The 72,089-nt window shown below is 40.0% G+C and overlaps 2 protein-coding genes and 1 long non-coding RNA gene across 3 annotated transcripts; all 3 read right to left on the bottom strand.

Moving 5' to 3' along the window:
* Window positions 1-3,886: 3,886 nt before the first annotated feature.
* Window positions 3,887-6,452, bottom strand: LOC146444512 (uncharacterized). The gene is made up of 3 exons (XR_014849680.1): window positions 6,357-6,452; window positions 5,707-5,770; window positions 3,887-5,159 (listed from the first exon to the last, which is right to left on the bottom strand). It is a non-coding gene; the product is annotated as an uncharacterized LOC146444512 (long non-coding RNA).
* Window positions 6,453-48,868: 42,416 nt separating this feature from the next.
* Window positions 48,869-57,037, bottom strand: ASMT (acetylserotonin O-methyltransferase). The gene is made up of 8 exons (XM_085056300.1): window positions 56,190-57,037; window positions 54,646-54,820; window positions 53,670-53,799; window positions 52,917-52,985; window positions 52,281-52,399; window positions 51,376-51,516; window positions 50,086-50,208; window positions 48,869-49,439 (listed from the first exon to the last, which is right to left on the bottom strand). Exons 1-8 carry the CDS (start codon window positions 56,259-56,261, stop codon window positions 49,228-49,230), a joined length of 1,041 nt encoding a protein of 346 aa, XP_084912426.1. The 5' UTR covers window positions 56,262-57,037; the 3' UTR covers window positions 48,869-49,227.
* Window positions 57,038-62,195: 5,158 nt separating this feature from the next.
* AKAP17A (A-kinase anchoring protein 17A) lies at window positions 62,196-70,287 on the bottom strand. Its single transcript, XM_085056292.1, has 5 exons — window positions 70,203-70,287; window positions 68,666-69,877; window positions 66,421-66,569; window positions 65,548-65,788; window positions 62,196-64,106 (listed from the first exon to the last, which is right to left on the bottom strand). The coding sequence occupies exons 2-5, from the start codon at window positions 69,425-69,427 to the stop codon at window positions 63,210-63,212; spliced, it is 2,049 nt and encodes a 682-aa protein (XP_084912418.1). The 5' UTR covers window positions 69,428-69,877; window positions 70,203-70,287; the 3' UTR covers window positions 62,196-63,209.
* Between the last annotated feature and the right edge of the window lie 1,802 nt (window positions 70,288-72,089).

Genomic DNA, 72,089 nt, shown 5'->3' with positions numbered 1-72,089 from the left:
TCTCCATTCGCCTAAAAACCTGAGAGGATCAAAGGAAAATCCTCCTGGAAAGGGCTTCATGGGATAATAGAGTCTTTTCTCTGGCTCAGGAAAAGGTAAGTTAGTCCTAACATATGTTTGTAATAAAGCAAACAAAATATTGCTAAGCAAATTCAATGCTTAAAGGGCTTCATGCAGGCAGGTGCTACATTCAGTGATTGTTTTCTACTTGTTCCCTTATCAGAAAGGTGCCCTACTGTGTAATCATCCTTTTTGATATATGCTTTTGCAGTAGAAACCAGATCTTTATCTCTCCTGCACTGTTCAAACATGCCTTTCCAGAATAGTTTTGAATTTCACACATTTCAAGGTTGTTTTGTTAAGCAATCTAAAGACTATTCACTATTAAATTTGGATGTGTAGCATGTTAGATAGCATGCTGTCTCAGGAGCAATTCTGCTTGCTTGATTATATATCCTCAGGCTTTTCTGTAGCAGCAAGTTCCTTCTCCATTGGAATCAAATTGAAAAATAAGATTTCTTTATTCCTGCATGTATTCATGATTCAGAGCATTGAATAAAGTGCATTGTATGTTTATGTCTCTACTATATTTTCTCTCTAAAGAAAATTATCCTCTATTTTCTGATAGTAGCAATAGTCTGTTTAAAATTTAGTCAGACACCTGTTTTACTGTATGGTTCAGTCTTTCTTCAGACAGGAGAGTGGAAGGGTTTGATCAGCACCTGCCTCCAAAATATTTTTGATCTTGGTCAAACTGCTCTGCTTGGTGGAAGGTACAGAGAAGGCTGGCAGAAAAACTTTCTGATTGTACATCTGCTTTTATTGTGACTGAGAACTGAGTCTGTTGCCATTACAGAAAGTCATTTTTCAGAACTTCCAGCAAACAAAGCAGTTTGAAGCCATGGGTGTATTCCAGTGTAAACTATGCTCCTTATTTAGCTTTCAGTCATTCTTTCTGCCCGTGACTGTGGCAGTTCATCCAGGCCCTTCTGCAAAGGTTGCATCGAGTTCTATCAGTTTGGAGAGCCCCTCAGGAGCAGAAATAACATTTCTTCTTTCATCAGCCTGCTTTAATGAATCTGAGTCCAACTGCTCGACAGCATATGGCTCTGCTCAGGCACTTCAAAATTCCCCAGCTCCATTAGCTCTTGGACCACCTGCTCTGCAGGCTGTGAAAGCTGAAGCTGATTGCAGCAGCAACCTGCATCCTGCTGAACCACTGATCCAACCCTCAGCCTGAAAGATGCAAAGCCAAATACCAGTGCTACCTGTGATAGCTGGGAGCTGCCTGAAACCAAGGATCATCTTGCACAGACAAGCCTGCTCCTTGGATTAAACTCACCAAAGAGAATTTCTCCCAGAATTTTGCTGGGTCTGAGCTGATTCTCACAGCTTTATGAAAAACAGCTCCTGTGTTTTCCATATTTATTGCAGGCTCCAAAAAAGACTGCACTGTGTATTTCACTTTCAATGCAGTGTCTTTTTGGAAGTAAGAACTGGGTTAAATGAATTAAATTAGTCTGGACTCACTTGAAAAATGAGAAAGCACAACAAAAGAAAAAGAAAAATAGGATGTTTACTCTTGCAAAGCAAAAGAGAAAGTCTAGTTTAAGGTTATAAACTTAACTGAGTGTCTCAGCAGTTAAATCTAATACATTGTAAAATTAAACTATATCTAAGAAAAAGGTTCCTAAATGGTGGTTTAGTGTCTCAGTCCTATAAGAGACATGTCCTAGGGTGGAAAATAATACTAATTATCTCTTTCTTTCACCCTGGGGACTTGATTCCACTGAGGTGCTTTCTGAGCTTATTTTTTCTTCCCTCTCTTTTTACTATACAATCGTGTTTGTCCCTTTCTTCTAAAAAACTTTCCTCTTGGTTATTTTAGCCAATAGAAGTTGAGCCTATGGGGTGAGATCGCATGCAATTGTACTATTTCTTCTCTGTATCATTTCTTTGGATACTAAATGCACAATGAGACTATTAAGGCCCTGGTGTTACTTCAAATTAAATAATTATCATGATAGCTTAAATAGAACAGTCCTTTCTTACACAGAGCCGTCCATCTTAGCTGATAAAACTTTTTGCCAGTTAAAGCATATTCAAGAATGTTACAGATCTTTACATGGATCAGTAAAGATACAATTCATCTATATATCACAAGAAATATTTCATATTATCAAATGTCCTCACCATCTTGCCTCCAGTTTCTCAAAGAGATTGCACATGCCATGCCAATAGTACAGCTGTACAACTGTACAATTACTTGTAATAACATTATCTTGCATCCAAATGCTCCTACTGCTGAAAAAATACCATGTGAATACTGGTGGTGCTCAGTCAGAAAACCCTAATTAAAAATTTTTTATAGAAAGTATTGCAAGGGACATGGTAACTATATGCAAATAGTTATTAAATACATAACCAGAGCGACTTTGCAATAAAATCTGTAAAGTTTTGTCAAAGAAAAAAATGGGGTTTTTTAAACATTTTAAAGAAATTATTTTATCTTTAATGCCATGAATATACTTGGGTTTTAACAATGGAAAGGGAATCAGAAATTTCACTGTCCAAGATGGAGAAAATTCATAATCAAGGTATTAACTGATACTAGTAACTCAACCAAATTCTTTATTTTCAGAAAGTATTTTCTGTTGAGAACTGAATGGAATTCAAAACCTTTGAGTTTGACATCTGAAATCTTGGCATGGGACATGACCTTCTTGAAGTCACACAAGCTGTGTTCTATGGAATGAACAATAACTGAGAAAAACAGCAAAAGACATTTCTGTGTTGCTTTGTGATTCTCCTATTAGAAATAAGAACTACTTGAAACCAACTTGTGAACCTCTTCTGATTGTCATGGATATTCAATAATACAGTTGCAAAGTAACTCCATGAGCACAGTAATACAAAACAGACAGAAACAAAACTGCCCTGTGTTAACTTTGATTTTGCAAGGGTCTTTGATGTTAGTCTGATAATAAGGGGAAATTATATGGTGGTGTAATTCTGCTGGTGTCACTTAAATTCTTCCACTAGAAATTCTGCCCAACAAAGTAATAGACCATTTTAAATTCAGAGTTCTAAGACAGCAAAGATGAAGGCTCACAGGCAGTCATTCCACAGTTTCCAAGAGCAACAATGATTCATATTAAACACAACTAGAATGTTTCAGAGACTGAAATGCAGAATAGTAAGCCAGTGGGGGAAAAAAAATAAGGGAAAATCCTATAGGCCAGTCTAATTTGTGTTTAATTGATTAATGGTATGTCATGAATAAAGCAGGTTACTGTGTGGCATAGCAGACAATTATAAATACATCAGGGTTAGGACAGGGCAAACATAAGGTGATATAATAAATCTTTTAATGCTATGCTACACCTTTGGGCTCTAGGCTCAAAATGCACGCTCAGTAGGATATAAAGAAATCATAAGCGTGTATCCTGTACTCTGTGTATAGAATACAATGCATCCTCCTGCAAAAATCAATTACACTTATGTTTTAATAATCTTGCATCTACCTGGTGTTAATGGTGGGTCATATAAGGTTGACTCCCATGGGAAGTATATAAGATAATATAGAAAACAAATGGGAAATATAATCATGCTGTGCTCACTGAAATGTTCACTTGGTAATTGGTCTGACTGATCTTGAAGATTATTTTGTAAAGATATGTCAGTAGTCACACCTGGCAAAGTGCCACATCCATTTACATGTCTGCCTACCAAATTATTTTTAAGTACTCAGCTGGTCTTCAATAAAAGGCTAAAATTATCCCCTTCTACTCTACAATACAGACAGCTTTGTCCATGAGAAAGCAGAGATGTCCAAATGAAGAATTCAATCAAGTACTTGGTTATGTCAGGCCAGAACCTCCCACAATTCATTCTGTGTACAGATCTCACAGAATTCTGCCTGCCCAGCTGCCACACAGGGAGACATGGCCTCTTCTGCTATTCACATCTTTAAATTAAATGTTTCTCATCAGATTTAAAATACTCTTCTCAGCGTGCCTTCCCATAACATAGGATGATGTAGACGTATTTGAGCTTTTTCATGGAGTGGAAACATGAGACTTGTGATGGTGAGGTGTTCCTCCAGAGCTTGTCTCACTGAGCTGTTGCAGCATGGACTTTCCCAGGGCCCCTTGATTCCCAATTTCCATCAACAGAGCTGCCCAGGTTACCTGCCTGCTCTTGAAATGGCAGGCAAGTAGCCCGATAAGCTTCTAGATCTGAAGCTTTTGGGTCTGAAACAGTCTGAAGAAGATTTTTGAATAAGGTTGTGTGAATTGAACCCAAAAAGCCCCAGTTTTACAACAGCACCCTGGACAATTTTCCATGGGAGCCCTCACTCTAGCAGAGCAGCACTGCCCCCTTTGCAGGGTATCATTCAAATGGAAGGCTGTTTCACGAACTGTACTCTATTCTTCATCAGATAAATTGCCTTCATTTCAGTTTATTCATAATCTTTAATAATGCAGATGTTTCTCAGCAAACATTTTTCATACTAACATATTAACCCTGACAATCAGACCAATGGATGAATTAGTGTTGCGTGGTACACAGACATAAAGGAAATGTTCTTACAGGTCCTGCAAACTAATGATGCCCATGGCAAAGGATTAATGCTACTGCAAGAAAAATTGGAACAGGAAGAGAGAGATAAGAAAAATTAAGAAGATATCTACATTTAGAACTAGCTGTGACTAGGGTTTATAGTAACATAAATAAATCATTATAAATTTGTATGCTGACTAAAATCTCTCTAAGAAAGTCAGAATTACTTGTGCAGAATTTTATTCTTCTTAAATTTCAGAATTAAATAAAAATATAATAAATGCAGCAGTGAGCCAGACAGCAGTGGACAAGCTTTAAAAATACTCCACAGGTAAATGGTACAATAAGTGAGATAAAAACCACCAAATTTGGTAAATTGAATAAATAATTTCAAAACAGTTTGTGAGAACAAGCTGCAGCTGGTGGTGTCATCCTGAGTCATACAACGGCTTATTACACAAGTTGCTGGGGCATAGCAGAACAGGGCAGATGTACTTGTATGCCTTGATGTGCAGTGCAAGAGGACCAGAAGAAAGAAGCTTTGGCACAGAGCTGCACAGAAGCATTTTCACGTGTAGGAGGATGACTGAAAGCTCCTGTGAAGGGAAAATACCTTGATACTTAGATCTGCTTTTCCCACAGAGCCTGAACTTAACTATCCCTACCCATGAGAGGTGCAGCCAGAGCAGGCACTGACTTGCTGATACCTCCTCAGTCCGTGTTCATGTCCTGCAAACAGGTGTGGAGGGACTCAACCACGAGTGCATCACCTTGGTTAAGGCACTGCTAGCACTTGATGTGGAATGACCAAGCTTCACTTACATGAGACCTGCTGCCCACTCTCACTTCAGCCTTATTTACCCACCCTCATCTCTGAGAGTCTTGTGCTTGGGCAGCTGCCTGAGGCCAAGAGATATTTGTGCACAGCCACATATGCCTGATAGATTTATGGAAGTTCACTCAGCCTGGCAAACAAGTAATCAAAAACACTAAGAATGGTTATTTAAAAGAATTATTAGAAGATAAATAAGCAATATTTCAGTGGAAGCCTGTTTCATTTTCTCATGAGCTCTTCTCCAATATCATTTTGCAGTAATAAATAAAAGAAGCCAAATCAGCTGTCAAAAGGCCATTTATTCCTACCTGCAAGTACATCTGTTCAACTAATAAAAACATCACATGAGCATCTGACCTTGTAAGACTTGTCCTAGGAAGAAACACAGGGAAATCATACATAAATCATAAGCTTCTGTCTCTGAAACCTCTTTCTCATTCCGAAAGACCATTATTAAGGTCAGAAAGTGAGTATGGAAATATCATATGACTCAGGTTTGGATAAGTTTTAGAGGAGTATAAACGGTGGCTTATGTTATAAAGTCTCAGGTGCAAAATGCACATGAGCTCTGTCTATGCTCCACTGCCAGCTGATTGCACTTTTATCTACAGCTTCCCATTCCTTAGGCAATGTAAGCACTCCCCATAAAAGCTCCATATCTTGTCTCAATGGAACCATAAGCAATAAAACTCAAAAAATATTAAATAACAAAACTCTACTCTCTGTCTTTCTAAAGGTATGTTTCTGAAATGGAAGCAAGTTTTAAAAATTCTATTATCAGCTTTATTATATTTTTATTGGAAACATTCTGCTAAAGGCTGTGCTAAATTCTCTTGCAGTCTACATACAGGATGCATATAACTGAGACACTCAGGATTTTCCTTTCCTGGTGTAACATGAGGCTTGCCTACCCAACAATTTTTCTTATTAAGAGAGAGTAAATTAGAATGCAGCTTACAGCATATTAAGAGCTCCTCACCAGGTCCCCATCATTACTTAATGATGTATGCAATATATATTGGCTTGCAGTAAGAATTACATCTCTCTCCCTACCATCAAGTGAGAGACAGATCCACCTAATGCTGAAGCAATGACATTCTAAGGTGTTGCTGAACCATAGGCACATTTATATTGCAGTAAGTAATAATTACAGAACATCCAGGAATTAGTTTGTTGAAATATTTCTATATGGTATGCTTGATATCTCATGCCTTTGGTAGCCAAGGAAATTGATTGAGTATTTAACACTGACCAAGAATGGTCAAGTATAAAGGATAAAGTCTTTTGTGTATCTACTTGTCTTTATTAAAACTATCACAGCTCACCAAAAATTTAATCATGGTCTTAATTACAATGAACAAACTGACCTTGGCAAATTTGGTCCTTCAAACTTCTACTCCTGTCAGGTATAATAGCCAATAGGACACTCTGAGCACTGACATTTTCAAGTTCTTTTAGAAGACACCATAATAATGATGTTTTATAAGGCATATTGCTCCCACAGAGGCAGGATAATGCTTCCCTGCACTTGATGTGCACTTATGGTCCACACACTGAATCAGCATAGAGCAGCTCTGAATCTGTAAGTTAATACTACAGCTTGTGCACTAAATTCTCTATGTTGATAAGCCCCAAGATTCCAGATGAGGTGCAAAAAACAGCTGCAGCACAACTGTAAAATGCAGAGGGATCCCTTTAACCTAACCAACCTCAGTAGTGATATGAAAGACATCTGTACCTGGTGACAAGGTGAAAATTTACCTTGTTTATGTGTCAGGTTGTGGTAAGACAGGAAAAGGCTGCGAGCAGCCTAGACCTAATTGAGCTACAGCTGTGCCCCTAAAAAAGAGAGATAAACACCTTTGTTAGAGAATGAAGCAGAGAATGCTGACTTGTATGACTAATTAGAAAAGGCACCTGTGGATAGTTTATTGACCAGCAGTATTGTAACAAGGAACACCTGTTATGCATAGGCAGAAAAAGTTTAAAAAGGTGTACCAGGGGCTATTAAATGGCTGATGCCCCCCACTACCTTGTGTGTCAGTGTTTGAGTCCACTGTCATCAAGTAAGCCTGATATGACTTTTGATTAATCATTCAAGGGGGGAGGGGGAATATCCAAAAGACAGGCCACTGCTAACAAGGCTAAGAATTCACTAATGAAAGTGCTTACTCAAAGTATATGCTCCTAAAAGATTTCTATATTATTTCCTTTGCTGCCTTCCAGGCTGCTTTTTGTTTTGAAGTTGAATTATTTTTCTAGGAAAAGGAGCGAACATTCAGAAACAGGAAATAAGTTAGCTATGCAACAGTTTATTTTGCCTTTGTGTTTGCAGCTGACTGCGCAAAATAATCCTTTGTTGTTTGGGCTGATTGTTTAAAAAAGACAAATCTTATTTACAACCCCTGCACTTATTGCATTTAAGGGAGGGGGGACATTATATGTAATAAAGAGAAGATAGAAAGGATTTACTGTAGAAACTACTGTACTCAGGAAAGTGTTGCAGTAGAGAATGTTTGTGAACTCAGGATGCCACAGAAATATTTAAATTATTTCTGAACAAATTCAGTATTTTCACTGCAGAAATACAGGTTTATGAAATGCTAACCATTTACTAACTCCTTCTATCAAAATACAATTCAATTTCTTGGCTTTGTGGTATAAGGTTGCGTCTTTAACTCTTAATGTTAGAAGAGACATCATTCATTGCATAAGACCATGCTGAAAAATATTACTTGCATAATAAAGCCATCATCAAGGTCAGCTCAATGTGAACAACTCAGAATGGAAAAAAATTGGTTAGATGAGGAGTTACAAGAAAATGATAGCAGAATAAATATTGTGCCATTATCACAAAAATTATGCATTGTCTCTTCAAAGATGATGGGATATGATATTACATTTATTGCAAAGCTGCTGCTGCACAACATGTACTTCCATCCTTCTTTTTTGAAGGGGAGTAAGCAACCAATTGCAGATGAGCTCAGTATGCCTGAAATTGCCTTGTGTTATGATTAGATGTTCAGATCCCGGAAATTCAAAGCCACATTGTTGCAATGATGGCAGTTAAAATGGGCAGGACAGAAAAACATCCAGCTGATCCCCTCGTTTCCTCCCCCCAGGTAGCAGTGATGCTCCCTTTGCAAACTCAAAGGGACATTTCTATGTTAAAAAGACCTTGTGAGTGATCTGAGAGAGTTCAAGCAGCTCTGACACATTTTCTGTGGATGAGAAAACAGAGTTTCACACACTTGTAGTTTGGACACTGAAGCTGCTCAGTGGTGCTTCTCCTCTGCAAGGGATAACACCTCTCAAGAAGCCATGGTAATGAAGAGATAGTGTTTCCCTTCATTGGTAGAAATATGAAGTCTCCAAAGATCCACAAAGTTAGGACAAAGTGCATTTCATTCTGGCAGTGAGCAGAATTTGTTATATAATGCAACAAAATGCCAGTGGTGACATCTATATTATTTGGGGCTTTTCAAGTAAGTTTCTTCTATCACAAAGCCACGGAGGGAGCTGAGAAACATATCTGAGTTTGGATGACAGGCAGCAATGCTAAATGTTGATAAATATTGTGTCAATGCAGATATCGTTTATTCTGTTCTCAGGTCTGCAACAGAAATAACACTGTACATAATTTCAAATGTTGTGGAGAGTCTACAATATATTTATGACCAGTTTCACATAGCAGTTTGGTTTAAATTTTATGGAAAAGTTTGATTTACATCAGAAGAAGTTCTGTATTTTATTGCACCCAATAGCTTTAGAAATCAGGAAAATTATTTTGGAGCTGATAAATGTCAGAAAACTGTATATAAAATACATTTATGTACACATAAAATACTCCAGCATTAAACCTATAAACAGCCTATAAAAAGAAAAAAATATTTACACATTACACTTGACAAGAATAATCTACTGTGAGTATACTTTAATAATTCCACAAAAAGTTGTTGCTAGCTGAAGCTTCAAAACACCCTCAAAGGAAACTGGATAAGCCACAAAAGAAAGGTAAAATGATCTTGAGCAACAAATGCAAAAAAGAGATACAATACATAAGACACATTTTTGTGAAAATATGGAGTATCCCATTCTGTATCTTTTCATCATGATTCTATGAAAATAAGACCAAACTACTGTGAAATATGTAACTACATCCCTAAATTGTTTTATATTTGCATTATGTAAATAATGCTAAAACAATCTGTTTTTAAGTGGAGGAGTTCACAGAAAAATGTTGTGTGCTGTAGAAAGGATGAGAAGCAGCTTGGTTTTCCTTTGAAATGGAAAATGTGTTTATTCAAAGTACTTCATTATCGCAGGCCAGCACCAGAAATGGACCTCAACGTTTGCACAATGCAACTGTAGCAAGAACCATGCCCAGCTCAAAACCAGCTCTCATGTCTATCAAAGACCAGGCAGGTTACAGCATTTCCTTGCTACCAGATGCATTTTTTGCTCACCTAACCATCTCTGCCCTCAAGACACATTGGCAATTGATCAGTCTCTTGTTTAAAGTCAATGTTATTATGAAACATAGATAATACATTAGCTGCAGCTCACATGGATGACCCTTCTGGCTTTGTATGCTTTGGCTTTCTAATTGGATATTACACCTCTTTGTCCAACTGCAGTGTGTTAGTTACTCTTTATTCCTCAGCCCAGGGTTTCTGCTCCAGCACAGGCTGACTTGCTGTTGTGGCTGGGAAACTGACTGCTGCTGCTCTCCTGGAGGATTTGGATGGGAAATCCAAATCCTCCAATTTGGATTGCCACGGATGCACATTGCCAGTTTGCAGCCCAGCTCCCACCTTGAGTGCACCTTGGGAAGGACCAAGCTGACTCAGTCCAGGGAGGGCCAGAGGTCAAACAAGGTGTGGTACAGAAAAGCCTTGGTGGTAGAGAAGGTCTTTGAGTGTTTAATGGGTACCAGGAACAAGGCCTTCTCCCATGGTGTGCTACAGTGTGGATTCAAAACTGAGGCCCCTTTCAAAAATTTCATTTGGATAAGATGTGTACTTAGGGTAACACTGGCAAATAGATTTGTTAGAGGATGTTTTGACTGGTATGTCCACTTTCTGTCCAGATGTAACATCCAGGTTGTTTAATTTCTTTCATAGATACAACAGCTTCATTCTAGTACTGCTTGGTTATCTTCCAAAGGTTGCTCCAGGCACTTAACTGTCTGGTACATGGAAACTCTCCTCTTGTATCAGGTCAGTTGGTGTCTTTTTCTCCATGATTTAACTGTGCTTCACTATACTTATGTCAACTTTTCCTTTGGCTTAAATAAATCTCCACCCTCCATAATACACTATATTCACTTCCCTATTCACAGGTATACATCTTGCTACCAATACCAGCAATCTATCTCTGCTGTCCCTCATCCTGACTTCATCCATTGCTATATTCCTTTTTCCAAGTTTTTCCTATACTCCCATTCTTCAGGAATTTAAGGTTATTGATCAGAATAAGTCCTCTTCAAGTGAAACCTTTCCCTTGGTGAATCACACTGCAACTCCCATGCCGTGAGTCTTTGAAACACAGGGAAAATTCAGAGCCAGGGACATGAGTGATGTGAGGCGGGGTTGTTTATAGAAAGGCATGCTCCCCACTCTGCATCCTGCAGAGCGACAGCAATGTGAAGTCCAGATGTGGGGCAGGAGAATTAGGGTCACTCAACCTGCAAAATGGAGCCCCATGGAGGGAGGAGATAATGGCAAGTGCAGCACAGCATCAGGTGCTGCAGCATCAGGAGAACAGGCTTTCCATTATGAGGTCATTTTGGTACCCTTAGCCTCCTGCTTCTATGGTGATTCCCTATTCTGCCTAAAACATCTTCTGACTACATGCAGAAACTGCAGAACAAGAACTCTGACTCACAAGAAACTAGACTGGTTGTCTTCTCATCAAGGACTGATTGTTTAGGTCCCTCCTATTCTCTGTTTTCTGACCTTTCAGGTCACTATGTTTTCTTTTTAATATCCAGGATGGCTGTAACAGTATTCATCATACCTTTGGGTCCTCCCACGATATCTAGAGCTACTTACATATCCCACAGAAGAGCTTTGTCACTGATTTAATGTCAGGCATTCTTGTAATTTCTGCTGCATATAAATCATACCTGATACTGGCAACACAGTTTTCCTTTCTCCCCATGGCAGAATAACATTTTTATTAGGGTATGTAAATCTAAATGACACATGGCCTTGATCTTCCATCCTGCTGGTGTTCTTATACCATAAAAGCTCTTACTTTTAATGGATATGCCAGAGTTCTCTTCTAATATTTTTTTTTAGGCTGATTCAGTATTCACTGGGCAAGAGACAGCCTGATTTTTATATGTGCCCAGGGAAGTCAGACCTTTTGAACCTTTGCCAAAAATTCCTCACCTAGCAGACAACTATATAGTCATCTTCTGTCCTTTTTTTCCTGCCTTTCCCAAATAAGATACCAATGATTCTTTTCTCAGCTTTGGATTATTCACCACCACCTCAAACTCTTGGGATTTCCCATTTCCAAATTTTCACCTGCACCTTAACAGGGAAGCAGAGATGCTGCTGGCAAGTGAGTTATTGCAGCTAACCATGAAGCCATGCTCTCCCACACAAAACAAAATTTCCTCATTGCAACTGGCACAGGGTAGTTGACTTCCGCTTGGGACAGGTTCTTCCAGCTCCTTGTGCTTGCCCACTGACTTCCATACATGTGGATGTGGCCATTCTCAGTTTGAGGCATTAACACTGAAATAAGTGTCCTCCACAGATAAAAGGACAATCTTAAATGTTTCTTTGATAAAAAAATAGAGAAAGAAAATACACAAAGCCAAAAAGCAAAAGCCCCACCCTTCTCACATGTGTTTAACTTCTGTTTAGTGGGATGCATAGTGATGCTGCAATGACACTGTTTTGACTGTAAAAATATAAACCTGTCACCTAGCTCCACGTGTAGCAAGGAGTTCTCAAAGTATTCCCACAACATAAGCAGCAACTTAGCACCTGCCAACTCACAACATCAGCTCCAGCGTGATTTGCATCATCTGTTTTAAATAGTCAGTAGGGGTCCCCACACAGTCTTTCGAGCAATTTTCTGCTGAATTGCTCCTAAGCAAAGCTCCAAGGGATGGCGAGAACACATGTGAAAACATGGTTCTATTGGTTTTGAGCTGGCAGAGGTCCTTCTCCCAAACTTCTCATCTGAAATCCATGTTTAATTCAAACATCCTGGTGAGTAATGTATAATTTTGTTGCATACTGTGGCGATCCAAGCAAGCTCAGTGGATCACAAAGGTCATTCTGGAGGACACCATGAGAGATGTAACAAGGCTAGTGAAAGGACAGCACCCTAGTTCTGTTGAAAATATTGCTATTTATAGCTATTCTCTGGATAGAATCTTCCTTTCACTGCTGCAAAAGGAAGATCGATTTTCCCATACATTGATCAGTAGTCAGTTCATTGAACAGAGGATCTTCCAAAACAAAAAGACAATATCGTCTCCTCTGCAGAGTCTTAAGTTCCCCTTAACACATACAAAGATGAGATATTTTCAAGATAATGGAGAGCACACACTGCTCCTTAGGGCTGTGCTTCTAGTGCATGACTTTGGTGACAGGCTGAGGGCACCATGTAGGAAAGGAATAAAGAAGGCTGGTCAACTACAGCTGGTCAGACACTCCATAACCCAGGAGATTAAACTATGTTTATTCTGCTCAGAATTAAAACTGACAGAAATGTGTAGAACTGCTGAAATCTAAAAACAAGCCATAGACTTTGATATTTATATTGTTGCAAGGAAATTCTGGTTTTGTAAGCCTCCATTGCCTGATAAAACCCTGAAAACATAGTGTTTTGCCCAGGTTTTTTTCAGCTAAAGGTAGGAGTGTAGGACATAGTGAATATTGAGAATAAAGAGAAATCTAGAAATGTCTATTTCATTACAACTGTGCTATTCCCTCACAAAAGGATAAAATCAGTGCCTGCCATATTTTTATATCATTGCTTACTATGCAGTTTGTGGGACTGAATTAACCTTGGTTTTATTTCTGCTGCCAAGGGGAAATGGATGTCTAAGTCTTTGATGTTTGTCTTGCCTTCTGCATTCTGAGTTTCTATAAGATACCCAGATCTATCTCTGTCCAACAAAATCTTCACTGCTTCTGATTTTTCATGATTTGACTTTCAGTTAGAGGAGTTGCAACAGTTTGTTATTATTTGTAGGATATTTGAAACGGTTCATTATTATTTATAGGATATTTGGAACAATTCATCAAGGGTTGTAACAAATAGGAAAATGTCACCTGGACGTAAAACAAGATGTGTTGCCTGACTTCCCAAATTTCTCTTTGTATGTATTTCATGTTTCAAACATAACTGGCATTCTTGTGTAAATTTCCAAATAGAACAGGGAGATATTTTAATATTTATTGTTAATTTATTGTTAATATTGTTAAGCTTAAAAAGTGAGAATAAGAACATTATTTTTTTTAATAACTCGAGCAATTTAAGAAAAAATTGAACCCAGATATACAAAACTTATAAGCAGCATACCCTGTTCCCAGCAATACAGTTGCTTTCTAGAGAACTGTTTGCACCTATATTTGCAAAATTAATATGAAATTCTGTAACATTCATAAATATATGCTTTAGACCAGGCCTTTTTTGAGGAATAAGTCTGATGGGTTTGGATTGAAAGAGGTGAAGTGCTTCTTTCATAATTATAGTAATAATTTTACAAATATATTATTATTGATTAACATTAATATTAATAGCTGTGTTTAAAAGTCCAAGGTTGTTTATTTGCTTTTTTACTTTTTTTTTTTTTCCTGGCTTATGAATAGTAAAATTAAATTTCCTTCAGATCAAGATGTGAAATATCTTTCTGTGTGCCTCCTTCATTCCTACACTATAATGTAAAGACCAGGAGTTCTATGAAAGAAAAACCCTTCACATAAGTCATCAAGAAAATATAAAGTTTGCTTTGCTATGGTTTTATAAGCTTTATGGATGGTTGTATTTATTTAATTCTTTATTTCTTGACCAATGGTGATTCTTCAATACAGAAATTGGTAGTATTTGCAAAATTGCTCAGGAAGTAATACTTTTTTTTTTTTAACTAATCAGAACTTTGTCCTTCTGACTCTAACCTATATGGAGGAAGTGTATTTCACTGTTTCAAGAGAACTCAGTTTCCTGTGTGCTGGGGAATGCTGTCTACCAGTGGGGAAGGTGCTGCCAAGCACTTTGGGAAACAGCAGGCTCTGTCTTCTGCAGCTTTACCAAAAGCAGAACAGCAGAAGTCTGCTGGTGAGCAATGGGCTTACTTGATATTAACTTTTAATGAATTTAAGAGAGATACAAATATTAAAAATCCCAGTGTTCTCTTTTTGGAAAAAATGCCATAATTTTCTTTTTTTTTGCCTCAATGTTCCTTTAGTGCCAAAAGAAATTGTCATGTATTATTTAAATAGCCTTTCTTTACTGCTTGAATTCTCTTCCTATCTTCTTGGCAAGATGCTAACTTTTGGGTTCTTACTGTTTTGAATATAAAATCTTTCAATCTAGAAATTTCTCAATGTTTATGAGCTAATACCCTATATATTTCTTAAATAATCTTAAAATCTCTGTCACTGGGTATTTCCTCAGTGCTTGTCTGATGTTAATGGTTATGATTTTTCCCTCTATGACAACTGCAAGATCTGAGCCCAGCCGTCTTAGTTGCATAAGAGGTGACTGACAGCTTTGCCTCCTCAAATTTTTGTAAAGGATTCAAAGCAGGAGATATGATAATTAAATTCCCTAATTTCAAGTTTCCCATTACTCTTTGTGGAATAGCTATCTTGAATGATGGGCAAAGCTGAAAGCTCTTAATGCCTTTAGAACCTTCAGCAGTGGGGAGTGAGTTTTAATACCTTGCTGGCTTCTAAAAGATGCTTTTCTTGAGGACTTAAAAATCAGGGTAGATAAGCCATCTTTAGCCAACTCTGCTGGGGGGAAAAAAAGGAAAACAGAGACTAGAAAATATGTTACTAATAACTTTAATTTTTTTCTTGTGGTATAAATACATCAATTGAATCAATGTGATAACAGAGTTGTTGAGGCAACTATGAGCAGTGGAGACAGGAGTTTTGAGATACAGGAAAAAAGCTCTCTTCTGTTACAGCTTCAAGAATGACATTTCAATCCTTTTACAATGGACTGAGCATTGCAAAACCTGCACTGGCTACAGCAGAAGAAGGAATTCACATCCATTTCAGCAGGTATTCTACAAACAATGATTAAGACTCACCCCTGTGAAATAAATGAATGCTGTCACTCTCATTTTACAGATGGGAAAACTAAGATACAGAGAAACTGTAGGATTTGCTTACTGCTGCATGCAAAGTTGAGTACAAACCAGGCACTTTTCTCGTAATCTTTCTCTTTAATAACTAGACTACACATCCTTCATAAATAGGAAATGTTGTCTGGACTCTTTACAGAGATATATCTGCTTGGTAAGTCATATACTGGCAAAAAATTCTGTGATATACATACCTTGAAATACTTCTGAATCAAAGCAGAATTTATAATACAGAATTTTTTTTCATTCACAGAATTCTTATATTTTAAGGAGAGAATTTTTAATAAGTAAAAGTCAGATGTAAACAATGGAGGTGACCGGGTAAAAGGTCTGTGCCTTTAGAGGCTCAGAAAAGATACATAACACACAGTGTTTGAGGAAAAATTCCCTGCCTTTCCTAGCTGCAACAAAATGACATGGATCATGACATCACCAGTTCTTACATGCTGTTTCCCTAATTGCTTTAGACACCAAAAGTTGCCATAGCCAGTAATGACCACTCTAGAATTCAGCAGCTGTAAAATAGACTCTGAACTGACTGGCTCAAATGCTTCATCCCATGCAACTGTCTTCCATCAAATACTCCTGTTAGATGTTTGTCTTGATCCATGCTGCAGTCTGGCCTGCTGGACACAGACCCTGCTGCTGACCCTAACCTCTTAAGCAATCTCCAGGTCTTCTTGCTCACGGTAGTTGAGGTGAGATCAACCTGGCCACAGCTGTAATGCCTGATCCTCCTTGTTGGGATGCAGAGCACTTGTTGCTAATTTACAACCAGCAGACAAAAGTAGGATTATCTAGGTTGCAACCAATGCCATCTTAAAGACAATTAAAGTCAATTATCTCTGCTGATGACCTGGCTAAGGAAGTTGAGGCATCTTTTATTTTCAATAGAGTGTCATTTCTTTCATTCTGGTGGCTTTTATCAAGGAAGGCTTGTCAGAGCAGAACATCTAATTTTTCTAAGTTTAGGACAAGCATTTTTTTCCACTTTATCAATTTCAGGTGTCTTTTTTGATTAGCTCTGGCAGGAAAGCAAAGTTTCCAAGCTGCAGCATATGCCATTTAATAGAAAAAATAAGTGCTTTTGAGCTTATTCAAGCCAAAATCCTTGTCTTTTCCTACTGTTTCTTTAAAAATAAAACAGAAACAACAAACCAGAAATTCTGACAAATTGGGATTTGAGTCTCACTGAAATTCTGATGTTACCTGAAAGAGAGGTGTTCCATGGATGTTTTCACTTGCTAACTCTGGAGACCCCTGGACAGCTTTGCCTGGCAGCCTGCTCCTGGACCACTGATCTCAGAAGCTTGTCCAGCACCTCTGGGTGCTCTCTTTCTTTCCTGCGATGGGCCAGAGGAAGATCTTACAGTTAGATTGTTAAGACTATTCAGCAGAGACCAAAAAATGTTGTTGAATGAACGTTAACTGTGCTGAAGAAGCAGCTCAATAAATTGCTGCTAGGGAACTTGTTTTACTGATATATCTCTTTTGCCCACAAAAGTCTGCAGCACTTCTAATACATTGTACAATAGCAGGGTAACTGATGCAATCAAAAGGTAATAAAAATGCTTTGTACTTTTGGTCCAGTTTTCCTCTCTGCGATCAACAGGAGGTTTGTCATGACTTCAAAGGGAGAAGAAACAGGTCCTTTGTTTGAAGTTTAGCTTCCACGATTTTGTAGCATCCTATGATGGCTAAATGCAAGATGAAAATTGAAGGGTTGGCAACTTCAATTAAAAAGAAAATCAACAATCAAAACCCCTAACTTTTAAGTCATAAAGAAAAGCTTTGGCTCTAAACAAACTTCTCTGAAAACCCTTCTGGGACAAATAATTGTAATTGTTAGCTTTGCACCAATGAGCAGTCACTTTCTCTGGAAAGAAAGAAAGCAAAACAAAAGGAAGGAATTTTCAGCTTGATTGTGTTGAATCATTGTCATGTGAAAACAGAGAGGAAGAGAAGGGGGGAAAACTTCCTAGCTGCTATAAGGCAGATCTACTGCTGACTTCATCTTCTTTAGATCAAAGCAAAGAAAGAAGAGACTTATCTGAAGTGCCCTGGTGAGGGTTCCTCTGAAATAAACCAGTGTCCCTGCAGGGAGAGATTTTCTTCTTGCTTTTTTTTTAATCGCAATTCCCTCAAAGAGGAAAGGAGAGGAAGGCAGACAGTGCTCTGGGACACTGTTCTGTGCTCCTCTAGCCCTCAGCAGCAGTGTTTCATGCTGGATTACCCTGGCTGGCAAAGGCTCTTCTGCTCTCTGCTTGGTTGGGCTCATGGCTGAGTGTGCACTCACTGGCTCCTTCAAGATTTTCCTTCTTCCTTCCATACCCAGCACAAAAGAATTCAGCAGAAAAGTGTGGCCTGAACATGGGATCGGTCAACTGACAAAGGTGGGAAATATTTTAACACATTTGTACTGACATTGTCTTCTTAGAGGTTACTGTATTGGTTTTATGTAGGAAAAAAAAGATAGAAAAAATTGACCAGAATAAATGGCTGATATTACTGAAGCCCTTGCAGGCATTGGCTTTGACATCATAGAAGGTGTCTCATCTGAAAGGTAAATCTGTTCATAATAGCTATCAGAGAGCTGATAAATAGCAGCCAAGGTGACAAAATAATTATCTAATAATTTCCATATCCTCTGTGTTTATTTAGCAGCTCATTTAATAATTTTGTAAACTATTGGTGTGTCTGAGATAATAAACACTATGTGGAGACAGATGAAGGGACAATGATGATACATGTCAGCCTATGACATATACAGCAGTCAGAGTTAATCAATGAAAACACTGCTGTGATTAATCTGAAAATACGCTCTTACAAATAGTTTTCCACTAGTCTTGAGAAATGTGTCACAACTTCCAACATTTCCACTTGTCAAGACATGACAGATGAAGTGTCACTGCATGATTAGTAATAGAGAAGGGCAATGGTTAAGTTAAATAAAGCCTGAACCACTGTTCCTGACGCAAGCCTGGAGACTGAGTGTCTGAGGAAGGCTGAGGACATATGAGACTCCCCTTTTCTGGCATTCCCTCTTGCATCAATCCTTCCCTGAACCAGTCTCCACCTATTCGCCACACGTAGAGTCACCTGCTTTCAGCCCTGAGACCCCTGCATATACCTATCCTTTTGATGAGGATCCTCATGACCCTCAGCAAAAACCTCTGCTGGGTCCTGGCCCCCATCAGTTTGGAGTGGGTGTCCCGCAGGAGGCTAAAACTAAACCAAAACGTAGGACCCACCTACACTGGGAAGAAGCTTGCATTGGCAGAAGAAGAGGGAAGAGTAGTTGTGCCTCATGCCGTGTAGTACATGCACTGTCTGCAGCCACAGCTTTGCAAGCCTGTAAACATGTGTTTGCCCCCAGGATGTGCTAAACAGCAGCCCAGTACAGAGTTTTTCCAGAAAAAAATTGCTAAGAAGTTGCAGAGAAGCAAAAGGGAGACAAATAAGGAATTTGCTGTAGATCAGTAACAACCTGCTGAATGACAAACCAGAAAACAGACAACATTGAGCAGACATGAGACAGGGGAAGCCTTGAGATTCACCTCTAATGACAAGAAGTAAGAGTATGGGAACATTTGCTTGCATTTATTTTTCCCAGCTACTATATATAGCACAGCTGAGAAAAGAGTCCAACCAGTGCTGGCATCCTTGGTACTATTATTTTAAGTTAATTAAAAATTAAAATGTATATCCTTTTTACTACCTTTCCTCTGAAGGGATCTTTCTCCTCCTTTCACCTCATTAGGAAAAAAATTTCAGCTTTCAAAGAATTCATTGCCAGACTCATTTTGGAGAAATTATTTCCATTTTTTATTCACTATCATCTTGCGGATTATGCCTGAGACTTTAGTATCTTCCCGTCAGAAATTAGTTCAGCTCCCCTTAGGCACCTTTGAGAATATTAGAGTAGAAGCTGTAGGTAAGATTATTTTATAAAATTTTTAGTTTATAAAGAAGGAAGAGTTGGGGAAGAGAATCTTTTAAAAGGGAATGGAAGTATTATGCTATGAAGAAAAGTGAAATATGATGGGTTTCCAGAAAAATAAAAAGGAAAAAAAGGAAAGAATTTAAAAACTTATAAGATTATACAGATCTCTTGCTTCTCTCCCCTCTAAATTTGAAGGATATTTTTAAATGCTGTGGAGGCACACACGATGCTGAAAGCAGTTCCCAGAACACTAGCACATATTAATTGGTAGAATTGGGAAAGAAGCATCACACCCTGTATGATTAAGGGCATGTGCTTCTGGCCCTAAGGATTCATAGTAATGACAGAGGGTTTAAAGTGGTGTCTTGTCTCACCAATGCTTGTCTTGGTGCTACATAAAGAAGCCTCAGTATTTCAAATGCAGGACTTGAAGCACTGGGTGCTAACATATTGACCAAATCATTTTCTTCAAAGCCACTCTTTTATATTTTTGATCAGTAAATCTAATCATGTCTTTTTCTGGAGAACTTTATCTATCTCTGGGTCAGACTTATAAAATTTTAACTGCTTCTACCCTGCAGTCAGACTAGTAAATTTGTAATTGCCTTCATGGTGCTTCACTAGAGTCATCTCATGTATGACTGTACTGGTTTCTGCTGGTTTCATAAGTTATTTAACTTAGTGTCATATAGCTTATGGCTTTTCTGGCCATCAATCCGTAGGTTTCTCTTTTCAGAATAACATAACCACAGAATTAAAGTTATCATCATATTTATTGTTGACATTAGATTGGTCTTCTATATAGCTGAATTCCTACTCCAGTAGAATTGCTACAAATAATATTTCCCCTTTGAAATGTAAATATTACCTTTTTTCTGGTTTGGTTTTTTTGTTTTGTTTTTGGGGTTTTTTGGTTTTGGTTTGGTTTTTTTGTTGTAGTTGTTGTTTTCTGGGTTTTTTGTTTGTTTTGGGTTTTTTGTTTTTGATTTTCGGGTTTTTGTTTGGTTTTTTTTGTCTCCCTGGGCTGAATCCTTTCTGTACATGTCTCATCTCTTCTAATTTTAGGAATTTTCTTCTCACAGACTGAAAATATCTAGGGTTGATGTCAATCTATGTTTTATCCATTTCCATAAGCATTGAAGTTACTGTCTCCAAAGGCTACTGTCCTCCACTTGATCTTGCAAAAGAACATGATATGTGTGATCAGAAGAAGCTCATATGAAGGGATTGTGTCCTCATATCGTACACAGTAACACAAAAGACTCACTACCTGTTTTTTATCCACTGAGTTTATCCTTAGTCATCCCTTTGAATTTTTTTTCTTGAGTGTTTTTTCCAATTCTGCATGATCTAACACTGTATTCCTTACTCTGTCCACCATGAATAGGCCATCAGACAATTTTCACTCTCCTGGGAGGAAACCTATCTATCTAGAAGGTTAACTTCAAGATTTTATAGCACCCCCCTGAACTTATTATAACAACACGATTATTTACAACATCACGTCAGAAAATCCCTTCTGTTATTTAAGAGTTTTAGGCAGTTCATTCCTACTCAACTCTAACTTGGCTGAAACTTTTTCTTAGTTAAAACCAATGAAGCACACAGATGCTTCTCCCCCTAGCCCTCTGCCCCCAAAATATTTCTTTTATTTCTGTCCCCCATATTTTAACATAATGTCTTGCCATTCAAGACAATAGACCTCATAATATCTCAAGTCTCAATTGAGAACTAAATGCCATTCACAATCTTCTCTAGCACAGCCAGGTCCAACAGGGACAGAGATATCCGGACTTTGTTTCTTACACTCCATTTAAACAAGCAGTCTCTTGCTATACCATACAACCCACCACCAAGCAGAGTCAGGACAGACAGCACACTATTTTTATTGGCCAGTTCTTTACTATTATGAAGGTGGTGGAACCTCTTTCAATAAATGTTCTTTGCAAAAGCTTATGTCTAGGTAATTTTTTTAAGTCACATTTTTCCAAGAAAAGGAAAACATGATAATGTATTTTGTTATCTCACTCTTTTGAATCATATTTTTTCAGGAAAGTACTAGAGAAACAGACAAACAACATGGAGAGCAACAATAGGTGTGGAGAAAAAAACCTCAGCTTTCTTAAATCTTTGCTAAAAACTTTTGGCTGTATAAGCAATCATTTTCCAGACCAGTGAAATAAAAAAGTTGAATACTCCCAACCATTTCCCCCATTTTTTTTACTAGATCTAAGAATTTTCTTTGGACCTTAGGCAATAAACGAGTTAATACTCATTTGTGTTGCATTTATAATGAGATAAATCCTTCAGCCTTTCTAAATGCAAATCATATTTGTTACATAAGAAAAATCTCATTCTGCAGTCAAAATAGCCTGAAAGACAGGCCAGGTATTAATTTAAAATTACTTCATTTTCACTGGAAATAGTTATGCCTGGAAAGTCAAGAATAGAATTTTTCAAGAAAATCAGTCTATTCCTAGGTCTGTGACAAAGATATATATTTCGCTTTATAAAAAAACCTTTTCGACTAAAAGGCATGTGATGTCAGTAAGAGATTTAGAAGAAAAACATGCTAAATTCAAACCAAATTGGCATTTGCAGAGCATTTGTGCACCCTGGAAAGTGGAGAAGGACGCTGAGTTCGCCCAATCAGCTGCTGGCCTGGAAGGAGATAATGCTGTCCCTGAGATGTCCTGCCTGAGCGAATAAGCTGTCCAGAGCAGTAGGGTGAATTAGGCTGTGGTCAGCACTGTGCTAACTCCTCTACCCCTGGGACTGGTTTGGCACCTGCAGAGCTTTGTCCTGCAGAGCAAGGATGCACTCCTTAGCTTGCAGCTGTCCTGGAAATCCTACACAATGCTTTTCCATGTGTGCCAGCCTACCTCTAGAGCTGCTGATATACTTGTATTCAGCCATCTAACTTGAATTCCAGAACCTTGGTGTTATACCACAGGTCTAGTAAATCCTGGTTCACTTCAAAATATATGTACATTCCTGAGTTTTAACATACATTTCAGCAAATGTATCACTTGAAAAATGGATGTTAAACCAGAAGGACACAAGCCAAACCTATAGATCTCAATGGAAATATTTCAACTAATTCTGTGTTCCTCCTAACACAGATGCTTGTGTCAGTAATATTCAGACCTTTTCTTAAATTTTATATGATGAATAAGGCGAATTTGGTTTGCAAATCTGAGAATATATCTGACACAGGAGCTCTCCCCCACCCAAGTACTCCCCAGTCTTCTTAAGGTCCCACTCTTCCTTTGTTAACAAAACCATCACAGGACCAAATAAGCAAAGTAAATTTACCTAAAGACATATTTATAGTACCATCTACCAATTACTGTGTCTGCAGCTTCTACAAGTGACTCAGTATCAAGTGTAACTCTACAACTACACAAATGTCAAAGTTGTTGAAATCTGTGAAAATTGAGGTATCCTGACAGGTTCTTTGCAAGGTTCCACATTGTCCAGGCTGCTCTGCAGGTGTCCTTAGATGGGAGGACATTGTCCACGGTTGTATTTAGCCTGTCAGTGGGTGTCAAATCTGGGATGTCCCCTTGGATTATTTACAGACTGGTTTAGTGAGGCACTATGGTTGCACAAGGAATTTCTCTTCAGCAGCTAGCCTCCTTCATAAGACAGAAGGACTACATGGAGTTTCAGGGGTAACTGTTGAATGTCCCTAACGTTACCTTTCATTGTTCTTTCAGTGAATCTGTATACCCACTGAAGCATACCAATTCAGTTTTCCAGGCTATGTAAAGTATCTTCAAAAGAAAGAATTATTCTATGGTGCTTTTCCTATTTAATTTTTCTACATGCTAAATTCTACATGCTCCTCATATCCTGCATGGTGACATAATTTTGTGCAATCCTTGTTTCGTCCCTTGACACTTAGAAATCCAGCTTTCACTATTGTCCTTCTGTTTTCCTCAAGGCACCAAGACTTTATTCATATGTCCAGCTTAGTTCTATATTCCAAATACTAATAAGTCTGTGATTCCAAACAGTGTTTCTTGGGAAGAAGAGTCAGCAAGAGGGTGACAACTCTCTAAGACAGTACAAGCAAAGATGTCTGATATAATGGCACGAAGAGAAAATCCTCTGTTTTTTCTTTTCTCCCTAGTTGCCTGTGCATTTTCTATAAAACTAAAGTGCTTTGTGCTTCCTCCCACTAGCATGGCATAAAATAGAGTACAGGTCTGAGACATGGAGTTATTTAAAACCTCTGAGCCTGAAAGTTCAATTCATTCTTGTCTGTTTTGAAAACCATATTTTGCAGGAAAGATGGAAAATGTTCCATTATTACAATAAAGACTGGAATCAAGAGAAAAATCTGCTACCATCCTCTGAGCTTTCTTTGTGAGATGAAGAAGCATGAGCCACAGAGTGTATGAGCAATTTCAGAAAGAAAAACTATTCTTCGCTCTTTTATCATAGACTATCCTCTGGCTTTAGCATATGGCCAGGATATCACACAGAACAACAGTTTCTTAATATAGATTAGGAACAGCACTGAGCCAACTGCAGATTCAAATCCATCTGCCCATGCAAAAATAGTTTCTCACTGGGATCTTCCTTCTAATGCTGAATTATTTCTGCCCACAAACCCTTTCTTCCCAAATGACTTAGGAAACAATGCATTTAAAAAAAAAAAAAAAGAAAGAAACACAGGGCTCCCACTACCCAGCGTCCTGACAGTGGCCTGTCATTAGGCATGAGGCTCAAAATCCTCCAAGGTTCTGTCAGGATAACTTTATAATACTTTTTATTGTGTTGATTCTGCATTCTGTGAATATCCATATGCAATCTTTCTCCTGTAATCAGATTTGTCAGAACAGACTAGTGTCTGTGCAGAGTCCCCCTATAGTCTGTACATTCAGCATCATTGCAAAGATCTGTAGTGCTCCCTGGACCTGCATCCACTGGGCCATTTCCTAATTTTCCTTTGTCGCCTATCCAATATGTCTGTTTTTAAGGGGGAAAAAATTGTTCTAGCTTTTTTAAATTCTGGGGATTTTTCCTCAATCTGACTGCTTTTTTATTCTGTGGGCATTTTTTTTCACAGTTTTCCTGTTATTCTTCTCAGATTTCTGATATTCTTACTCAAAATTTATTTTTGCATATTAATTAAAATACATCCACCATATTTTCAATCTATTTTAATCATTATCAGCTCAAAACTATGTTTCCTTCCAACAGAAACAAGACTTCTTCAGCAATTTGTTGTCAGTTGAATTGTTTTTTCTCTAAATTGTCTGATGAAAATATTACTCATATTTGAAAAAGGGAGTGAGGGTGTGAGATTAGACAATTTAACATGAATGCTTTCTCTTTTGCATTTTGAATTCAATACTGCAGATCAGGCACTGCACTGCAGCATGCTTCCCAAAACTCACAGCAGCCCAGCTCTCATCTCCCTTGTTTTAGCTGTGTATTGGTTTAACTCCATGCAAGTCTCAGAGATTATACCAATAAAAACTTGAGATGACACATTAGAGAATCAGTCTATGTTAATTTAATTTTTACAAAGCTAAATCTTTTCCTAACTCAATTCAAAGCATCCAGAATTGTTTCTAGCCATTCTTCCAAATTATTCCCTTCAGTTTGGAGCCTGTTGTTGAAGCACCTTGTATACAGCTCAGCCATTTCTGTGCTCTTGCTGCATTTTAGTGAGCTGCCTATCATATACATCACTCCCAGAATGGAGAAAAACTTTTTGGGCAGGCAGAAACAAAGCTGTATAAACTGAAGTAGCTATATGAAGTTTCTTACTCATAGGTAAGGAACTCTTAGGAAATTGAGATTGAAATCAAACACTACATTAACAAGTTAACAGCCTATGTAAATCATAGCTGGCCATCACCCATTAACTGAAGAGTATCTATTACAGAATCCTTGGACATTCAAAAAAAAGGTCAGAAATGAATCAGAGGCTGAGAGTGCTTTTTGGTAATTAAATCATTGTCTAGATACACATTAGAGATGCATCAAAGAAGGATGAGATTTATGTTTTCCATTAGCTGTTGAAATGGTCCATTAGCTGTTCTTGGTCCCCAACAGGCAAACTTGTGAGTAAATAAAGGTAAATTGCTGCAGACTGTAGCTCACTTTACTCTTCATTGAGTAAAAAACTGGCTGGATGGCTAAGCCTAGAGAGTGGTGCTGGGTAGAGCTACATCCAGCCAGTGGCTGGTAACCAGTGGTGCTCCCCAGAGTTCAGTATCGGGGCCGGCTCTGTTTAATATCTTTATCAATGGTCTGAAGGAGGGGATTGAGTGCATCCTCAGTAAATTTGCAGATGGCATCACATTGGGCTGGACCATTGATCTGGTGGAAGGTAGGAAGGCTCTGCAGAGAGATCTGACAGACTGGATTGATGGGCCAAGGGCAATGGTACAATGGAGATTCAGAATTGTAAAGTGCTGAGTTCTGCCCTTGGGTCACATTAACCCCCTACAGCACTACAGGCTGGGGGGAAAGTGGCTGAAAAGTTGCCCAGTGGAAAAGGACCTGGGGGTGCTAGTTGACAGCAATTGAACATGAGCCAGAGTGTGCCCAGGTGGCCAAGAAGGCCAATGGCATCCTGGTTTGTGTCAGAAATAGTGTGGCCAGTAGGACCAGGGCTGTGATTGTCCTTGGCACTGATGAGGCCACATGTCAAATCCCATGTTCACCTCTGAGCCCCTCACTGCAAGAAAGACATCAAGGTGCTGGAGCAAGTCCAGAGAAGGGTAGTGGAGCTGATGAAGATTCTGGAGCATGGATCTGATGAGAAGATGATGAGGGAGCTGAGGCTGTTTAGCCTGGAGAAATGGAGGCTGAGCAGGGACCTTATCACTCTCTACAACCATCCTAAAAGGAGGCAGTAGCAAGGTGAGGATTGGCCTCTTCTCCTGGGCAACCAGCGACAGGACAGAGGCACTGTCCTCAAGTTGCACCAGGAGAGGTTTATATTAGATATTAGGGAAAATTTCTTCATCCCAATGCTCGGCATGCACTGAAACAGGCTGTCCAAGGAAGGTTGAGTCACCACCCCTGGAGGTATTAAAAAGACATGCAGATGTTACACTTAGGGACATGGTTTAGTGGTGGAGTTGGCAGGGATGGGTTAATGACTGGACTTGGTGATCTTAATAGGGTTTTTTTAACCTAAACAATTCAATTATTTGGGGGTTTTAGGGCTTTTAACTAATTACAAGCTTTGAAAATTATATTTTGCTGAAAAATACTAACTAAAACAATTATTACATTTTCTTCATGCTGGGGACATATCCTGAGACATATGACAAGGCATCATGCAAGGCACAAGACAATGAATGCTGTAGAAGAGTTTCCAAATGCTCTGAGTGGGTTCTTTTCTATTCAGACTAAATGTGTTCATCTCAGGCTTAGTTACTTGGCCCAACTAATTAGCAGACATTTTAAAAGAGATGACAATGCAAGATGCTTTCCCCTTACTCCTACCCCTCTCCAGAAGAATGGAAATGCAAGGGATTTGTGGTGACAACCCAGATCTAAAATACACTCCAATAAAGGGTATCAAACAAAAATGTCCAAGGTTTCCCAATTTCTCCTCAAAACAGATGAAAACGTAATAAGTTTAGACTCACTTCCCCAAAAAAGGAGAATAAACAATCATGTGGCCTGTGTGCAGCATGCCAGACCATCCTTTCACCTAGTAATTACTGACTGCAGTTACCCATATTAAAAAAAATATATATTTAGGGGAAAAAGCCAGCAAGATATTTTATTCTTACAAATGTGAGAAAATCGGCAGTCCTTAGATTGGTAGCATTGATGTTAAGTGCATTAGTATTGAGACATACATTACTTTTTTTTTTTTTTTTAACTGTGAGAATTTATATAACATGAAGAGTGGAAAATTTGCCATTGGAATCTTCCACAGTAAAAAGAGCTGAAAATGTACTTAGATATGTACATGCATGGCAAATACCAGATATAAGGCAAGAGCCAAAGAAAGTTCTGATGGACACAGGCAGGATGAGATGTGGATCCCAGGCATGCAGGTGCTTATTGCAACTGGATTCAGCTGGAAGCACATTTCAGGAGGCTTCAGTCCCATGACTTATGGAGCACTGCAGTCTCCCAGGCTGCACTAAGGGAGTCCTAAAAAAGCATTTAGGGAAGCCATTTACTTAGGAAAAACAGGGTAAAGTAAAGAGACAATAAGTCTTGCCTTAAAACTTGTTGATATGGACTCTGCTATATTTCACAGAATTACAGAACAGCTCATGGACCTCTGGTCCAACCCCCCTGCTCAAGCAGGGCCACTTAGAGCTGGCTGCTCAGGTCCATGTCCAGGTGTTGCCTTTTTCAGTCTAGAAATGAGACTCGAGATAATTTTAGCATAGGAGGTAATATAAAAGTGGATCTTTATTGGAGTTTTAGGGGAAATTATGGAAGAATATTTGCAAGAATCTTCACCCACAGGGACGAATACAGTTTTATAGGTTTTAGGAAATTAAAATAGTTGATAAAAAGCACTAATTAGGAGGACAAGTGGTGATGCAATTTTCTTCAGGTCAAGCCCCTTCTCTGGAGCTCTTTCTCCTTGGTACTAGCTATACTTGTTTTTAAAAATGCATCTCGAAGACTGGTTTCTAGGATGATCCAAGATAGGAGAGGGGCTTTGTACCCTCCCAGGCTTGGAGCTCTGGAATGTGTTTGGTCTTTCTAGCTGGGAAAAGGGTAGGGAAAAATACTGGGAAGGCTACAAATATATAAAAGAAAAAAGGCAAAAATCATCCAGCATCACAGGCAGGTTATGAATATCTGCAAGGATGGACACTCTACAACTCCTCTGAGTAGCCTGTGCCAGTGTGTGACCTAGAGGAGTTATTTCTTGGGTTATATAGAGATTCTGAAAAGCATATCCAATTTTTCCTCTCCAAGGATGATATAAGGAGGTTTGTGGTTTGTTTATCAATAGTTCAAAATATATAGAACCATACTCTAAAAATGCAGTTTTTGCCCAAGTTGACAATATACAACCATTTTGACCAGCCTTTCAGTGTTTTCTATCAAATTCACTCAATTATGCAATTTTTGCCACTTATCTGGTTAACCAGTAATTTTTTAGATGCTCATCTTTCTCCTTAGTGATTAAATATAGCCATTAATGAAAAATTTTCCAGAATAAGAACTGAACAATTACTGCTCTGGACAAAAGCTAACAAGAACATTTCTTAAACAGCTAGAATAAAGTACAGGGGAACTGTAAATGTCACTCTTCTGCAAAATAAAGATAATTACATACAGCAAGATATGCACTCTTGCCCATTTTTAATGGGAGGTCTGAAAGAGTGATACAAAGCTTTTGCTTTTAATCTAGGCTCTTACATCCTTCATTTTCTTCTTTTGGTGCATCTTCTCACTGAAAGGCAGCTCACCCTCTGCCTCACCAGCTGCAGTGCTGGCGCTGCAGGAGGAGAGCCCTCCACTCCAGCATCCTCCCAGCCTGATTCCAGCTCTGTTTGATCTTTCTATTCCTCTTTGTGTCTCCAAGCATTCATAGTACCTCTTACTCCTGGGGCTATCTGCATGTTCTGGTTGCTTAGAAACCATTCCTGAATGGCTACAGACTATTCTAAAAAATTGCATTCGATAATTCTCCCACCCCCTTTCTCATAGTGGAGTACTGGTTTAAGTACTGTAAGCAATTCTTTTTAATTTTCATTTTCATTATGTTTAATGTGGTTATTAGGTTGTCCTCTGATCTTACAAACACCATACTTAACTTTTTTTTTTGCTTTCCTTTTCTTTCATCTTTATTGTCCAATGTAACTTTTAGTGCCACAGTTCTGTAGTATCCTTCTAATGCAGAGCAACTGAAAAAGTCATCACAGCCAGAGCCCTGGAAGCAGGATTTGTCTGAAGGTACAATGCAAAATCTCAAAGAAGGTCTAGTCCTAAAAATGTCATAAGACCATAAATAAGAGCTGCTCCCTTTATCCATGCTAACCTGATGATGCCGTCAGATGTGGAGGAACTGCAGAGCCCTTCCAGGATCTTCTGAGGCTGAGAAAAAAGAAGTGTGATGAGGTCTTACCTGATTAACACCTTTATAAGGATCAAAGACTAAAATAGGTAGCAGACACATTGTGAGAGCTCAAGTAAGAGCAGAAAAAAGGCAAAAAGGCTCTTTGTCTTCACAGTTACTTAAATAGCCAGAGCATAATTCAACAGTAGCCCTGTTGCTGCACTGCTTTTTTATGGACACCATAAAAAATGCATATTTTTTTGCTGCGTATTGATTGATTTTCAATATTCTGATATTAAATAACCAGTATTATATTTCCAGCATGGGATCTTGTAATACACTTTATAAAATCTGTGGACAGAGTTAATATTTTCAAAAAGACAGTATATTTGTTTCACTTTTTGGAACTCTTGAACCTATACCCACATTTCCTATAATTCTCTGGGTCAAATAAAAAATTCTTAACATTCTTTTACACTACTAATATATGTCTTATGGATATTCTAGCTGACTGTCTAAAAAATTCCGTGAAACAGAAAGCAATAACTTGCTGTGAATGACTGGCTTTTTTGATTGTCCTAGGTAACTTGGATCACAAATAAACTCATTGATAGCTGAGCAAATAACTGCCCAGTTAAACTGACTGTGTAAATGTTTCTGGTTAAGACCAAGAATAGTAACTATTCATTTGTCACTTGTGCACCTTCCTTATCATCCTAGCCTGGAGTCTGACCTTTCCCTGCATCCTGGCCCAGGTCACCCCTTGGCACTCCGTGGTTATAAATGTTGAAGGATCTGCTGAACAACAGACTTGTGTGAAGGTCCATGAAAACACCTGGTCGTGCTGTGTGCTACTGCAAGTCAGGGCTAGAACTCCATGTCTTTAATGAACACCAGGATACAGCATTAGTTCATTTTTTTTCTCATCTGTGTTTTATAGTATTCCAAAACCAAAACTGCTGTGTCAGCTGAAGCTTCAAGGGCTCAGAAGTCAGATTTAGATAATTAAAAAAAAAAGTTTCAAAAATGAAGCTATTAGTGCTAAAACCAGAAGTGTGCTTGACACCACTCAGTATGATTCCAGAGACTGTATCCCTGCCCCAAGGCTTTCAGTGAAGACACAGCATGATGAACCCTCACAAAGGGTCTCTCAGACTTCACTGGTGCCACCATGTTTTCCATCCTGCAAGATCTGCTTCCATAAGCCGCAAGAAAATCAGAGAGCAAGTGACTCTTCTGTACTTCTCCTGGGAAGTCGTATATGTCTTGCACTGCAGAAAAACAGCAGGGAAGAGACTAGCCCTTGATACAGGAGGAATGTTCTTCTCCCAGGCACCTGAACATAAAAATCTCAGATGCTCTTATTTCTACCACTCTTCAAATGTTTTTTTTTTGCTGCATCATACCTCTATTTTCAAAGCAATATTTTTAATGTTAAATATGTAATACAGCCAAAGATTGATAGGCAGCATACATTCAGGCTTTTGAATTTGGACATAAGCACCAGTTTCAGAGTGCTGAACTCTTCAACAGATCTGAAAAGATTCAATGGTCACCTTGTTGTTTTGCCCTAGTTCAGTGATCCTTCTCTCACTTTGTCTGCTAATATTTTAAAGAGCAGCTGAGTGCTTACATCTCAGTGTCCTATATGCTGGGGAAGGAGGGAGAGGGAGGGAAAACCATTTATTTTGCTGCCTTTATTCCCATGAGAACAACTAATCACGTGGGAGTAGAACAACAAGTTCTGCTAGGCACACAGAATCTGCTTATGAGACATCTCTGCATGCTCTCGAGGTTTCATTAGCTTTAAGTGGATTTTTTCCACTCCTCCAGATCATTGTTATTTCAAAACCAAATTTATTCAAACTAGGGAAAGACACATCTCCTCAAGTATGCCAACTTCAAACTCAAGCACAAAATGTACTATATGTATTTTTTCAATGTTTAAAATATGCATCTGTTAAAACAATGGGTTTATGGCAAACTCTCTTTTCCCTCTGTGGGGAATGTTAATAATTAGTGTGATTTCTGTCATCCTTCTAAGACACCTCTGAACCTGGAATTAGTATGGAGAAATAATTTTTCTATACAGGCTGTCTTGCAAAAATAACCAGTTCTGTGTTTGTTATAGGATCGTCTAGGAAGAGAGTAACACAATAGCTACACCCAATGGCAACTTCATTAACTGCTATTTTTCAAAGAAAACTAGGATTTTTAACCAGGGACTCAACAAACAAGGTCAAATAGAAATACTTAGGCCAGTTTTAACAGTTGCTTTTTCATGAAGATAAATTCATTTTTAGACGGTGATACATTGAGTAACCTTTGGTACTTCATTTTTTTTTCTTGCAATTTATCTTTTAATGCACTACATTGTTGTACTTTTGCCTGGTTTATTATCTTCATTCAGACTAGCGTAAAGAATAGAGCCACATATTCTTCTCCTTACAAGATTATCAGGTTTTGATATTCTATTCTATTTTTGTGACAAAAGTAGCTTTCAAATTATTAACCACAGGAATTGCTGCTATGTTACGTTCTGGGTCTGCAAAGAAAACTGGAATGCTCTAAAGCGATTCTCTAATGTGCATGAAAAATGTCTCCACTGCTGTGGAACAACATGTTTGCCTCTGAGACTATAGAAACCAATAAAAAATAAAGAAGGGAGCCCAGGTTTTGGCTTCTGAATTTTATTAGGAAAATGATTTTTCCTATTGCAATGTTAGAACATTTTCATGGAAGTTTAAAATTTTCATTTTGCTTCAAGGATAATGAAAAACCATATTACATAGCTGCTTAGTAGGTAGAGCGTTGGAAAGAAAAAAAAAGAAAAACATATTTTGAAATTTTAGAGTCAACAATGAATGGAACACAAATTTTACATCATGAAATGAATGTCAAAGAAAGAACTGAGAAATAGGAAATAAGAAGAAATAAAACAATGGCGTTGCAACCAATATTTCTGGTAAAAAGCAGACGCCTCCACACAATTTTATTTTTAAATTTTCTTTTTGCATGATGGCTACTTTAAGTTTGATGGATTAACTTTTGCCTCAGAAAAAGTGGTAAAATCTCAATTTTCAGTTGAGTTTCACTACTGGGAATTTAAGGGTAATTCCTATAAAATTTAATAAATTAAAGGTTAGAATTTGCATATTTTCTTATAGTTCTTGAACTTGTACAGTTTATAGACACATTTTCCAGTCACATTCTTCACCAGTGTAAAAGAAAAGTGATTAATGAGCTGCATCATGCTTTCAGAGCCATGAAACTCAGTGGGTAAACTGATTTCTGTCTTCTGCTACACTGAACAGCTCCGTTGCCTGACGTTGTTTGTAGAGTCACCAAAAAACAATGATGCTCCTTCTAGAGGGATAAGAAGGGTTGATCCTCCTCTGCAGCAAAGACCCCAAGATATTAAAAAATATAAGGGCAGAAAAGGTGCAAGGGAATCTTATATATGGGATCAACCAATTTGCTTCCCCCATTCCACTGCTCTAGAAAGAATCCAGTCAGATGCCATGAAAACCAAAATGGCACAGAATGATTGAGCACAAGTCATCACTCAAATACACCAACATGTTTTCTCACCTTCACCTAAATAGGCTAAGAGGGGCAGCAAAGCCTCTGCTAAAATCATCTGGATATTTTCCTTTGAAAATACCTTCATCATTGTAAAAAAAAGCCTTCATCATTGCCTATGGAAATAAAACACACTCACTGATTCAAGGCGTCTTTCCACACTCAGCCTACATGTTTGTTCAAAGCCTGGCACTGCCTTTTGGTTTCATAGCTGGAAGTCCAACCCAGCTGAAAATTCACCATGTGGAAATCTTAAGTCTAAAGTTACTTGCTTATTAGCAAAAATGCTTTTAGTGAGAATCTTGTAGATTGTACTATTTAACCATATGTAAGAGCCTCCCACACCACATTCCTCAATCAAAGTTCTGCTGAAACTAGTTAGGCTGATTGCAATTTGCTTAAAGGACAGTTAAAGGTTGCTGGAAGAATGCCAGTGTGTCTCTTGCGGGAATATATGCATTAAAAGATCAATGACAGACAAAAATACAGCTGAAAAATTCCAAATATAAAAAGGTGTAATCAGAAATCCCTGTTGGAGCATGAAAATGATAGTGTAAACAGAGTTTTAATGTCCCTGCATACAGCAAACCACTTGCTACACAGAAAGATCCCTGGAAAAGTGTGTTTTTCTTGAGAATTTTCACCAGTGTTAGCAGAAAGGTTTAGTATCCTTGCCAAGGGTGGCTCCTCCCCACAGAGCAGTGTCCTCATAAGCAAAAGCAGCAACTTGGTTCTGCTAAGCACATGTGTGTTCCCCATGTGGGGAACAGCTCTTCTTGAGTATTTGTCATTTATCAAGAAAAATGGGAGGAGTCTCTGCTGAGACTGATGACACCCCAATACCTCTGTTTTAAATGCAGAGCATCCAGGGATTACCCTGCCACTGATTTGGCCAGCACAACTACACTTCAGGCTCTCTCAGATCCTCAATACAGAATTAATGTATTAAAAAAAATAAGCAAGAAACTAAAAGCATCTTTTTGAAGAAGAGGTGACAGAGTTTTGGATTAAGCTCATCTGTCCAAGCTGATACTTATCTTTTCTATAAAGATGCTGATGACTTGACAGCAAGATAACTTCAGCATCCAAAAGAACAGAAAGGACTCTGAGCTCACTCTATAAAATTTTCCCAGCAAAAACACTGTTTTGGTAATTCCATGTCATAGTCCTTTTCCTACTGAAATGAATTAGCTCACAGAATCACTATGTTTAGGGAATTAGGTCCAACAAATCAAAATGCCCCATTCTTGTACTTACTGAAGGCAAGAGAAGAATTACCACTGACTTCTGAGATGGGAATTTTTTGACTCATCAGTCTTAAATATCAGTTTATATACACAGCTTAGCATATTGACTGTGACTAACCTATTTGCTGACTCAGGGAGCAAAGCAGCAACATGAGCAAATGGCAGTCCATGAGCATGCCCTGGTTTTACCTCTTTTTCCACCTTTACTTCCTTGCACACCTCCAGATTCCTACTGGGAACAAAAGGCCCCTTGTTTCAGTTTTCTGGCAAGCCATCTTATTTACAGCGTAAAGCTCTTCGGGACTGAGACCACACCCTGAGATCAAACTTTCTCTTGAGTTGAAGCAACCCATGAGCATGCAGGGTATTTTACAAGCACGTGAAGTGACAGCTCCATAACCTGAATTTCTGATTTTTTATAGCTGGCTTCACACAGCAAGGGCCACAACAGGTAATGGTAGGGTTGAAAAGGGTGTAACAGGACAGGAATTACAAGCATAGAAGACACTGAGATGGGCTTGATGTCGTGTGTCCACTGTGGGAAGGAAGTGTTTGGGAGGGAGACCTTGCAGGCACACATGTATGGGACTTTTTTCCCCCAGCGTACAACATAGACTGGTTTTTGTAGTGTTCCTCAATCAAGAGTAAATTAACATTTCCTTGGTAAAAACTGTGGACGGCTCACATTTAGCCACTTAATTCATTCACTTAAAAGGGTAATTAATTCACAGATACCACTGCTTCCTTCAGGCTACTTTTTAGCATGAAACTCATATAACTGGTACCATCAAATAAGCAAAATCATTTCTCTGAACTGTTTTATTTTTAAGGTGGTAGTAGGGGAATAGGCAAAGACCTGAGTCAGCCCCACACATCCCTGCTGGCTGTTTGGTCAGTTTCATTTCATTATTTGTGTTCATGCCTGGCTGCTAAAGGATGTAACACCTCACTTTGTCTGGAAAGTGGGCAAGCATTCAGAACACATTACTCACAGGCTGAAGCTCCTGGCAAAGTCACCTTCATGCCACATAACTTGCAGGTAGGAAACACTGCACAGGGACTGCAGCTTAAGAGGGAACTCCCCAAAAGCACTTGCCCCAACTCCTCCACTGTCCTGCAGATAACTACAGGACGAGATTCTACTCGAGCATAAGTGGCTCATGAAATGTGTCCTGTTACTTGTCAGGATAAGACCATTACAGCCTTGTGATTTAACTTTGTGCTTATCACAGAATGTCACAAATGGCCAACTTTTCTGAGGCTACCTTCTGCCTGTGTTCCTCCTACAAACAAGGGAGAAGGATGTTCCTATATATGGCTATGAGTTCAGACTCCTTCTGTACCTGATTCATTCAGTCTTCTCTGATTATAATGAGTCCCCAGTGTGATTAGCCCCACAAAGTTAATAGCTTTTGCAAAGACTCCTTAAGCATGCTTTGTTGTCTATTACTGAGTTCAACAGCTCACTGAAATGAACATTAATTTCAGAAAGGCATCTGCTCTTGACCTGAAGGCACTACAGATAAGATCATCTGATATCTTTGTCTCAGCCAGTCACCCTCACTTTGCTTTCTAGTCCTTGTAGAAAAACAGGGCGTGCAAAATACCTTGGAAAATGGTACTCTGGAGGGCCTTGAACACAAGGGATCACTTTTAGAGGCTCAGATGAGATGAATCCACCTCAAACAATGGTTTCATTATGCCTTAAATTTAATTTTCTTTTTTCACCTGGTTGAAGGTTTTACTGATAGTCAGAGAATCACACGCAAGTAAAGTATCATCTTTCAATGAAAGAGAGAGACAGAGAGGCTTCTAGCCTGTGTATCTGTGCAGAGATGCTTATAAACATGAAAAACATGTCTTACAGTCTCTTAAATGTGAAAGTTTAAAATGTCAATACATTTTTAAGATAAATCGCATGATTTGCAGGCCTTCCTAATCTTTGAGCAGTTAAGGTTGACAACACTGTAAATAGCAGCTTCTGGCTGAAGAAAAAAGGCAAATTTTAAAATTTAATGCACAAAGATAAATAAAGATTACCTGAAACTTCTCTCAAAAAGTTCATAAACAACATAAACCATTCAAGAGAAAAGTGTCACACTTGAAATATCTGCTTACACCATAAAACAATCTTTCAGACTCACAAAGCAGATTAGCAAAGAGTAGTAATACATTTCCACCACCTGCCCCAGTGGAAAGAAAAGAGAAATACTTTGTCAACAGATCCAGAAGGAACTCCAACCCTGCAGTCTGCACAGCAGGTGAAAGAGCAAAATTTAAGTTTGGGCTTCTACAAAGTCATCAAGCCATTATCATGACCAAAAACTTCTTGCAGTCAAGTTCTCTTTGCAGCCAATCATTCCTGTTGACAGCCCATTTCCAGAATCACTCCACCTGGAGCTCTAGGCTTTCTTTCTCTCAACCTAAACATCATCCATAACCCAAACCCTAAATGAACCAAGTAGATTGTCCTCTTTCAAACACTTTCACTCCCTATGTCATCTGTACTGTGCCATCTTTGTGCAGACAGGAGTATTGATTTCATGAAGGAGCTGGGCAAGCAATCGCAGCATGTTCAGGCTCAGCTCCTTATTTCAACTGCCCCATGATAGTTACTTGTTGTAACACTGACATTGGCCTCCTTCCTGGTACTTATACTGCCATTTTCAGCAGATCTGGTGTACTCTTGTATGATCTAACCCTCCAAGGTTCAAGTTCCAGGCTTGTTGGACAAGTTCTAGAAGTTTCCTCATGTACATTTAGGTTCTCAGAGAATTAGGTTCCTCCATCAAGGTTTAAAGACAATGGAACTAGCTTAAAAGTTCACTTACAGAAATAGCTCATCCTGACAAGGTAGGCACAGGGGAAGTCTCTTCAAACCTACACTTTGAAAGTCATTAATTAGATTCACCTGAAGTCTTTCTTTAGAAGGATAAAAGATTTTTTCTCTTTTATTTAGCATTGGTTTGTTATTCATTACCATGGACCTAGGCTGCATTTTCAGGACTTTTCCCTTGAATAAGGTAATTAAAAGATATTTAGAAATTAAGAGAGGTGTTCTTAGACACAGATCATTCTAGAAGACTGAACTTTGACATGGTCATCACATATACAGAATACAAATGTGTTTCTCATTAAGTGCTTTCATCTATCACCCTCAACGAAGGATAAGAAAAGAAAGAAAATGGAGAAGACATTACCTTCTTATACACAATCTTTCAGATATTTACTTTAGTTGATAATACCAAATCATGACCTTGAATCCCAATGGAATTGTATTTTAAATTGGTGTATTGGGTGTGTTTGAGATGGGGTAATTTTATTCATAGCAGCCTGTATTGTGCTGTATTTTGGTTCTGCAATTTAAACAGTGTCGGTAACATACCTGTGTTTTAGCTATTTCTGAGCAGTGTTTGCACAGCCTCAAGGCTGCCTCTATTTCCCACTTTCCTCCACTCAGTGAGTAGGCTTGACAGCTGACCCAGATTGACCAACATGGTATTGCATGACATATAATGTCATGCTCAGAAATAAAAACTGAGGGGTGGATGGTTTAGAGAAGCTAGTCATTGCTTGGAAACTGGCTGGCAATCAATCTTCTTGTGGGAGGCAGTGAGTGACTGCCTTTATCTTACTAGACTGTTTTTTATTTCTTCTTACTCTAAGTTTTTATATGTCTTTATCTCAACTAATGAGTCTTTGCATTTTTGTCTTCATATTCTCTCCCCAGTCCCACTGTAGGGGCTAAGCTGCTAGCCAAGGTCAAAACACTGTGATTGGGATGAATTTGAGTCAGGGGAAAACATCATTCCTTCACAATCTGCCTCCAATGATCCTTTCTGCCTTCAAAAGATGTCAGAAACTGTGCAAAAGTAAAGTTCTGGTTTGCATCTGTTCACATGCTGTTGTTGAATGCAGAAACATGACCTCAACTGCTGCAGGACACAAAGCCTTACACAAAGCCTTACACCTCATGGACTTTTGCACAACATGAATCCAAAAATGTGAGCAAATAATGTGCACAGTATGCTCTTCACAGGCTACTGTGGGTACAGAAAGTTGAAGAAAAATTTCTAATAGATTCCAATTGTCCATGGACCACTGTCTACAGTAAATGTGTTGATGCTACAGTAGGAGAACGCTGGTATGACCAGATCAATGGAAAAACAGGTTAAGTGTCACAGCTAGATGATGCCAATGACACGTTCCAGTGGAATCCCTGCAGTGACAATGCACCCACATGGTCTTGGTGGGGTTGGTTCTATTGCTGTCTTCACCCTGGGCCGTGGGATGAATCCAAGCAGGTCACATCACCTGCCTTTGCTGCTTACAGCCACAAGCAGGGACCATAACTTCCCTTTCACACTGCTTTGATGCCTTGAAGTGTCCTGGGTGCCAGTAATTCATGTAGGAACACCTGCTCTGCATTTACAGCAGATGACAGTGCCCTGGCTGGCAGTGTTGCTAGCCAAGCAGATGCTGAGAAACTGCCAGAGTGATGGCTGTGGTCACAGGGAGGCTGGTGAGAGAGGACAGACCCACAGGGGGGATGGGGCAGCCATCCCTGATGAGGTAGACCCTCAGGAAGCTGGGCTGAAGTCCAGGGGTGTTGGGAATGGCATGGGAAGGCACCAGGCACCACAGGGAGGCAGCTAGGGCAGGTCCTGCATGGGGAGAGAGAAATGAGGGCCACGAGGGCGTCAAGGACTATGGGAAAGTGGCTCATGCTGATGGCTGACAAAGGGTACCATCAGGGTCCCCACTCAGCCAGGGCCAGGACAGGCGATGACCCACAGCAGCACCAGCACCCTCTGCCAGGGACAGCACTGAGCCACTGACGTCTCCCTGTGCCAGCATGGCACCCTGGCATCCCTAGAGGGGAACCCTGGAGTCCCCATGTCATGTTGTGTCCCCCACCAGGCAGCACTGCTGAGAAGTACCAGCCCCATGGTGTAACCTGGCTCTGCCCCTGCGAGGACATTTTTATTCACAGAGTAACGAGAAGAAATTAAATGTAAGGGCCATGCACAAGTGTTGGTTTTCCTGTGGTGCCACAAAAGGGCTTTACAGCTGTGTGGGGCATTCTGTGAAGAAGGGCCCTGAGCTCAGCTTGACAGTAGGGAAGGATGGGCTCAGGTTGTCATCACCATCACTGCACACAAAGGAGAAGGTTTTGCTCCTTCTTCCACGCATGAGCTGCGTGACAAAAACAGGTCTGAATTTATTGACAGGTGGGCGCAGAGGCTCTTTAACCACTTTCACCTCGACCCTCGGTGCCCAAACTGTTTGATTTACGTGGCGCGTTGTCTGTGACCGCAAATGACCGCGCAGAGCTCGGCGCTTTCCCCTGCCGCAGTCGATGCTTCCCAGCAGACAAGCGCAGCAACAGCAACATCTAGTGGCAAGTGCGCTGGTGGCTGCAGAGGAGCAGAAACCACCTCCGTTAAGGAAATATAAACCAGGCACAAAGGGTCAAGAAAGCAGCAAACAGAAAACTCTTTCAGCAATAATTTTTATTTCAAAGTTTTATCATGTTTACATGCATACATAACATCTTCCTTTGCTCTTAACTCCTTGCTTCCTTAGCTCTTCCTTTGCTTCACACAACTAACACTCTATTTCAAACACCAACTGATTTCATGAAAATGTGTTTGTATCCTATTTAACATGCTTAGATTTTACACATCAGAAGCATAACATCAGAATTTCAAGGGAAATTATACACAAAATTATGGTTTTGTTAGATACGCAGGCAAGTATGATAACTTAAGCATGAGAGAAACATTAGATGTATAATAAGACATTCAGTACTCCTGCAAGGACTGGATTCTACCTTGTCTTTCCTATTCAAAATTCAAAACAATTAAATTTTTTTTTCTCTCTTTCCCTTCTGGCACTAGTCCTCTGTTCAGTAGGTCAAACAACCATTGTTCGAGATAGTTTATTTTTTTAGTTAAAAGATGTATCTAAACTATATCTCCTCTTTGCCATTGTACTGAGTCTGGCTGGGATGGAGTTAAGTGTCTTCACAGCAGCCCATATAGTGCTCTGTTTTAGATCTGTTACCAAACCACTGTTGATAACACAGATATATTTTAGCTATTGCTGACCAATACTTGCACAGCATCAGAGTGTTCTTTGTTTCTCATTCTGACCTCGCATTGAGTAGCCCTGGAGTGGCCAAGGGGCTGGGAGAGGACATAGCAGCTACAGCTGACCCAAACTGACCAGAGGGATATCCCATACCATGAACCTTCATGCTTGGTGATTAAAACTGTGGGTAGCATTTCCAAGGCAGCTGCTGCACAGAGAGTTGCTGGTGGGAAGTGGTGAGGGATTGCCTTTTCCCCCTTTAGATTTTTTGGGTTTTTTTTTCCTTGCCTCTTTCTTTCACTTGTTAAACTGTCTTTATCAGGACCCAAAAGGTCTTTCTTGCCTTTTCTCATACAATTGGCTCTCTCACACTGCTGGGGTCAGGGAGTGAGCATACAGTGGCTCTGTTGAGTGATTGCTGGTCAGGATAACTCACCACAACCAAGCTTCCTTTGCTTCATATCCTGTTCTAAATATGCACATTACACTGTGTCCAGAACTACCAAGTGTTATATTCCCCATATTGCTATGATATTGCTGTGAATCTCCCAATTTTCACCTGTACACTAAAGGAAATACAGCATCATTTTTCATATCAGCTTACCCTGGACATTTCTGATGTCTTGGCTTTTCCATGAACTTATCCCTGGACACTGCCTTGCCCTTGAATTGATCACTTACAACCAAAGTTTCTGCCCCCAAAATTATCATAACAAAACTCAGTCTGGACTTGTGTTCCCCCAGGTCCATTCCTCAGCCGTGATGATTTTTCCGTGAAGTACGCTTTCCACAGATGAGAAGAACCACAGCAAAAGGGCACCTTGGCCCTCTATTCAGTTTCTTAGATTATAGGAAAACAGTTTTCAGGAGCAAGGTTCCTCTCAAAATCTGGTATATGTAGGCTACTCATATCCAGAAATCCAGTGCTTAAATCCTAATGAGGATATGCATGGAGTATGTTTATTCCTCATAACAAATCATGTTTCCAACCCTGTCCAGGCCTTGAGTAAATTCTGCTCTATACCCTGCACCAGTGCATGTCAGGGACTGTAGCAAAGGCAGGAGACATATTTCATTTGCTAGGTTCTATTTTTTTTTTTTTTTTTTATTTCCTATACCAGCTACATTGTCTGCCCCTTAATTCCTATGCTTTACGACAGAATTACAGGTTCAAAAGCAGCTTATCACAAGGAGTTAGAATTTTTTCTGTTCTACATCAGTCCGCAGGGAATGTGAAGAAACTGGGAACTCACTACAGGGAAAAGTTTATTTTACAGGAAGCAAACAGAGTATAAATTTAAAATTGTCTTTGTCAAGTACAGTGTTAAACTTGGAAAAAATGAGGGTAAAATGTGAAGCAGAGACTGTGAAAAGATGAGGAAGTATAAGCTCTCCTTAGCATACCTCTTTTCATAGGTAATTTCTTATGGAGTACATGTTAATTTCTTTTTTCCGCTCCCAGAAAAATAACCCATATGTGCTCAACACATAAAGAGTCATTGTTTCTACTGAAAATGTATCAGCTTACCAAAGGGGTGATTGCCCTAAATAAAAACTAAATGTGTGGCATATTTCATTTTCCCACTTATGTATGCAAGATGGCAGAAGAAAGAAGAATTATTTCCTTCCTAAAACAGCATCATTGAGTTTTCCAGTCCTCTTGACTTGAATCACTCCAAAGCCAGCTGCCTCCAGGAGCTTGCTGTACTCTGCTGCTGTTCTCTCTTTGCCCTCTGTCTGCACCAACATATTCATTGAATACAGTTGAGTTTCTATAGGCCCACTTTTGTCTTCATTCAGAAGGGATTCAACCAGCAGCACTCCACCACCTGGTGGAGTGGAGAGAAAGAAAACACACCCTGAGCAAGGAGAAGCAGCCTCTACAATAAGCCATATTTCAGCATCACAGAAGACAATGAAAGAGCCAAAGCATCAGAGCATGTTTCTGCTTGGCTGTGTAAGTACTGATATTCCAGAGCTGAAGGGGGTGCTATGGCTGGGATGGAAATTTCCCTTTTTCCCCAGCTGAAATTCACAGGACCTTACTGATTCTGCTGAGAACCCAACTCTGTAGGCAGTGCTTTTGAAGCTCCTAGCATTCAATGTAATGCTTAATGGGATTTTATATTTATATTTCTACACTTGTCTAACAGCACAGTGTTATATATCTGGGTGCATATCTGATATTCCTTCTGAGAGCACTTTATTTTAAAATAAAATACCACAAAAGATATAAGTGTTAATCCTTCCAAGAAAAATGCCTTTTAAAGAGTTTACATAATTTTCTTATATAAAACCACAAAAACATTGGTAGACATTAGATAACCACTTTGTTAGATTTCATTATCTTGTACAAAAATAAGCTAAAAAAGATGGCAGCTGAACCTGCAGCACAAAGACACTGCAGGGTCTCTCCCCTAGGAGATGGCTGAACCTCATCAGAGGCACACACAGAGTCCTCACAGCCACACATGCAGATACAGAGTTCATGAGAGCAAAGAGACAAAGGCTAAAGAAAGTGTTCTACGTCACCTCCAGCCTGATGGTAACCCTCTTAGCAGCCCCTAGCATCAAAACACTGGGAATCAAAACAGGGGTATTTATAATGTGAAAGGAGTCACTGCAGACTAGCCTTCTTTGGCTTCCTTTTTCCACATTTAGAAAGATGGGAAATTGAAAACAGAGCCACTAAAGCAGGCAGTGGGAAATCAGTGGTGGAGACCACAAGGGAGCCATATGACTCTTATGAATACTGGCAGTGATCAGTACTAAAGGGCTGCAAAGAGTCTCTCAACTTAATGGCACTGACTGAAGGGCAGAAGGGAAAGTCTGGCACCAGAAAAATGTATCAAGCAGTCATGAAAAAAAGCCACAGCTGCCATGTACACAAGCGGAGAAACCACTACTCACACAAATGAGACTATAGGAAAAAAAAATGAGCTTCCTAAAGCTCTCACCACTCTCACATTCCTCTTTTTAACCCAATCAAGACGGCAAAATTCTTCTGCTTACAAGATTCTGACCTATGTCCTGTTTTCCAATGCTGTACCTATAATATATTATATGAGTTATTTTTTCTTTTCATAATTTGTAAAAGACAGTTCAGAAGCTTGTTAAGAAGATTTATTGTGAGCCACATCCCAGGTCACAGACCTGTCTGAAAGAGGAAAGGTATAAAGCAGCAAGAACATCTCTGCCACATTTACTCCACAAAGTTCTGGCCAGTCGTGAATTTCAGCATTTCTATTCCCCATTAGTTTACTTTGAAAACATTTTTTTTTATATCCTTCTTATATTGTGGTGCCCAAAGCTACACAGAGTACTTGAAGTGAGATTGCACCTACCCTGAGGACACTGGGCCAGCCATTCCTTTCAACAGCTTAGTTACTGGCAGTTGTCCATTTTGGCCACCATAGCAAATTGTTGGTTCCTATTGAGCTTATCATCAGCCAAAACCCCCAGATACTTTCCTGCAGAGCTACACTCAAGTCTCTTGACTCCAGTCTACAAGTACATCCAGGATTACACCACCCCAGGTGCAGAATCTGGAATTTGTCCTTCTAAAATTTCATAGGGTTGGTGATTAAACAGTGGTCTAGTCTATCAAGATAACTCAGTAAGTCCTCTCTCCCCTCAAGGGATTCAACATTTCCTCCTAATTTAGTATCATCAGCTACCTGCTTTAGCATCATTGGCAAATGACTTGGTAACATCCACGAGAGGGAAGACTCTTTTATCTTCTGTAAAAATATGATTGAGATTACTTCTCAAAAACATGACAAGAATGTGGATTTTGAAATCACTGTAGATTGTTAATGAGGAAAATTCAAAATAAAATTGAATAGAGGAATTTTATGCAAATGCACATACACACAGGAAAACAGCATCAGCAAACATTAAGGAAATTGAAACTGCTCCCTGTCTGCCTTAATGATATGCTGTCTGGATGACAGTCATTATAAGACACTCTGTATTCACAGTCCCTTCCATCTGAAAGGACATAATATACAAATGTTATCAAACTTAGCTGTCTGCATGATAAATTAGGAAAGGGAAGAAAATAGTTGAAAAATCTTGTTCTTTGCATGGTATAACAGACGGGGGGAGAGGCAATTGAAGTTAGCCCTCTGATTCTCAAACTTCAAAAGTAAAAGTGAGAAGAAATCTCACCATGGAAAGAACCTTCCACATTTAAGGCAGTCAGACAACAAGCCCTCAAATATATGTATTTAAACCTTCATTCAGAGACAAGGTTTACTCATCCAAGCGTCCAAAGGTCAGCAGGGTCTCAATAAATGTTAGGTCCATCCTGAGGGCCAGCTCTGCCTTAGTTGTTTGTTGTTTGTTTTTGTTCTTTTTTTCCTTTAGACTTCTATCATGTTTATTCAAGTTCAAAGTGAGTTTAGTATTATGACGTTTTATTATGAACTATTTTATTCTCAGAGAAGAATGTTCTTGAGCATTTCAGTCTTAGACATCTGTATAAGACTGATAAATACTTCTTACCTTGGAAACTAAAAATCCACTGATGTATTGCACAATGATTTGAGGATAGTCAAGGTCTCCTCTCAAATTCATCTTTCTAGACTGAGACACAGATTTCCTGGCTCTCTTAATTTAAATAAGCTTCTTTCTACCAGACACAAAGCACCCCAGCTGATCCACATAATCTTATTGCTTCTGAGAAACACACTGGTTACAAAACGTGTTAGCTGAGTTATTTGGCTTTGATGTGTTCTTCTATCAGGTTCAGCTGTTTCTTCCATCATCAAGTATAAGGCTAAAGAAGCAGTGTGGATTAAAGCTTGTACTGTCAGTTCGCCAGTCAGCAGCAACATGCTGGTACTTCAGAAGCACTTGAAAGCTTGTAACAAGAAAACAGGAATCAGTACAGAAGAATATCAAGAACCTGAACTCAGTGCGATGCACCAGAGTTCATAAACCAAAGAGGAATCTTACTTGAGGCTTGTTCAAAAGCAGATCTACTCCACTGAGCTGGCTTTTGATGTGGGAAGGCTTCACAAAAAAAGAAACAGAAGATAGCAAGGGATAGAGTTTAATATGAAGAAAACCTCTATTGATCTGATTTGCAGCTCAGCCAGACAGGTGTGCGGAACAGCAGCTTGCAAAACACAACCAGTACATTTCACATCACCTTTTCTCTATTTCACTAGACTGGTTCCTTCCCACCCACCTTGATTCCTCCATTTTCCTGCCTTTGGCTCTTTTTCTATAAATACTCAACGTTTCCCACAGTCCAACAGTAATTACCACAAGCCCACTTTAGGTTCCCATGATGTTTTCACTCTCATAAGCCCTTTGATAATTTTGTTTTTATCCTTCTTCTCAGCTAAAAATATCTGGCTGAACGTCTTCATGGCTTTGTGGGCATCCACCAGTGGTCCTCCACTAAGGGGACAGGGAGTTCTAATATTTTTCACTGTGCTTCTCATTGCCTGTTTGCTAGCTTTTGTATCTAGATGTGGTTATTACTGCTTTTGTCTCTTGCCTTTGTCTGTGAGGCTGAAGAGCCCTTAACCATCTGTCTCAAAACTCAGGCATCCTCACATTATAGATTTCTAAATTTCCCTAACATTCAAAATGTTCTACTATATACAGCTCAGAAACCCATTTCCCAGCTTCTAATACTACAAGGTCTCCTGTGTTACCATAATGCTAAGCCTAAAATACAAAAATCAGTGCAAATTCCAAACTGTAGAATAATGTACAACACATTCTGGACAATGTAGCCCAGGATCTGTGCAGCTTGCATTTAACAAAACACATTTTTCATTTTTAAAATTTTGTTAATAAACATTGAGAGATGAACAGTTTTGTCACAGTAAGGCATCTTTAGCATTTCTATCACAGCCTGGAACTGCAGTCTTCCTTTTGTACTATAAATGCAGAAAGAAGAAATCAGCAACATGTACCACAGGCATTGCTTTGTTTATCACACAAAAGGTTTATGGGTTAAAGACTATATTCCATTAAAAAAAAAAAATTGTCTGTTTTAAAGGTATGAGATACAGCACAGAATAAAGACATAAATGTATCCTTCTAACTACAAGAGTCTTAAGTCATTCTCAAAGCTCATACTGAAATGTTGGAAAAAAACAGTAAGTTTTATGTGCTTTAAGTCAGCTCCTGACAGCCTGACTGCACTAATATGTAACACAAAAACATAATGCCTATTTTAAGAGATCTGTTTCACCCTGTAACAATGAAATTGCTTTCAGCAAGCCTGGACACGTATACTGCACCCTTTCAGACGCATGGTGTGAGAACACCCAGTTCCTCAGAAAAGGCTGCTCGACTGGCAGCCTTGCAGAAGACATTGTGCTCAGTGAGTCAGTGTCTTGGACAGGACACATCTGCTCTGCTGGGCCTCATTCTTAGGGCCTGAAAAACTCATGTGCTATTAAGGTAATCTCTAAGGCATAAAATATTTGGGAAAGGTAAGCTGCATGAGGACAAAGGGGTGGAATGCATAGATCCTGAGCCTGTTGTACATCCAGGAGCCAGTGCCCTCCATGGCAGCTGCCCGTGCTGCATGCCCAGGGTGGTCTCAGGGCTGTGCTGTGCCACAAATACCCCTCAGCTGCAGGAGGGATATTTGTCACTGTGCTTCTTGTCACCTGTTTACTAGCTTTTGTACCTAGATCTGGTTTATTACTGCTTTTGTCTCTTGCATAGGCAGCCAGTGTTTGCACCACCTGCATGGCCTTGCTTTTAACAATGCAGCAACAAGTTCTTGTGAGAATGGCCTTTTTCTTGTAAAAAAATAATAACTCAAACCATCCAAAATGAGGTGCTTCCTTGAATGGAAAGTGTGTGTATATGAAGCAGCTTTTTCCTAGTGCTCAAGGTTGTGCTTCTTCAATGACCCATGACTATCAGCAAGATCTGAAAGGCAGCAGCCATCAGCTTCCAGTTAACATATTAAGAAGGCAAATTCCCCAGCTTTTCCTGCCCTCTGCTGTTTCATGTTATTCCCAGGCCATCAGGCCAAGGCCCTGCTGGAAGTTTTTGTCCTCCCAGACAGAGGCCTTGGGAGCAGCTGCCTTCGCTCAGCCCAGCCAAGCACAGCCAGTCTCTGCTTACAGGCTGTTTCCTGCCTGGTACACAGTTGTGCCCTGGGCTGACTATCCCCAGCTATGGCCAGGTTTCATTCATTACTCCTAAGCCATACTGAAGCTAGAAAATTTATCTCAGTCTATATGACGAAAAACTCTGTGAAAGGGGGAAAGTTCTCTATTTACAGAGCCATCCGCATCAAACAGAAAACCTCCCACTGTAGCACCATGAAAGGGCATGAACTTGGGAACAGCTTTTACTACCCAAAACACAAGTAACTTGGAAACTTCCACCTTATTTCTTTTGGTCCTACACGAGCTTTTTTAAAGCTAACATATCCAATGACAAGCAAAAAACACAGAGAGACCTTATATATAGCAAGATGTCATCAGAGATGTCTGTTGGAACATGGAAAGTATAGGAACAAATAGAGGTTTAATTTGCCTGCATAGAAAAGCACTTGTTTCAAGTTTTCTTCACAGAGTTTGCTATTGAGAAGAAAAAAACTCCCAACTCCCCAAAACCCAACATTCCAATCATGCAAGTTGTCCCAGCATGTCTCTGTTATTGTGATGATATTAAACAATCACAACAATTACACATCTCCTGTGTGTACTGGGGCTACTTTCTCCCTATTCTCCTCCTACAGTCATGGGAGTGGGAGGCTCCTGTAGAGATGGCTACTGAATAAACTATCTCAAGCTCCTCTAGCATCCAGCTTAATGGGCACATGCAATTACTGTTCAAGAAACAACTGCAGGGTGGCTTTCTACTGCCTTCTTCAAATGTTTCTCGATTCAGTAATATGTCATTCTGCTTTCAAGAACTGAGTGGGTAATGGCAGACTGTGTTAGATCAAATGCTTTAAAGAAATAGCAGGAGGCACGTAGTAAGGACTACCCAAGTGCATAACAGAATGACTTGGCTGCATCATCTTCCTACTTGTTCAGTAATAAGAATCCCTGGGCTTCAACCAGTCACTAAGGTGCAACATTCTTTTTTCATAATTTAAATTAAAGTCTAGAAAAAATAAAAAAGAAATCATTTTTTCCAACAAAACTGCCCAAGGCTCAGACAGGATTTCTCCTGGAACTCTGAAAAGACCACAAGGAGACATAACTTTGTCTGGTATTATTATATCAATACCTCAGGAATACAAATGCAGGCAAGAGAGCTCAGTACAGGGATTAGTTTTATTTTGCAGGAATTAAAGTACAAATTCAGCACTGCTTTTGTCAGATACAGTATTAAAATCAGAGAGACCGATACAAGCTGAAGCAGACACACTGCAGGTTTCTTTTGTGGATTGTTTCTTGTGGAACAGGTGTTGATTTCTTTCTTTCCCTCCCAGAATAAAAAGCAAGCCTAGCCAGGCTGCTAGATTTGCAATACCTGCATGTTCAAGATCTGTTATTAGTGATTCTTCTGACAATGTATCAGCTTACAAAAAAGTTGGCAGCCTTAACTAAAAACTAAGAGAATAGCAGATTTCTCAACTTCTTCTGTCTTGTTACGTACATAAAACACGGACTACTATTTCCTTCCTAAAACAGCATCGTAGAGTTTTCCAGTCCTCTTGACTTGAATCACTCCAAAGCCAGCTGCCTCCAGGAGCTTGCTGTACTCTGCTGCTGTTCTCTCTTTGCCCTCTGTCTGCACCAACATATTCATTGAATACAGTTGAGTTTCTATAGGCCCACTTTTGTCTTCATTCAGAAGGGATTCAACCAGCAGCACTCCACCACCTGGTGGAGTGGAGAGAAAGAAAACACACCCTGAGCAATGAAAAGGTGAGATATTTTGGAGCTGTTATTAGGACAGTTCCTGACCTTTACTTTCAGGAAGAAGTAGCCTCTACATTAAGTCATATTTCAGCATCACAGAAGACAATGAAAGAGCCAAAGCATCAGAGCATGTCTCTACATGGCTATGTAGGTACTGATATCCCAGAGCTGAAGAGGGTGCTATGGCTGAGATGGGAATTTCCCATTTTCCCCAGCTGAAATTCACAGGACCTTACTGATTCTGCTGAGAACCTAACTCTGTAGGCAGTGCTTTTGAAACTCCAGGGGTTCACTGTGATGCTTAGTGGGACTTTTTACTATGATATATACACCTGCCTAAACAATACCCATAATCTTCAGTCCTTACACTTTATGCCTTGAAAGAGGAGTCCCTGTAGAGAAGGAAACAAAAGCTGGAAGCCAGACAAAGAGATCTTAGACCAGGTGCTGTTTGCTCCAGCTTCGTGTGGCTGGCTTAGGAAAGCAAAGGACTAAACTAAGAAACTTCCGCACTGAAACTCTGCCACCCAATCTGAGCATCAAGACAGGTGTGTTTCACTTTACTGATAGGTGAGAGTCTCTCTGCTCTTCAAGAGCTAACACCTACCAGGCTTGCAAGCTTTGTAGACTTTGACCAGCAGCTCTTTGCATTTGTCATCATCCCAATCGTGCAGAATCTTGGATAAAATATACAGTTCAGCTTCAGGAATTGAATCACTAAAGAAGTCTCCTGTAAAGCAAGAACACATGCATTATACAAATCCCCACAACACACAGAGCTGAGTTAAGCAAATATTTTCAGTTCTGTTCAGTTCTGGGCTTGCCATGTCCTTCACACGTATGAGACAGCAATGGAGTTACCAGGTGAAAGTCCTCTCTTGCACTGCATAGGGAATTTTGCTCTTGTTCAGCCTCAAGAAGATCTGAAACATTTAAAGACAGCAACTCTTCCTGAAACAGACTTTGATGCACAGGAAAGCATATGAGTTTAGGTTTTCTCCAGTGACAGAAATTCAGCTTCATAAAGCATTAAGGAGATGGGTTCACATGGTTTCTGTCACGAAAAAGAAGGAAAGAATATCTAGTAAAATTTTCAAAGATCTTCATTAATCATGGAGTTAATTCATAAATCCATAGGTAAAAATACACATCTTTCACCTCCTATCATAAGCTTCTTTGTCATGCCCTTTTTTTAGCACCTGGTGTACTGCATTCAGATTTTTCTCTCAGCATTTTGTCATTTCTTTTTCCATTTTGTTGCATCTTTGTTTTTATACACTCCCTTCTCTCTTCAAGGTTTCTTTCCTCTCTCTGAGCTTTGAGGAATATTAAGCAATTCCAGCACTTTGAAAACTTTTGTAAACATTAAAAATGAGATCTCCCTATACTCATTTTCATCATATATGGTATAAAGACTATGAAGTGGCCTGGACAAGAGAATTATGAGCTAGCTCACCCACTTTCATAGTCTAAAATATCTTAGGACTTGAAATTCAATCAGTTGTGACCAGAGAAGGAAAACGCCTTGTTCAGAGCAGGCCTGGCATCCCTCACATCTGCCAGGAGGTTTGCACAGGATTTTGGCAGATTTCAAAATTCCAGGATGCCTTTTTTCTTTTTTTTTTTTTTGCTAATGTATCCATGTTCTGAAAAAATCATATAGTTCTGTTCAGGAATAATGAACTTCTTGTGCTGAGTAACTGAGTTATGTCTCTGATAGCTGCAGACGCACAACTGGGACAGCTGCAGACCCATCTGGGGAGGCTGCAGCCTGAGACACACACTGTCCCCAGAAGGGGCAGCTGGGCATCTGAGCCTCCAGTATGATACCTCTGAGCAGAGCCAAGCGGCTCTGCAGCAACAGCTGTGACAACACCACACCACTGTCCACACCCACCTTCATGGAAAGCGATCTGGGGCTCCTCAGGGGAAAAAAATTGCTCTTTGGCCACTTGCACAACTTTGGGCAGGTCATAAATTGTGACGGCAGAATTTGGATACAAAGAAATACACTCGCGGGCCAAAGCTCCTCCGCCTCCTTTGGGGACAGCAGAAGAAGGTCAGCAGTGACACAAAACCAACACCCCCATGAAACCATGTAGGCAATGGTGCATTCAGCCTCATGGAAGCTGGCAAGGTACATTTGCACCCCATGAGTTGCTGAGAGGAAGAGGAGGGACAGGAAGGGCCACTGTCTGCATGTGTTCTGCAGGAAGGTCCAGGACCTGCAGCCCCTGGGCCTGTGGGGTCAGCCCCAGCCCTTCCAGCTCTTATCCTCCCTCCTAGCCAGACCCAGCTGTGGGTGTTGGAAGGTGAGAAATGCAAAACTGAGTCATTAAACCAGGATCTGGGGAAGAAATGAGGGAGGCCAGGAGGGAGCCTGCCTCATCCCATGAATCGTGGCAGCACTCAGCAGAGCTGGGACGGCAGGGTGCTGCAGGATAAGAGGCTGTAGGCAGTATCTCAACCACAGTGACTGAAGGGGAGGAAGGAAAGAGTCTAGCACTGGAAGAATGCATCAAATAAGGCATAAAAAAATACTAAAGCTGCCACATCCACAATGGTATGAGTGACTACCCACACAAATGAGACTGTAGAGAAAAGCATTCAGATTCCTAATGCTCTCATCACTCCCACATTTCTGTTTTTAACCCAACCAAATCAGTAAAATGGTCCTTATATTGCTGAGATATATCCTGCTTTCCATTGTTTTGCCCGTCTGTAACATAGGAGTTGTTTTTCTTTACAGAGCTTAAAGAAGACAGTTCAGAGCCTTGTTAAAGAAGATCTTCTAACACTCACCTCCCAGGTCATAGATCTGCGTGAAAGGGGAAAGGTCAAATGCAGCCAGGACATCTCTGCCACATATACTCCATACTGAGTTCTGGCCAGCCATGAATTTTAGCATTTCTTCATCTGATCTAGCAATGACAACAGACACAGCATCTAAAGAAGGCTCCTTACTACATCCCTAGTGATTCCTATCATATAACTGCTAGTACATGTTTGAGCTTAAAAAATAACCTCTGGGCTTACTGACACAGAATATGTTCTCTTTGCATATAAACCTAGCTTGAGTACTACTGGAGAAGGAGGGTACAGTTATGAATTCATGCATTTAAACAGGAAATTAGATTAGTGAAATCCAATAGAGTATTATGCTGCTCATTGCCAGAATTTCCAAGGGATTTTTTTCCTTGAACTACCATTACCTCTGTCTGAGATCTGTGATGTTTTTCAGATTAGGAAATTATATACTTCTATTTAAAATATGAGAGTGTCCCACTAATTGATATTGTTGAGAAAGGAAAACATTGCGTGACACTGATGAGAGGAATTCTCACACCTTCAGATTTAATTGTCCTGAGCCATAATTAAAAACATTAGTTTTATCCACAACAAGAAGAATAAAATTTCTACAAATATTCTAATTATTACCTGTACATTGCTCCAAAAGGGTCTTCAGATGAAATGCCAAAAGCTCTTTCATATTGGTTTCTTCCTTCTCTATAACAGCAATTTAAAAAGCCTATGAGTGTGCTGATGTATTTCTCAACCTTTCACAAGCAAGACTGGTTCTTTTCAAGGTCAGGTTGGGATGGCACTTTGAACAACCTGATATAGTGAGTGGCCTCCATGGTAGGAAGGCTGGAACTAGATATTCTTTAGAGTCTTTTTCAACGCAAACCGTTCTAGGATTCTGTGATTTATGGGAACATACCTAAGGTAAATGTAAAAAATGGTGCAATCATCACCATCATCTACACTATGTTTGGTCATCAGTTCCATGGACTGGAATAAATGAGACTCCAGACCCATATTAAACTGCTCCTACAGAGTGCAACAGAAGTGTCCTTAGCCACCATTACTCATTATTTACTTTGTTGATGCCATGTCCAGTAAGAGCTACTGTAATGATAAAGTGCTTAACTGAAGGTTAAATATAAAACAATCTGATTTCCAGACCATCTCTATAATGAGAGGGAAAAGGAAGACAAGAACACACACAAATTGAAAACAAGGTGGGGAAAAAACGCATATATCGGTCATGTTAACATCTGAATTATCTGTTGCTTTTAATTTCTGAGAACCAGTCACTGTCTTTATGGAGCTCTTCCCCAGAAACACACCACTCTGAGTAGCAACACAGATGCTGCAAAGCAACAAACAGCACACAACACTCCTCCTTACCTCACAGCATCGGCCAGGTACTGCCAGCACAAGTAGACTGTGTTGGAATAATACATCATAATATGATACTGAGACTTTGGACTTGATTTTGTAAGGTAGATGTTGGAAATTTCTGTGTTTCTATAGAGGGCTAAAGGGTAAAAGAAATATATTTACTAACATATATGATATAACACCTTGTCGAGCCTGTTGTGTTTATCACAATACACAGCATGGTGTTTATCATCAGAAGATGCCTGTACAGCCAAAGACACAACCACATTACTTCTACAACCAACGTGTCTGCAGGGGCATCACTCACCCACGGGACTGGCATAGTAAAGGAATATAAAAGATAGATCCTGCTCTCCCCAGACCCATTGGGCAACAGATATAATTTCTAAAAGAGAGCATGCCAACCCAAGGCAGAGCAGGGGACACAACTTGTGAGACTCTAGCTAGTCCTGATCAGCTGGCTGATGGACAGAGATCCTCTCTGTCCAGGTGGATTCCATGTTTCTGACGTAAGGAAACTTACATCACCTCTCAGTTCTCATCAACAACCTAACAAAATAGTTCATATGATGGTAAAAACCCAAAGAAAAACAAAATCTGGTTTTAAGTCATGCTGTTAACCATCTACCCTGGCGTTTTGTTTAAAGGTTTAAAATCCTGCCCATACCCCAGAGATTTCTTGAGACCAGCTCTGCAGAGATCCTGAATATCTTCTCCAAGGTCACATGTGGCTCTTGCACAAAGACGTTTAGGGATATAGAGCCCTGAAAATGTGTTTCATTTCATACCTGAGATCATGCTGACGTTTACTTCTTCTCTTTCAGCTGAAGAGTGAATCCCAACAGTGATTCTCTCCTTCTTCCAGCTACATTAACTGACTTAACATTTGGTGTCACCTTTGCCCTCACATCTTACCTCACTTTCAAAACCATCAGAAAAGTTTAAGTCTTTTAGTTTATTCCCATTCCTCTGCATTTATTACCTCCTTCTTGTGTCATCTCTACTGCCAAGAGCTTCAATCCCACACAGGCATCCAGCAGTCTTTCCATCCCCATGGTGCTGGCACCCAGATGTGCAGCAATGGCATCTGAAGACAGAGGCTTTCCTGACTCCAGAAGAAGATCAAACACCCCCAACTCACAGGCAGTGAACATAACCTGGGGAAAGGTGGGACTGAGGAATTAGGTGAAAGCACTAAAGCCTACATTTCACAAGCTGCTTAATTAGACAAAATATACATATAATAATATTTATTACAGAAAAACTTGTATTGCATATAAACAAGTCTGATTAATAAATTTTAGTTTATCTGAGTGCTGGTATAATATACTATGCATGCAATGCACTCTTTGTTCTTCTTTTTTATTTTTTCCTTTTCCATTGAAATCAGCCAATGCTTTTTGGCTTCCAAGAGTCCACATTTAGAGACCAGATTTTGTGTGTAAATGTTCCTGCCTCTCCCTTAGTTTAGAAGCACATTCTCACAGTCTCCTGGAAGGAACAAAGGCAGGACTGGGTGGTGGTGGTGCTTGTTCTCTGTTTATGTTTCTGTTCTTTAACTAAGGATCTAACACCTGTTTTGGTGAACGCTGGAGTCTCTCCAATGGCTTGTATTTGGGGGAATTTCCCATTCTACAGACCTTGCTTTCAGGGACTGATATGAAGGACTACAGTGGTCTCCCAGAAGCAGGGAGTTTTCTTTCATCCAGAATCACTACTTCATTCAAGTCAGCAAAATTGCCCAGTTTTTTTCACAGAGAAGGTGTGGAACTTCTCCAGCAATATCCTTCAACCTTCAGACATAGCTAACCATATATGAAAAAACCCCAATCGTCCTTTTTTAGCTATTCACAGTCAATTTTACAAGCATTTGCCTGTCACTCTGGTCACATAAACACTCCTGAAAGAGTAAAAAAGGCATGAATTCAATTGACTGCCAGTATATACAATTATTTGAGCTACAATGACTACTGTACAATGAAGCTCCTTTTACCTTGAGTAAGAGCATGGCTTAGCCGAAGTTGAAATTGTTTCTCAAAAACATAATATTACCAGTGTTAATTTGGAAAGCCCTGGGCACTTCTTTTTCTCACAAAGTGATTTTTCATTATCTATCCTTCCTCTCTTTGTTATCAGCTCTGCCTTTCAGGAGCCTTAAGGTGCAGCAGTATTTGCACAACCCAAGAGCATTCCTTCTGTTACCATGTTGGCCAGAGGTGCAGCAAGGAAAAACAGGAAACTAAATAGTAAATGGGGCAAAAATCTTCCACTGCAATGGATATTGTAATTTTATGCCCATGTTCTTAAGCAAGTAACATCAGTAAACAACAAGGAGAGTGGAATTACTAGTTTTACCTTTTTGCCTTAAAAATATGCTTGTTATGCTTTAGAATATGTTTGGAAAAACAATTATTATTCCAGACTCTTGCTTTCACCTCTTCCAAAGTCTTATATTCAGGACCTAAAGAGAAATACCTGAATATTTCTGTCTGCATACTCTTTCTAAGACTGAGTTATATTTCTTACCTTTGAGATTAAAAATCCATTGCTGTATTGCACGATGACTTGAGGATAGTCAAGGTCTTCTGTGGAACTCATCTTCTTTCTGGACTGAGACACAGATTTCCTGGCTCTCTTAATTTAAATAAGCTTCTTTTCACCAGACACAAAGCACACCAGCTGATCCACATAATCTTATTGCTTCTGAGAAACACACTGGTTACAAAATGTGTTAGCTGAGTTATTTGGCTTTGATGGGGCTTTCTACCTGGTTGAGCTGTTTCTTTGAATCTTCCATCATCAAGTATAAGGCTAAAGAAGCAGTGTGGATTAAAGCTTGTATTGTCAATTCATCCATCTGTAACATGCTGGTACCTTAGAAGCACTTGAAAGCTTGTAACAAGCAAGACAGGAATCAGTACAGAAGAATATCAAGAACTTGAAAGCAGCACAATGCACCAGCATTCATAAACCAGAGCAGAATCTTCCCTGGGACTTGAAATTTGCTGTGATGGGCACAGGTCCAGGGGACCCTGGGCTGGCAGTAGGGAACACCCCATCCCCAAGTGCAGAAGCAGCCAGTCCAAAGAGAAGCTGTAGGAGTCTGTTTGCTGTTTTCTCACTGTGACTAGTTTGCTGTGATGATGATCACTCAGGCGAAGCCTATGAGGAATTAAACCTACCCTTGCTACTTTTCTGTGTTTTTCAGGTCCCCCAACCCACCCTGATAAAAGCTTAGAAAGCAACACCTGTTTGATAGCAGCACCTCAGCAGGGGTGTCCTACTTGTGCTTTGCCATGTTTTGACAGAAGGGTGCTGAGGGATGACGTTTTACATTTTCCAGCTGCCTACTACAGTCTTCCTCCCCTTCTCTGCAAAACCAGTAGTGAAATGGCAACTTTGATAGTTAGCTATTAAAGTTATTTAAGCAGATGCAATAGTTTTCAGCCTTTTTCCCCCCTGCATGCAAACTCAGTACCTTTTCTTAGGTTCTAACACCACAGTCTCCTGTGTTATCAGAGTACTAGGTACGAACATACAAGAGTTACAGCTAACATCAAACTGCAGAAACATGTAGAGCTGCTTATCCTGGCCAAGACAGCCTATAAACACAGTCCTATTGTCTTGTTAGTGCACCAGATTCAGTGTTCAATACACTAATATTCTGTGTACTTTGTATGGGCAGGCTGTAAAGTCCAGCACACCTCTCTGCCAAAGTCATTGTGAATCTGTGCAGCTTGCATTGAACAACACACTGAAGACTTCAAAAACACACCTACATTCATAATGGACACATTCCCCTGCTATCTCCAGCTCAAGGAGAGCACATGAGCTCAGTTACTATTTATGAACTTCTGTCTGCATTTGCAATAAGCTATAAGCAGAGTTCATTCACTTGGACAAATCTAGACCTGCCCTTGGTGAACACACTACAGCTTTTCCAGTGCTTTGGTTTCATTCTGAAGACAGCTCTGAAGAAGGAGAAAGTTTAAAACCTCCTCACTAAGTCTCCATCTGCGTGGGTAACCAAGTAATTTATTTCCCCCAATACCAATCCCTCTCCTCCAATGAAACCAGAGAACTAAATTGTTCATAATTACACATCACCAGCCAAAGATAACTATTGTTAACCAACAAGATTAGAAAGCTGTATGAAAATAAAAATATTTCTCTTCTGAAGGCCAATTCTGCCCACTACTGAGAAACAAACTTGTGCAATTTCACGCAAGCATAAGGATTTCCCACTCCTGGGATCATAAGAGCTATACAGCCCCAGGCCATAAATGCATTTCACTTAAGGCAAAGTTATATGGTACAAGAGTCTCCAGTAATAAAATGACCACACGGTTGATTAAATACACTTGAAGTTCTTTTACAATTATGACTAAATCTGTCTGTTGAGGACACCAGTTTTAATCATCTAATGGGATTACTACTAGTAGTGAGATGTAGGGGAGGAGGCTTGCAGATAACTCACACCAGACTGAAAAAAGCCACGTGCAGTGTGTAGCTGTTTCCAAGTAAATTGTTAGTGAGGCTTAAAGTTTAAGCTCCTTTTAAGCTACAAATGCATTCATGAAGATGAAATTGCAATGGCTTGCTTTCCCTGAAAACCCCATCAAGGTTTCTCTCATAGGGCTTAGACCACACGCAGGCTAAACCCCTTATTTTACCATTGCAATTCTATTTCAGTGACGCATTTTTCTTTGCCTAAATGACTCACTACAGACAAATGCTACAGAAAAACCAATTATTTCATTTTTGCATAATATTTGAAAGTAAGAAATTATCTACAAAGGAGATTTAGCAAAATGAATGTGTCTGCCAGTGAGAAATGGCAGTTGACACTATTTTGACACATGAAAATTTCCTTATAAGCAAAAAATACAAATCCCAGGGATGTGACTACTACTACAATGAGTTTCAATAATGTCAGTAAGGAAATACCTGTGCCTTGCTATCAATACTAAGTGTCTAAGTATGCTCAGCTTATAACAGATGCCCTGGAAGGGCACTAAGATAATACAGTTTGTGGCCTTTTTTTAACAATCCTAAAAAACCCAAGATACTCAGTATCAAGCTTTTCCATTGAAATATACAGTTTTAACAAAATGCTCCTTTTCTTCTTTGTACCTTCTAATTATTCTCATATTTTACAATAGATGCATTTTCTAATAATGTGACTATTACTGTCATCCCTTTTGACACCAACTAACTTTGTTTTTTTCCTGTTTTCATCGCATATAATAATGGCAAACACTTGGAGTGGGCAGGAAAACCTGTATATCCAGCTCATTCTCTAAACAGACTCTCACTTCTCTTTAGTTTCACTTACAGAGAAAACTTTGACTGAGGACGTCTTTTAAAGTCATCTCAGGCAATCTAGAGTTGTTCTTGGTTTAAGTTGTAGACTGCAAATAATCTCTCAACAAACAATTCAACTAAATAATCATTGAGATTTCTATCAATGTCCCAGCAGATAAGAGTTTCTGAGGATATCCAGGTACACTAGCTAAAAGTGAACTCCTGAACATCCTATGCAGAGCAGATAGAGCTCACTTGGCAGGTGCCACAGTGCACATGAAGCTAGATTAGCTATCAATTAGAGAGCAATTCCAATCAGCCTGAGCCCCTCAAAAGTTTCATAATATATGCTATGGCAAAGAATTAGCCTGAGCTAACCTATGAATTTCTTTTTTCTTTTTTTTCTTCTTTTTGAGGCAGCAGGAGATTCAGGAGGTGCAGCATGTAAAAGGGAACCATATCAAATTCATTTTCTGTGCTGCCACTAAAAAAGAAAGGATGGTACACACCACTTCAAACAAGCCTCAAGAGTCCAGTATTAGGTTAATATAAGATACTTGATGATCCATTCTGTGCACCCAGTTCTGAAGAATCAACTGCAACTAGACTGCTGCTTTATACAAACACTTGAGACACTTGCAAATTTATTGTGAAGCAGCAGAAGATACATTCTGCAAATAATATATTCATTAGGCTGGGGAAAGGCCAGATCAACAGAATGCAACGTAAGCTTACTGAAACAGGCATTGTATCCAGAATAACCAAACCTCAAATGCAGGATACCAGGTCAAAACACAGGCAATATGTATATTTCCATGTTTAGGAAAATAAAGACAAATTTGATTTGTGTACTAATAAGCTATAAGTACTAATATAAGACATCAGTGACAAATTTCACCCACGTATTTATAAATTAAGGCATTTGACAACTTAGTTGTTATAACTGCTGTCTTACATAGAATGTAACATCTCCACCTCTGCTGGCAAACATGAGCAGCCACAATAGTATGTTACATGGTCGTATACAATAACTGCCCCAAAGCCAACATTGGTGCAACATCCAGGTAGTGTTGACCACGTTTGTGTTTATAGCCTTGTGGCACCGATAGAATTTTGCATTCACAATTTTAGGAGTGACTGCAAAAACTCCCATTTTCTCTGTCTGCTTTAGCGATGATGCTTCCAGGTAAGATATCAAATTGTTTTCATACATATACCTAATTATGCCTATGTCCTTATTCTAGGTGACTGAATAGATTACTCTAAAAGGTAGAGCAAATTAGAAATAGGATTTGGATATGGTTACAGCTTTGGTAATAATTTTTTACTAATCAATTACTTCCAGCAATTTGACTCATACATTATCAAAATTACTTCACCACAGCAGGCAGCAATCAGATGGAAAACATCACAATAATCACACTGAAGGGCTTTGGCCCAGCTCTTGTAGCAAAGCCGTCATTTCACTAAGCTGCTCCCCAAGTCACCTAGTACAGGCTGAGGCCAGCAGATAAAAAGAAAATTGCAGGTCGAAAGTCTGGTAAGTGCAGAGGCTGATCAACCCTCACACATACAGGAGACATTCTTCTTTGAGGATAAGAACAGGACTATGCAGTAATACTGTCCACAACAACAGGAACTCAAGAGTTCTTACCCCTCTGAGACTCCTGATCTTCTTTGCTTCACAAGCACTGCAGAAAAACCATTCCTGGTTGCCACTGCCAACAGCCACAATGAGGCAGCAGCACATGCAAAGGGCACATGCACCAGCTCTAGCCCAAAACAGGGAGCTCAAGAGTTTTGGCCCACAAACTTCCTACCCTCTTCAGCTCAGACCTTGCTGAAAGCAATTTGTGATGAGCAGGGCTTTCCTCCACCAACAGGAAGAGGTCCCTGTATCACTAGATGATCAGTACACGCCAAAACACTATGCATCCTCAAGAGCAAAGTGGGTTCCCACTTAAACCTATCCTTCTGCCACCCCTGCAAGGACACAAGGGAGACACTGTGGTGACAGATGTAAAATCTCTCCTGGAGTCAAGTGCAGTAACAGACATGCATTCTCAAAACTGAGAAAACTCTCCTCCTGCCTCATCATATGATTTAAGAATGATCAAGAATGGCGGCAGAACACTGGAAGAAACACTGGGCATTTCTTGGGACTCAGTACATGGAATAGGGCTCAGAGATCTCTTTCACTGATGCCTAGGCTTTCCAGCAGGCATGAACACGGTGCTGTCATGTAAAGTTGCCCAATCCATGGTTTAATGAGATTTACACCCTGTATTTATACCACACCAATCATGCTCATTGGAGAAATTTTTCCACTACTGAAGGAAAAAAACCTTTTCACTAAGAGAGAACTTGAACTTTCCCTAACACCAAAGCCTGATTTTAAAGTAAGTTTAAGTTGACAGTTACAGCTGTCTGACACAGGGCAAGAAGCTGGGAATTCTTTGAGTTCCTGGCTTTGCAAGAGATGAACTCCAGATTTTGAAAGGACACAAAAGAACCAATCCCCTCCCTTGACCAGACGGCGACACTGTGCCTGACATGCCCCAGGACATGGTTGGCCCTCCTCACTGACAGGGTACACTGAAACTCATATTCAGCTTGCCACCAACCACAACCCCCAGGTCCCTTTATGCAGGACTGCTCTCCAGCATCTCATTCTGTTCATACATTCAGGGTTACCCCATCCCAGGTGAAGAATCCTGCACTTGCCCTTGTGAAACTTCCTATGGCTGGTGATTGCCAAGCCCTCTGATTTGTCTATGCCTCTCTGCCTTCAAGGAACACAACAGCTCCTCACAATTTAATGCTATCAATGTCTTACCTTTTCTGTCCACAGCTAGAAACTACAAAGATTTCAGCAGCATGGTCTAGTAAGAAACAAACCCACATGGATTCTGAAAGTAAAGCAGACAAACTACGTCAGCCAAGGATCCAGCTGAGCTGCAGCACTAATGTGCTTCTCAGACACTCCAGGAAATGGATGCACTTTGATTTCATGCATCAGCGTGAAGAAAATGGCATCTGAAGGCTGTAGTTAAAGAGCACACATCCTGCTGAATTAACAGTTAACATAGCTGTAACATAACAGGATCATCAAAAAGAGAAGCTGAACTTGATTACTCGAATGTTCTGAGTGATGCTTTCAACGAACAGGTTCTTACACAACACTTCTGTAGATTTTAATATGTTGACATATGAAAACAGCAACTTCAGTTCACTGGAAACAGTTTTCTTTTTAATTTTACCATAAAAACGCAAAATAAACTCTTTCACTGTAACGTTATAGCTTTTAATATTCCTGAGCTGCATTTTAAAAGCAAAAGTATTCTTAAACGGATTTAACAAGAGACATCGCAGCCTTACTTTCCAACAACACAAGTAAAAATAATTTAGCAAGAAGGCCCCTTTTTCAAGACAATGTCTAGCTCTTTATGTACCTGAAAAAAATGTTTCAAGTAGCTCTATGCCACCTGAAATAATTACAAAGCCAAATATGTCAACAAAATTTCAGAACAGTTTTCAACCATTTTACCACTGCTTGTTACTTCCTACACCACTGTGCCACTCTTACATGGAAAGTATTATTATAAGAAGGCATTACATGCCAGAATAATTTGGGCCACAAAGCTTGGCATCATACAGACATATGAAGGAATTATAGCAGTTTAAAAGGTAACCTGCATTTCTTTATAGTAATTTTTAAGAAAAATATGAAAGTTTTGCTATCCATCTCAATCAGTAAAAACTCTACTTTGTTAAACATGATTTCATTGAATGCACCAGAAAACACTTTAGATCAAATCTGTGTGTAATAGCTCATCACATCTGAAGTTCCTATGACTGGCACCCATGTATTTCGTAAGCCAAATTAGGTGATACAGAGATAAAAACTGAATACACTCAAGGTTTAGAAGACTGAAACTGAAGAAAACAGGTTGGCTTTTAGCACTATAGGAACTTGAGCACAAGCACAGGTGATTACACCTACATTGTGGTAGAAACCTAGAAATAGACAACAAAGAAGGGAAGGTCAAAAAAATCAGGCATCTCTTTTCATTTCAGGGACTAGATGCAAGCTAAGAATTGGTTGAAACTATTGTGTTTTCTATAACAGTCACACGGATGAGGTCTGGTTTACAACTTTCTGGCCCTTTTGTCCTACCCAGCCTTTCAAAGGAGTCAAGGCCTCCACTACCCACTCCGAGTACTCCTTTGCTGACTCAGTGATCACCTCCGGTGCCTTCGTCTCCTGCTCGCACTTCTGCGACTACGACTCCTTTCTCTCCTGTCTCGCCTGCGTTCCCTGCTGCGAGTTCTTCTGTAACGAGAACGTCTGGGGCTTGCACTTCTTCTTCGAGGACTGCGGCTTCGTCGAGGGCTGTAACTTCTGCTGGAGTGTCTGTAATACCTCCTTTCTTTCCTATGCTTTTCATCCCGGTAACTCACATCTCTTCTGTGTCTGCTGCTCTCTCGTCTACCCTTACTCTCATCACTGTTTATGCTGCTACATGAACGGCTCTTTCTTCTCCTTGGCTCTGTGCCACGTTTGTCTGGCTCACAGTGAGAGTCCTTCTTGCAAATGCTCTGCTCATAGCTAGAGAGGCTCTTCTGGTCCTGGTTATCGGCAGGAACACACGAAAGTACCCCCGAACTTCTTTTCTCAGAACACCTCTCAGAGTTTGTAGTATGAAGATTCTGACCCTCTCTGACATTAACTTTGTCATGAATGTTGCCATTTAAGAACTTGCATTGAGCATTTACACTTTCAGAGGATGCTACTTCTATTTGAGAACCAGGAGCCAGTTTGCCTGTCAGAGCCTGTCCTGAGGTAGAAGTGATGCAGCTGGATGACACAGTGTGTGGAACACCACTAGGGCTTCTTGGCACGTCAGTCTGAGATGCTTCAGTTTCTTCTTTGTTTTGATTAACTGCATCCATTTTCTTGCTCAGAAGATTGTTCAGTAGTTTCTCCCTCAGTTCCTTTTCTTTTCTCTGCAACCCCAGTGCTCTCTCTTTTTCCTCTTCCACACGTTTAAGCTCAGCCTCCTGGAGCCTTCGTCTCTCCTCCAGCTGCTGCAGACAAATCTTTTCTTCATTCTGTTCTTGTTCCAAAAGCTTTACTGCCTGAAAGACAGTCAAAGGGAAGGTAATAGTAAACAAAAAAAGTATTTATATACCTGCTCATGCTTCCAAGTGATATCATAAGAAAAAGGCAGCAATATGGCAAGAAAATAAAGTCTAACAAACAGAACTTAACCACCCAAAAATACAATGGTATTTCTTTCTTAAAGGGAAAAAAACCCCAAACCAAATCAACCAACAAAACCCACTAATACAAAACTGCTGTGAGGTGAAACATTATTTGTCCACAATTCTGGCGGTGAAGCTTTGTCTTCATGGCTCCTTAATATAACAGAAGTAACAACATGTAAAATCTGCAGTATTTAAATACATTTATCAGGATCAACAATTGAAGGTTTCAGTCAAATCTAAAATTTAAGAATTCAGTCAAACTAAAAATGCTTTTCATTTTACTGAGAAGTTCTCTTAGATGATTGCCATCTGTGGTTCATAGACGACTTTAAAAACCTTCCATAAAAGCAGCAAGCAATTAAATGGACAAATACTAGGAAGAAACTGATTGCCACTTTGTGAACCACTTTAAAAACTCATCATACTGGAAAAGATAGTTCAAACTTTTTTCTATTCTGACCTAGTCAAGTGGCTTAGTATAGACTGCAGAATTCTCTGAATTGAACAGATAAATGAAACAAACACACTCCATTTCATCAGACAACCTTTCCATCCACAGCTGCAAAGTAAAAAACCTTCACAAAGCATTTTTACCTTCTTCTAGTATATAACTGATCTGCACATAGCACCGTGAGTTCAAAAATACTCCTACAGTGCACTGGCATCAAGAAAAAAACCTGCGCTTTTCCACGCAGCTTTTCATTTCTACAGAAAATGTTTCACATACAGTACACCCTAATATGGTTTTATCCAAGTGTTAAGCTTCAGTGTTTCAGTGAAAAAATAACAATACTGTCAGAGAGACACGATCAAACATTTGAAATCTTGTGCTGACAGTACTCTTCCTACAGAAGAAACATTCTGCACATTTCAAACATTGAGTAATGAAAGTTCAGTCTCTCGACACTGCAAAGAAGAGTGAACAGAATTGCTGAAAGGCAGATGGGAAACTGCATCCAAACTGGAACTAGAAAGGAGTCTTGCATCTTATCCTCTGTGTTTAGTTCACTTCATCATGCTCACACATTCTTTTACTGGACTTCAGAAAACCTGACAATTAATTTACAAGTAAAAAACGCTATTCAAGACTATAGATTAAAGTTCACTTTCAATTTACCTACAACTGCACATTTTACCAAGAGAGAAATAATGTTTCATTGTGCTTTTCTGAAATTTTAGTCTAAGGAATAGCAGCTGCAGAGGTACTAAACCTGTTCTTTAATGAACAATGCTCCCCACCTCCTCTCAAGTCAGTAAATGGCTTTGTTCTGCTGGATTCTTCATTAGCTTCTGAAATGAATATTGCAGTTACCTTTGCTCTGCTTAGCAGTTCTGCAATTAATCTAATGGACTGAAGATTTCTCTGAGCTAACAGGAGCTTCCTTTCTTCAAGCTTTATCTTCTCTTGAAGTTTTCTCTGTTCTTCAGCTTGAAGCTTTTCAAGTTGCTTTTTGTTCCGTCGAACTTCACGATCTTTCTGTTTCTGTTCTCTCTTGCGCAACTTCTCTTCTCTTTTTCTCTCTCTCTCATATTCTTCAAGTTCTCTCTGCTTTCTAAAAAGAGAGAAATATTTTTGCCTTATCTAGGCGAAGTACAATTTTAAACTCCTACTCTATATAAAATACATTTTATATTTCAACTAAATTTGTTTCTAAATAAGCTGTGTTGATAACTGAAGAACGAAAGTAGAAAACTGAACATTTTAATGACAGCAAAAAGTTGTATTCTATTTTTAAAAACAAGTTTGAATTCAAAGACAAAAGATGGTTACAGCAAAGAATTTTTTTTTCACTGCTTTGACTAGAGACAATAACAATGTATGAGGCAGCTGGGCAGAGAATTATGGCAAGAAGAAAAATACCAAGCCAATGAATGTGTGCAGGTGTGGTGAGTTTTATTTCTATGATTAGGACAAAATGGTAGCTTATGCTAAAGGCCCACAGTTTCTGGAATTACATGTCTGATGGCAAGATTTTTATGAAATTGAGTATTTTGCAAGTTTAATATTTTGGACTGAACATAAGCATAAGTGAGAAACTAAATGACCACACTCAGCTTTAAGTGCTTCACTTTAACGACACAAAACTTGTATTTAGTTATCTTCTATCTTTCGATGCTGATATGAAGCAATAGTTTTGTTATGCCTGATTGTTAAAAATACAATTGAGCAGTAAGTAATAAATACCTTTCTTCCTCTTTTTGTTTTTCTTCAGCTTCTTTCTCTTTACGTTTTTGTTCTTCTCTCTGCTTTTCAAGCTCTTGAAGTTTTTGCCTTTCAAGCTGACGCTTCTTAATTGATGCATCACTGAGATGTTTTGTTGAGTCAAAAGAAACCTTTACGGGATACAATTGAAAACAATTTGAATGAAACAGAAAAAAAATTAAAAATTACTATCTGACAACCTACACAATTTTAACTTAGACCTTGGTGTAAGTACAATCAGATGTGTAAAACCTTTTCCTAAACAAAGGGAACTCCTCTATTCGCCCAGAGAAAGCACCACCTATTGTAAAAAGGTAACTGAGTACTAAATATGTGCACACATGTAGGAAAATCAGATATCACTCCATACTTCTGTGTCTCACAACCAAAAATAAACCACAGTGTGGTTAAAGTCCAATGTTTTCAGTGGTAGAGACCCTGTATGTCCAATGTTTTTAATATGTCAGAAGAGGCACATACAAAACTCCTAATGAATGCATGCTGTTAGGGACTGTACAGCACTAGGTAGAAATAAGTTTAAATAAAGGCAAAAAATAAGTTTAAATAAAGGTAGAAACAAGTTTAAATAAAGGCCTTCCTTTCTGTATAAAACTGTGATCCTTAAATTCAGCAGGAAAAATAGTTTTACAACATTCAGCACCTGATTTAAGCCTTCCTACCAGTTCTAAATCCAAGATTCACAAACTGAGGTATGCTGGGCTGAAGATCACAAGTTGTGGGAAGAGAAAGAAAATAAAGACACACACATCTGAAAAATGAGACCTCAGAAGCGCTCAGCTTCCAGGGTGTGTGAACACACCTTGATCATGTCCAGCTGCATGCTGGAATAGGACACCACCAGACAACACTGCCCTGGTGTCCTCATCTCCAATTCTGAGTGCAGGCAGGCAGGGATCTATAACACATTTCCACAAACCTATGGTCATGAACCCTGGGGCAGAGAACAAGGACCAGTTTAATCTACCCAGGCACGATGCAAAATGATGTTCCACTAACAGACTGAAAGTACAGGTACGTACCAACAGACAAGGTGTTGTGACCTTGTATAACAGAGAGCTGTCCTGACAAGGCAGCTGCCAAGAAGGCATGATTCCTCTTGTGCAGCCAAACTAAATTTGGGAACCCTGATCCCCTGCGTGTAAATGACAGTTTGAATTTCACCAGGTCAAGGCAGTTTCTATCCCACAACTGAGAAGCTTTGATAACAAGATAAAAGATTACAGTATTTTGATTACACTGACTGAACTACAATTTGAATAAATATCTGCATGTTCCCACATTGCATAAAGGAATACTCAAGCTTTATTTCTGAAATACACTCTCCCTCGTTTGATGAATGACTACTGGGCATACCAAAATACATCTGCAAACATTTCACTCAACTGGTATAAAAATGCACAACCACCTCCAAACAGTAAATTTTCCTGAAGCCGTGCTTTCAGAGATACTACACCTGAACAGTCTGTCTTGTTCCCTTCTGTCACAGCTGTAATTTCTAAGACAATGAGGTTACAGAAAATTACTTCTGGACCACTCCATATATAAATATTACAAAATAAGCACAGGGCATCCACAGGAAGCTGTGCTATGCAGGAAAATTATCATATAAATTTTTGTGGGGCCTTCCTGTATATGAGGTACACTAACAATTAATTGTGTATCTCCCAGGCCATACACATGCTAATAAACTTGTTAGTTCTGATCCTCGACTGATAGACCTGGTTACCAATCAGGGACCAAATACAGAAGCTGTGAAATTCTCCCCCAAAATGTCTCTTTGTAGTGAATATATGAAAGAATAATGCACTTTACAGCCAACTTTCTGGGGAAATTTGTCTGTACTTGTTCAGAACTGGACTTTTAAGCGAAATCACGATTTATAAATGTATTATTTTCTAAAATAATTTAGAGACTCGTTCTCATAAACTTGATCCTTTCAACAGCACTTTTGATTTCTAGAATTGTCTTAAGAAAAAAGCAAAACCCCACTCACTTTGCTCATGTAGTCTAACAACACCTTTTTCTGCTAGCATTTTCCTTTAAAAACAGTTTTATGTCTGTTGCAAAAAGCTACATTAGTGCTGTCAATGTCACCTGTTGTCATCACTACGGCATACAGACAAAGGTTTCAAGCACTATGGAAACAACATTTAATTGTACTTGCTCTCTCATGTGGGTTCCCACACAAAAGGCTGTAGTCTCTCACCTTTATATTGCAAGCCACTGCTTTGCCATCATCACCCTTGTACATGAGCTTCATCCCTCGCAGGGCATTCATGGCCTCGATGAATCCTGCGTACTCTCGGTACTGCACATAAGCTTCAAAGTTTAAATGGCCTCCAAAACTAAAAGTGTGAAAATTTCTGCCAGTCATTTCTTCTCTGTAAGGGTCCAGCATGGGTATGTCCACATTACGGATTTCTCCAAACTTCTGGAAAACTTTTATAAGGACTTCTTCACTTGGCTTTTCTGAGCCAGTCTCCTTTGCTGCAAACCACTTACAAGGCAAGCCCTCCAAGTGAATAGTATCTGGCCTTTCCCCCGGCAAAGTTTCGTTCATATCTTTCGCATCACGGAAAAATGAGTCCCAGTCATGTCTGGTAGGAAAGTCGATCTTGTATTCCGCAGCACGCACTTTTAAAATGTCAGAGAAGCCGCTCAGCTTTATCGTTTTGCCATCAAGGCATGCCAGAAAAGATTTAACCAAACTTTTGTTCTCGACTTCTCCTTCAAAGCGAATGAAATCCATAGTACTTTTAGAAATCCGCAGAGTGGAAAACTGATGAGTTTGCACCATCCCCTTCAATCTTTCCATCACTTCCCAGTTGGAAATGGACTTTCCCGGTTGCTTCAGCTGAGGAAGTGCCACACTGATGGTCATTTTTGTAATGGGTTTAAGGTATAACCCACAGGGAGCACAGAGCTCTACAGCTTCTGATGTATCATGAACTATTGTTGCAGCAGCCATAACAAAGAAAAAGCATAGGATAAAAAAATAAAAGATGCAAGTTTAAGTTGCAGGCCAACAGTAGTCACATAAAATAGCCCTTATCCATAAATAATTTAATTCTTTGGCGACTTAACCATTCCCAAGTTAAAACGATGTCTCTTAGCACAAGAGTGAATTAGAAAATTATAACCGAGTACAAACATCTTAAATTACTTTACAACCACTAGAGCCTATAAGTAATTAAACCTGTGTAAGGCCTCTGAATAGAAAACAAGAAGCTGATGACAATCTTAGGAACACATGAAGTTGGTATGTGATGGCTCAGAAAGCAGCTACCCTTTCTCAGGAGGGAAGGGACTGGCGGCGCGATGTCACACCGCTCCCCAAGCTACTTAACAACCAGTGAACGCCAGCAGGCCGGCGCCGAGGCAGATCTCACGTTCTCCGGAAGGAAGACCTGGAAGGTGTCTGCAACGAGAGAGAAGCGCCCCGTTTAATTAACCGTCCGAAGCCCCACCGCCCCTCCCTGCCGGCAGCGCCGCGCAGCCTCCGCAGGACAAGGCTGGGGAGCGCCGCGAGTCACACCGGAGCGAGCGGCCACGGCCGGCAGCTGCCCCCGGCGGGCGGAGCCCGGGCGGCGGGGACACCCCGGGAAGGCGCCGGCAGGGAAAGCGCCCCTCGACACTGCCAGGGTCCCCCGCACCGCGGCCGACGGCTCCTACGCGTCCCTGGCAGGTCTCCCGGCTCCGTGTCCCGCTCCCGCTCCCCGCACGGGACTCCCCGCGCCCCTCACCCGCAGCCGCCGGGACGCGTCACCCCGCCTGCGCCGCCGCCGCTTCCGCTTCCGCGTGCCGCGAGGCCCCGGCGCGCGGGAGCGCCTCCTGCCGCGTGACGGCGCCGCCTGGCGGCGGGGCGGGAGGCGGCGGCTGAGGGACACGAGGCGTCCGGGAGTTCTCTCTCCGGGAAACGGCGGCTGGCCGCTGCAGAGACTCGAGTGTGTGCTGTGCTGAGTGCTCATCCGGCATCTATGGACGGCTGGGGTGCACAGCATGGCAGTTTAACCCTTTCACAGAATCACAGAATCAGGTGGCGAAAGAACCCCTGAGAGCACCGAGTCCAGCCTATGACTGAGCGCCACCATGGCAATAGCCCATGGCACTGAGTGCCACATCCAGCCTTAGTCAAACACCTCCAGGGACGGCGACTGTACCACCGCCCTGGGCAGCCCATTCCAATAGCTAATCATCCTTTATGCGAAGAAATTCCTCCTAATATCCAACCTAAACCTTCCCTGGCACATCTTGAGGCCTTTTCCTCTTCCTGTCGCTGGTTTCCTGGGAGAAGAGGCCAACCCCCACCTGGCTGCAACCTCCTTTCAGGTGGTTGTAGAGAGCCGAAAGGTCACCCCTGAGCCTCCTCTTCTCCAGGCTGAACAAGCCCAGCTCCTCAGCTGCTCCTCACAGGACATGCACTCCATAGGACATGCTTTCCCTCTGTCAGCCTGGGACACAAGGGCACAGCCAAGGCCACCCTGCCCCTGGAAGGCAGAGCAGGGGTGACTGTGGTCACCTGCCCCTGCTCCACCATTTTAAAACCGGCACCAGGTGCAGCCTTGGATAGAATTCCACCATTTGAGAAACTGCCGCTGCAGTAACCTTCAGTAGCAGGCTGGGTGTAAATAATGGCTTTGAAGCATCATTGACCTCAGGGCAGGAGGTCACCATCAGTCCAGCAGCTGCAGCAAGACTGCAGCTGTTGCGCAGAGGTGCTATTTCACACTGCAGGTGCTGGTGACTGCTGGCTCTACTCTGTTTCTGTTATGGTTAAGTAGTAGTATAAACACAGAATCAGGAGCTACTGCTACCATACAAGAAACAGTGAGTGCTTTATAGTCTGAGAGCCCCAGCATAGAATGCCACACTTTCTTCAACAAACTTGCCCTTGGGAGTGCACAAAGCTGGGCTAGATGTATTCCAGGGAGTTTCAGTAGCAGGGCAGGGAGACCCTACATATGGCAATGATTTTGAATCCTATGCGTAATAATAGCCCCACTGCTTGAAACTGTGCCAGAAATCAATATTCTGTATTTTAAGCTCAAAATCTAAGACAATGCTCTGAAAAGTTACAAAATACCAGCACTGAGGTTACTCGTAGCAGGACATCAGCCACAACTTTAAAAGCTATTGCAAACTATTTTTCTGTTTTACCATTTACTTTTTAAAATAAATAGGCAAGGATAAGTATTGATAATGTACACAACTTTTAAAAGGTGTAATCGGTCATCAATACTGCAGTATATATAGGGTAAACTGTCTCTGCTGAAATGCAGTCCTTTGCAGTTGGGCAGATGTGCTATTCTCATTTTTATTTTTTTCAGTGGGATGCCTAAATGAGTAAACGAAATGTCTCCCTTTGGCTTTCAGAGTCTGAAGTGAAGGTCAGTAAAGCAAGGATATGACGCCAATGAGGAAGAAGGATGAACCAGCAAAGAAAACATCAGTAATGGACAGTATCTGAATGCAACTGTGCATGTAAATCTATTTTTTACTGTAAGACATTGATTTTCCCCGACTCTCTCAAATACATCATGCTAACAAACTTAAAAACCATCTATCATGTCTAAAACCATGTATGTTTTTTTCTGACTTCAACAGATAGTCTTAAGGAAGATCTCACTTCT

The sequence above is a fragment of the Lichenostomus cassidix genome, chromosome 1 (assembly GCF_008360975.1).
Source record: "Lichenostomus cassidix isolate B80296 chromosome 1, HeHo_3.0, whole genome shotgun sequence".
In the NCBI taxonomy this organism is placed as follows: domain Eukaryota; kingdom Metazoa; phylum Chordata; class Aves; order Passeriformes; family Meliphagidae; genus Lichenostomus; species Lichenostomus cassidix.
This window is presented reverse-complemented; position numbering and strand designations above follow the sequence as displayed.

Bases quoted from the DNA above. Each gene is read 5' to 3' on its own strand.
- ASMT (XM_085056300.1), bottom strand. From the start codon at position 56,261: ATGAGTTCCACAGAAGACCTTGACTATCCTCAAGTCATCGTGCAATAC. The intron at 53,800-54,645 runs GTAATAAATGCA...TTTACCCTTTAG, and splicing joins AGAGATGACACAAGAAGGAG to CCCTCTATAGAAACACAGAA. The intron at 51,517-52,280 runs GTGAGTGTTAGA...CTGTCCCCAAAG, and splicing joins GCAGATCTATGACCTGGGAG to GAGGCGGAGGAGCTTTGGCC.
- AKAP17A (XM_085056292.1), bottom strand. From the start codon at position 69,427: ATGGCTGCTGCAACAATAGTTCATGATACATCAGAAGCTGTAGAGCTC. The intron at 66,570-68,665 runs GTGAGAGACTAC...TATCCCGTAAAG, and splicing joins CAGTGGCTTGCAATATAAAG to GTTTCTTTTGACTCAACAAA. The intron at 65,789-66,420 runs GTATTTATTACT...CTCTCTTTTTAG, and splicing joins AAACAAAAAGAGGAAGAAAG to AAAGCAGAGAGAACTTGAAG.